The sequence below is a fragment of the Tachypleus tridentatus genome, chromosome 13, assembly GCF_004210375.1.
Source record: "Tachypleus tridentatus isolate NWPU-2018 chromosome 13, ASM421037v1, whole genome shotgun sequence".
Lineage (NCBI taxonomy): Eukaryota > Metazoa > Arthropoda > Merostomata > Xiphosura > Limulidae > Tachypleus > Tachypleus tridentatus.
This window is the reverse complement of record NC_134837.1, coordinates 161832474-161904562: the sequence shown is the minus strand read 5'-3', so window position 1 is coordinate 161904562 and position 72089 is coordinate 161832474. Positions and strand designations below refer to the sequence as shown.

Genomic DNA, 72089 nt, shown 5'->3' with positions numbered 1-72089 from the left:
ACCAATTGGTAAAAAAAGCCATTATGAACAGTTGACAAAAACCTTTCTCTCTCACAGGTTGACTGTAGCATTTCCCATTTTGTATGCTTGAAATTAAAATCACTCATAATTATGGCTTCACTAACAGCTGAAACCTTAATCTCATTGTAACTGTTCGAGTTTTGTCAATATCCTTTGGTTGTTTGTAACAAATTCCCATTAAATGTCATTTCCATTTATATCCACTAATAGAAACTTCACTGGATATAGTCTCATTGCTGTTATCTTTGATATCTTTAACTAAAACAGGATGTAACTTGCATTGTACATGTAAATCCACTTCTCTCTTTTGTACTCTAATTATTAAAAAGCCTTTAACACTATATTTGAAGGAAATTTTTGTCACACATCATCTTTGTTTAACCACATTTCAGTTATTCCCATTATATCAAAATCTTTCATTCCTACTAATGCTCTAAAGTTATCTATTTTATATCTTTTACTTCTGTTATTATGATAGTAAGAAATAAGTCTACCCTTATAATTACTTCTATACTAATTTCCTCAACTAAACTTTTCTCTGCCTCTTATTTATTTTTCATTAGTTTATCATGGACCTCACTACTATCTAGTCATGTTGTGTATGTCACTAGTAACAATAAATATGAACTTAATGAATTTTAGTATTTAGGTGAGACTTTCCACATTTTAAGACAGAGTAACCAAAGAGGAAATAAACATGTGGCTTCTATCAACACTTTAACTCCACTGCATACTTGTGTAGATTTTTGCATTCAACTCATAGTCAGAAACTGCATACGTCAAAGTTTTAGGATTCTTCTACAGTAGATGTCTGTGATTTGTTAGTGATAAATTTGTAAATAACATGCAGCAAGCAATCCACTTATTTTAAAATTAGATATTTAAAACAAGTTAAATGTACCTACAAGAATTCTTTAGACTATGATGACTACAGTTGTATCTTAAATGTGACAGTTCTCTTCATGTTAAAAGTCCACTTAGGCTGATTAAATTAATTTAGAATCCATTTCACAAGTTGAACTAACTTAGAATACCATGTAACAAGTTATTCTCCATATTTCTATCAAACTGTTAAATTCATTTTTAAATATCAACCAGTTTCAAAATGAGTATTGTTATAGATTTTTTAATGGTACATTATGATAATAAAATGAATTAAATATGTTAAAATAATTCACCCAGAAAGTTCAAAGAATACAGGTATTTTCTTCAAAGTTAAATAGTTATTTTAGTGTTGGCCTGCTGTATACTTTGCATTTCACCTCAGTGTTATTACTATATCCTACTTGAGTTAGAGCAAAGAAGTTTTATTAAATCTGTACCAGATTAGGTTAGAAAAACTACTTTCTTTCCCAAGAAATGTTTAAGATGCATATGTAATACAGACCCATAATGAAGCAACAGTTCCATTACTTAGTAAATTTAAAAATTTTTCTAAAACCCATATTGAGTTACATTGTCCTTTATGAGCAGAAATATATCAAACAGCTTTACAATTTTCAACAAGAAACATATTGAAACATGTTTACAATCAGAAAGAATAATCAGGTTTGTTATTCTTCTGAGAACAAAAAGATAAGAGAGTGTTACTCAGGAAATATGACTGGTTAATTGGTGTTTATTAATTTTAACTTAAAGAGACTCACAAAACATTTGCAATAAAATTAATATATTTATTAGAACAGTACTTCTTTAAATACTAGAGTAATACAAAAGAACTCTTATCACATACACCAAAATTCTAAGTCCACTTGTCTTAGGCCCCACGTTTGTTAATCATTTATTTTGCATACATTCTTTCTGCTATAAAGAAATAAATTACCACTGTAATTTATGTATATTTTTTGGTTTAATTTTGTTAGGGCTGAACTTTACCATACTCAAAACAATAAATAAACTTACCATGTTATTGTATGACTTATTAATGTTAGACCTTTTTAAAACTTTGATAAGCTTTTAATATGTGTTACTTCAAAATGTTGACTGAAGTATATTTACACCTGCCTTTTGTTTATATCTTTAAAATGAAGTGCACATAAAGTTTCAGAACAGTATTATTATAAGAGATAATTTAATGTTACTTAATACGCTTTGTTAGAATATTTGTTTTATGTGGAAAGAAATGCAAGTTGAACATCTGTGCAATGTGGCTAACTGTATTTCTATTTGTTGTATTAAGATGTGTCTCATTTTAACATTTAGAAATTTATATTATTAATAAAGTTTTGTTTGAACTGTAATGTTAGTGCAACTTATAGCAGTTTAAATATATTATAAGAATTTTGATATTGTATTGAAACTCAGGTTTTATAGTTGAAAGTGATTGATAATTTGTTTTATTCTCTGAATTACACTTTCATGTAGTTGTAAAGTTATATACTTTAATATTAGTAAGACAGTAGTAAATTGCTTTTGGTAATGTTTTGAATAATATTTTAGTTGGTATTTCTCTCAAGTTAAATTGATTTTGTTTGTGTTCTGGATGGAATTAACTAGTGTGTTGATATTTTCAAATACATATTTCACAGATGAGAATGAGTTTTCAATGTTGTAGTGTGGTTAGAAGATCAAGAAATAAGGTTTTATAAGATTGAAGACAGATAAGAGTTAAGAAATATTAAATCATTCAAACTGGGAAAGTGTGCCTAATCAAGTGTGTACATGTTTGTATGTATTTTAATTGATAGGTACTTATATCTTTAATTTTAGGAACTGCTCTGGTAGTTTGTTTTCTAGCAAGTAATATTGAGATGCTATTTCAAAGACACATGTTTTTCTGTTGAAGGTTGTGGAATAAATGAACTAATCAAGTTAATCCTAAAATCATTGATAGATTACTCTCTGTTTTATAAATACAATTTTTTAAGCTATTTTTGCATCTTGAATTTGTTGACTACAAAATCACATAAAGCTTTAAACAGAAACACTGTCAGTGATGCAGTTATTTCCTTTTTTTACTGTTTAGGTTTCCTGTGTAGATTACACTGTATATATGAAAACTGAGAGGTCATCCCATAAATAATATCATTTTTAACACTAAGATTTAAATGGAAGAAAAATAACTCAAATAACAACTTTAATCAATTACATATTTTTCATCTCTTCTCAATAACAGTCTGGAAATGTATCAAAATATTTTCAATATCACACTTATAAAAATCAAGTTGTTTTGAGATATAAAAGGTACAAGAGTTACTTTTTAACAAATCATAGAAGTAAACTGTTTTTCATTCAGATGATGTGTCAAATTTTTGAAAAGATTATAATCTGAAGGAGCAAGATCAGGAGAATAAGGAGGATAGGGAAGTTTCTTCCAGCTAAGCTGTTCAGTTTTTTTAAAAGTATCCCCAGCAATGTTAGGATGTGCATTGTTATTGTGGAAAACAACTCCTTTCTGATTTACCAAAGCAGGTCTCTTTTTATTCATTTTTAGTGCAGCTTTCAATTAATCCAGTTACTGCTAGTGTCTCTCAGCAGTTATTGTGTGATTTGTTTGTAACAACTGAAAGAGTATTTCACCACCTGAAGTGCAGATTCACTTTTGACTGTGGTGTAGCTGGTTCTACTGCATTAACCCACTGTTGGCAGTGCATGACATTTTGATAGAGTATCCATTTCTTATCTCCAGTCACTAACTAGGTGGTTCAAAAATGAAGCTTGAAGTTTATGAGAGTGAAGAGATGTGCAGATATCTACTCATTCTCTCAGATTGTAAGCTGACAACTCATGTGGTACCCATTTTCCAAACTTTAAAACTCTACCAAATTGCAAATGTTGATGGACAATGGAAAGAGATGAATTAAGTTTCTGGGCTAATTTTTCAACAGTTAAGGCACAATCTTTCTCAAGTGTTGCTAGAAGCAAGTCATTGTCAAACTCAACAGGGCACTCAATGCGAGCTGCATCCGTCAAACTGTAGTCACCAGTTTTAAACTTATGGAACCATCTTTGACACTTCCCTACATTCAGAATGTCATTGTTGTACACATCTTGAATGCTTCTTCAGTAGCACTCTTTCATTTTCTGAAGTTGTAAAACATTATATTCCTTATGTGCTCTTCTAACACCTCCATGACAATTGGGGCTTCTAAAATAAATAAAACAAAAATTAGTAAAGAAACAAATTGGTTTACTCTGAATGTTATCATTTCATCCCATATAACTTGTGTGACTTTGAGAATAACTTCATTTAGCCAAGAAATATGCATTTAAACTTATCCTATCCCAAAAAACGACATTACTTATGGGATGACCTAATATGTATATAAAAAATAAACTATTCTATGCAAAAAGAATATTAATAACTTGTACACACACACACATATATATATATATACGTTACTGTTTGTTTATGGTCGTTGGAATCACTATCTACTTGCTCCTTTTCTATGCATTTTTTCAATAGCAAATATTTCTATCATGTATTTTATTCTCAAATATCTGATATATATAAAATAAGTAAATTACTGTGAGTTGCACATCTTTCATATAAAACTTACCAATTTGTGTTGCTGTGAATGAAATTTACTACATAATGTCTTGAGGAGGAAGTTATGCTAGAACCTTTGTAATTAATACTTCATGTCATATGATACAGTTTTGAATGTTCAGGAAAATGACACACCTACAATGTCATGCATGATGAAAATAATGATGAAAGTTGGGTGTTAAGTAAATTTTCATAAAGAAAGACCACTTATGGATATTTATAGAAATTTAAAGATATCATTCCACCTTTTATAATATTTGCTGAGATGAGTGAAAGAAAAATGAACAAATCAACTAAAAAAACATGTACATTCTAAATGTAAGTGATACCATTATCAGTACTGGTAACTTGTAATATGAAACAAATATTTTAAAAATGGTGATGATAAAGTTTAAATTGTTTATCATAATTAATGGAGAATTTCACTAATTGTTTGAGAAACAAGTAGAAAATCTTATTTTTTGTTCTTCAAGTTTAATTCCAAAGTAAAGAACATTCTGTAATATCTTGTATCACCAATAAAATTGGGAATTATTGAAGAAATTACAGTAAGACTCTTGTAAGACTGTTAATGAGTCGAGAGTTAATTTTTTGTAATGTTATTTTTTGATGCTTTTTATGATAAAGCATATGTAACATTTTTGTCAGTAGAAATTTCAAGCTTGAAAACATTTTCTTACAGAGAAATGGTTAAGTATGAATCCCTATAGATTCTTTCACAATGCAAGTCAAATTTACAGAACACTTACTTTGCCCTTGTTTATACAAATTGTGTTGGTTAAGAGTTGTAGTTTAATGTGAGGAGTTATATACTCTTCATTTATCAGCCTGTCTTTATAATGCTCTTCCCTGTAACATATGTTAAACTTGTAATACAGAAGTGTGGAAATTTCAGGTTGTCTCAAAAGAACAATAGAAGGTGAATCCCATATCAAACATCAATATTTTATTGTTATTCTAACTTAGTACAACTGAAATATAGTTAGAGTGATTGATTAAGGAAACAGTTAACATTTTGTTCTCTCTCTTGCTTTAATTACTATAGATGGTTTTTTAGGTATTGCTGCAAGATACTTAATAAGAGTGCCCTTTGAGATTTTACTCCAAGTGTGTCTTATACACTCACATGAAGCTTTTTTGGAAGTAACTTTTGATTTGCCAAGTTTTCAATCTATCAAATCCCAGATCTGCTCAATTAGGTTGAGACTGCAACTCTTTGGGGGACAGTTACGTCATTTGAATGATTTCAGCAACAGCTTTCATAGCTAAGTAGATTTTTCTGCATAGGTAGTATGAGTATTTGAGGTTATTATAATCTTGGCAGTAGAGTCCTTTACCAATAATATGCAAACTACCGGATATACCCTACTCGATCAATACTGCATTGTACTTATGATGGTCTATTATTCCATTTATTTTGTAGATATTTTCTATCACCTCAGCAGAAAAATGCCCCCAGATCATCACACTGCTTTTACCATGCTTTATGGCAGGTGCTATGAATTGAGATAAGTATCTTTCTACTACCTTCAGCCAGACATGCTACCTACACTTTGACCCAGGTACTTCAAACTTGGACTCATCCATCCATAACAGTTCTTTCCAATTATTAGCAGTCCATTTTTTGTATTTTTCAGTAAATTTAAGTCTCTTGCCAATATTTGAATATCAAAGTAAAAGCTTTTTAACTGATACACAACCAGATATTACATTATCAGTGAGTCTTCTTGATTCTTTAGATCTGGACACCTTTCTGTCATTTAATATATGTTCATTTATATCACTTTGGCATCAGTGGCAGTCTTTCCTTTGTACTGAAGGCAGAATGAACAAACTGACATCAGTATCATTGAGTTTAAGTGTTCTGCCTCTATGTTCAAATTTTCCTGTCTTGGCCTCAAGGGTGTGTTTGACAGTGTTTTGGGAACAATTGAAGTCTGCAGAATTTGGAGAGTCCAAAGAGAATCACATAAAGGTCTTATGCAAATTCTCTGATCTGTGCTTTTGTGACTGTGGTATGACAACAAAACTTAATATATACTGTTAAACCCTGTTTTTCATTCCTGAAGTCTAGGAGTTGTTTATTTATTTGAGATCATATTTGAACAGATCTTATTCAGTCCATTTTAAAAAGATATAGTTTTACTTATGTTTTGTTATCTAATGAAAGGTATAACAAATTAATAACATTTCCTAGAGGGGTACTTTTTCATGAGGGAGAATCTCAAATAGCATTACAGACAAGTTATTATACATGTATGCAATATCTTTTTTTTTTTTTTTTTGCTTTATGTTATTAACTTTATATAATACCTGCTACTCTGTGGATCTAATTAGAACCATTGAATTTTCAGATGGTAACATAAAGGGTGCAGGATGGGAACGATATTTATAATGTAGGTTGGGTTCAGTATAGTAACACCCTATTATTTTGTTATTTATGCCAAAACATTGTATTGAGAGCTGAAATGCTAAATTCAAGGACAGTTTTGCTGTCTTCCCTGTTGGTGTAATGTTTTTTTCTTTATAATTTATTATCATTTTTTTGGTTTCATTTTATTTATTTAGTTTTTGTGAACATCCAGCTTTCTACATTTGCTCAATTTCTGTCTTAATCATGTGAGGCTGACAATATGGAGGTAAAACTAGTTAGATGCTGTACCCTCCAATGTCATTTTTATCTTACTTCCCTCAGTACCTCTGAACACCAGGGTAAATTACATGATAACACACCTTATGATTTGTGCCAGGTACTGGTTGTTTGTGTTGCTGTGGCTGCAATTGTTCCTCTCTCATAAAGTGGCCTTCAATTATATTCCATTTAATATTTGGATAAGCTACATTAGATTTGTGCTGTCCTTTCTTTGGATGTTCTATACAAGTACAGTTTCCTTTCTCTATTCTCATACAGGATGTAACAATTAGAAACAATGTTCTCATCTTCCTCTGACTCATTGTTTTCATCTGCAGTCTCCTGGTCAAGCCAGTGAACTAAAGGTTTGTCTGAGATGTGTGGACACAGCTGATAAATGTGTTCTATGTACATTGCATTGGATCTGTGTAGCTCATACATTAAAGGGCTAACTTTTTCAGAGTATTGTACATACCAGTATAGCCACATCGATACTGTTTTCATGCTTCTGGCATGTACTACAGTCATTCTCAGTCTTTACATTGGGACGTCAGTTCTTTTATTCTATGATCTTAACACAAGTTAATTTTCCTGCAACATTTATATTCAATGTGCTATTATCTCTTTATCATCCTACATATTTCTCCTTTATCTGAATCATTCTTTCCTCCTCAAAACAACAGTAGCTAGTGAGGATAACTCATTGATCTACCTTCCTTCCATTAGTAACCTTTATCATGTCTGATCCAGACAGACTACTTCCTATATGTGATCTTCAATATTTCATTGCTCACACAACTGTCATCTGTGGTGCTTGTTCCCCTCTCTTTATACCTTGACAACTATTCTGATATTTCTCTTTTCAGCTTCACCAATGGGGACAGGGCTTTTGATTCAGTTGGTTTATTCGTCTCTTTTGTTGTCGTCCTATACTTTTTTTTTCATATTTATTCTCATCATATTTGATGTCTTACCTTTTTTCTTATATTTCATCTTTATCATCCTCTGGAAGAACTTCTTCAACTGTACTAGTTGACTACTTCTAACCCATTCGTCTCTCGCTGCTTGTATAGTATCACCATGTCATCCTCATTTGGCTGTCTTCTATGATGTGTAGCCACTCTTCAAATTTCCATGTGACTTTGGCTAGGTAAGTTATTTTTTATTATTATTAAATTTTTCAGGGGCCTTATTTACCTTTTGATGGTAATTACTTGTTATTAATGTTATTGCATCTTTTGAACTTGAAGTGTAGACGTTTTGTTCCTCACCCTATAACTGTATGGATGTTAGTTCCCAGTAACATGGGTTTTGGATGTAGTTGGCTTGCTGAGTGTGGTCTGTTGTGCATTATTCACTGTACTTCTGGAAGCAGTTCCATTGTTTTTTTCACACACCACTTGGACACTGTTTTCCATCCACATGTACCACAATTTTCTTCAATGGACAAAGAGTTCAATTGTAGTACAGTCTCTCACATCAGTTCTTTGCATCTTATTCTCTTGTTTCTAGATGTTTTCCTTCTATGGTTTCAAAGGATTCTTCCTTTATTTCATCGCTCTGGTTCTTTTGCCTATGGAATATGAATTCTAGGTACTTATGTGAACATATGTATAATATTATAATTTATCGATACTAACATTGTATTTTCGATAGGTATTTAAATCCTTTCACACATCTCACTTTCTTGTTTAAAGCAGAATCTTCCAATTTGTGGCAAAACTCGTTGTGATATTCTTGTAAAATTCAATAGAGGAAATAACATGGGTAACCCTGAATATGTGGCAGTTTCACTGGTTGAGGGTTGTCCTGATAATTTGCATGAGACACACATTAGAATAAGCCATTTCTGATGGAGGGGAGGCAGAAGGCTTGTGACATGTGTGTAAGAATGTTGTTTTGCATATAGAAGGCAGTAATGCATGTGAACAGCTATTTATATAAGAAAATGTAAGTAGTGCATGTAAATGCATTTTCAGAAGAGAAAGTAATGACATTTATAACATTATTACACTATATGTGATGTAGAGGGGAAATGTATGTGCTGCTTAACATATTCCTGATGTATTGAAAATGTCATTTAAATCATAAAATATAGAAATGTTCAATACAAGTAACACCTTGCCATTTTCTGACCTACCAAGGAATTAAAAAAATGCAGAATAACAAGTGGACAGTTTGATTCATTTCACACAAATACAGCTATTACATTTTACTTCAACAAAAGTTTGTTTTCAAAAATAACTATGTCCCAGCAAAAATAGTTACATTGTTCATTAAGTTAAAATTTTGAAACTGAATAACTGCACATTTTGATTAAAAGAGAGCATTTAGTAACTTCTGTAAAATAAAATAACAGTGTATAAAGACTACATACCCTTGTGAAATTGTAAAGCATATTTGGCCATACACAAATTTACAAGATTTATAGAGCAGAATAATCAATAGTGTCATTGATATTCTCATACTTAAAAGCATACATTTACTTCAATGGATTAATTCAGTCACGAGTGATTAGCTGAAAAGATTCTAAAATCGTCACGTTACTAGTACATCTCGATTGTAACACCAGAATAACTTCCAAAAAGGTATTAATGTTATTTTAAAAAGTGGTGCTTACATGTGTCAATTTCACTTACTGTTTATTTTGTATTGAAACTTTATGGTAGTCTTCATATATTGAGAGACATTTAGTTATGTATGATATTGTGTTTCCTGTATAATAAGATATGCATACAGTTTTATTATTGTACAAATATTTAAACAGGTGCTTTTCCATTGTTCATTTGTTTTTTAATGCATAATAATTTTATCACTAGAATCTGGTAATGTCTTTACATTCGAGTACATTACAGATTCTGATGATATTTCTTTAATTGTTTTAGTGGTTCAGCAGGTGTATATAAAGCAATAGATAAAGGAACTTAGTTGTAAGTTGCTGTTAAGATGCTTTATCTAACTGAGCAACCTAATAAAGAATGTTTAATTACTGAACTATTAATATTGTGTGATGTGAAACATCCGAACATTGTGAACTATGTGGATAGTTACCTTGTAAGAGATGAACTCTGGGCAAGTGTTCTTAGTGTTACATACACTGCTGGCTAAAATCTTAAGGCCAATGAACATAAAGAAAAAATATGCATTTTGTATTGTTAGACTCAACCACTTATTTGAGAAGAGCTTCAAAAGATGAAAATAAGAAAAAGGGAAAATAAAAAAAAATACTTTTTTAGCATTTAATAGGGAGAATGAACACTATGAAATTAGTCCAAATACAAGCTGGTCAAAAGGTTAAGCCCACATTGAAACGAAGTGATAATCAGTAAACACGTAACGAAATTTAGTCATTTGTGTTCAAGCATTAGTGTTGTCAACATCTCCCACTGTCATCTCCTGTGTTACTTTGGATAAAAACATTGCAAAGGCTAAAAAGTTGACAGAGTTTGAACTTGGCAGAATTGTCGAGTTGCAAAAGCAAGGTCTCTCTCAACGTGCCATCACTGGTGAGATTGGGCTTAGTAAAACTGCTGTTGCAAATTTCTTAAAAGACCCTGAGGGATACAAAATGAGAATTTCAAATGGTCACCCCAGAAAATTTTGCCGGCGTTGAGCAGGAGGATTCAACGGGTTGTCCGGCAAGACACCAGCTGATCGTCAAACCAGATTAAGGCCCTTACGGATGCAGAATGCAGCTCAAGAACAATAAGACAGAATCTATGAGAGAAAGGCTTTAAAAACCGTAAACGTCTTCAAAGGCAACACCTCCTTCCACACCACAAAACAGCTCGGTTAAATTTTGCTGAGAAGCACCAAACATGGGATGTAGAAAAGTGGACAAAGATTTTGTTCTCTTATGAGAAAAAAATTTATCCTGGATGGTACAGATGGCTTCCAACGTTGCTGGCATGATAAGGATATCCCACATGAGACATTTTCTACACGTCACAGTGGAGGAGGTTCCATCATGACCTAGGTGCTTTCTCCTTCCATGGAACAATGGAGCTTCAGGTTATACAGGGGCGTCAAATAGCAGCTGGCTACATTGGCATGGTGAAGAGAGCATCTTTAGTGACTGAAGGCCCTCACTTGTGTGGAAATGACTGGATCTGCAATCCACAATGCCCGCAGGACAAAGGACTTTTTCATGGCGAATAACATGATTCTTTTGGACTATCCAGCGTGTTCGCCCAAACTGAACCCCATTGAAAATGTTTGGGGGTGGATGGTAAGGAAAGTCTATAAAAATGGACATCAATTCCAAACAGTACATGGTCTTTGTGAAGCCATTTTCACCACTTGGAATAACATTCCAGCCAGCCTTCTGCAAATGCTTATATCGACCATGCCAAAGCGAATGTTTGCAGTTGTTCTCAATGCAACTCACTACTAAGATCTCTTGTTGGGCATTTTCTACCCTGCTTAGGACTTCTTTTTGGTATGGTCTTAAACTTTTGGCCAGTTGGTATTTAGGCTAATTTCATAGTGTTCACATTTTCCCTATTAAATGCTAAAAAATTTAATTTTATTTTCCCTTTTCTTATTTTTCATCTTTTGAACTTTTACTCAAATTAGTGGTGGAGTCTTACAACACAAAATGTATATTTGTTTCTCTATGTTCATTGACCTTAAGATTTTGGCCAGCAGTGTGTTAGTTAATCCTCCTGTAATTTTAATTTTACATTCTGTAGAGTGTACATTAAGGTAATACCTATTATATGTAGTAGGACAATTTTGAATAACACTATGGGTTTAAGAATAGTTTCACATATCACTCTGACAGGTTTGCTTTTTTAAACTTTTGGTTGTACATAATAACGATAATTTTAATGTGAGAGCCTGTGTTTGTAGCCACAATTGCTTTTGATACACTGATTTTCATTTCATTTTATATGTAACCATAAGTTTCAAAGCCATAAACAAAACACATTGAAATTGAGCTAAGTACACTGCATATTTTTCAAAAAAAAGATCCTTGGGTACAAGCTACAATGTGGGATTAAAACAATGTATCCTAGGTTTTGGAGGTGATTGATGAAGTAGGACCCATATTGCAATGGGGAGACACTGTTTTTCAACCTTAACCTCCAATTTGCTAGTCTTACATGAGAAATTTAGAAATCAGGAGAGTGAGATGTGGGTGTTCAAGCCCACAACGTCCCACATCTATATCACTACATATATACATGACTTTAAAATAACTTAAATACTGTGCTCCTACCAATAACTTCTCTCATCAGAACAAGATTTAGCTATAACACTGTATTTTTACAACATTACTTTATTCATCTTTTATGCATGTTTTGGTTCACAATTTTTTATTTGTGGTTTGGTTGTTGAAATTATTTGTAGCTTATATGATATACTTAAATGCATCATTATTTGGAAGACTTCAAACATTGTTTAGTGTGTTACAAGCAAATTACAAAACCAATGCATTTCTTTATTAATGTTTGGGATCATATCACAGCTTTAGTCTTATATTAAAGATTGTACTTCTAATCATTTAAAAAATCTTGAGGTAGAAAAATGAACATGAGGAATTGAAGAAAAACAAAGAAGTAAGAAACTATTCTTTACAAATTCATTCTTTTTTAACACTTTTGAAATATAATTTTTTTTCAATGAAGAACACTTCTTTTTAGATAAGTGTTTCTCAATCTTCTGTCATTCATGTACCACCTTCCTGATTTTTTATATATCTGAGTGCCACCTGTAATATTATTTAAGTTTCACTTCATATTTTTCTTTAAAACAAATTCACTTTTTGATTTAAATAAATTTATTTGAAAAGGGAATTTCATAACACAAGGATAAAAGGAAAAGCAGTATCACTTACCGTAATACAGTAAAATATGTTTAAGGCAGAATTGCATGGGACCGAATAAAACTTCTGGCTTCAGCAGTTTTTCCAGCTTATACAGTGAGCATGTATTTGCTAAATTATATATAATTTTTGAGCAGAACATTATACTTGCTTGACTCAAGGGAAGTGAGACATTTGTGGATTATACTGTTTTTGCTATATTTATCAGAATAAGAACAAAAATAGACATTCAAAATATACATAAATACACAAAACCTTAAATTTATTTGAAGAAAGTGTCCAATTTCAACTGTTTGTTTGTTTTAATGGGCTTTCTCATGCGGTTAAAAGAGAACACCAATTCTATGGCCTTTTCATGAAGTTCATTTTGCCCCTTAATTTTTGCATACAATTTGATAGCGTTAATATAACTTATCACTAATTATACTGTTTTTGCTATATTTATCAGAATAAGAACAAAAATAGACATTCAAAATATACATAAATACACAAAACCTTAAATTTATTTAAAGAAAGTGTCCAATTTCAACTGTTTGTTTGTTTTAATGGGCTTTCTCATGCGGTTAAAAGAGAACACCAATTCTATGGCCTTTTCATGAAGTTCATTTTGCCCCTTAATTTTTGCATACAATTTGATAGCGTTAATATAACTTATCACTTGCGATGAAGTAGGAATTTCTATTTCCTCACTATCTTTTCCATTTTGTTCATCTTCTGAATCTCTCGCACTGTTACCATCTTGCCATTCTATTATAGATTTTAAATCAATTTCATCAGTTTCTGTAAAAACATTCTTGTTCACAAAACTTTCCACATTTATAGAATCATCATAACAAATAACTTCTCAACAATAAATCCACAGTTTCGAAAGCACTTTATTACACATTCATTTTTATGCATTTGATTGAATGACTTAAAAATGCAATTGCATCTAACACATCAATTTTCATGGTCATTTCAGATGCTCTCTTACAGTTGACCATGTTTGCAATAATATGGATCAATATTCTGTATTTCAATTTTATAAACTGTACAATTCCATAATCTAGTGGCTGCAGAACTGATGTTGTACATGGAGATAGAAAGACTAAACAAACATATGAAAGTTGAATTTTTGGGTGACAAGTTGCATTATCTAGGAAAAGTAGAATATTCCAATTTTCTTGTTCCATTCTTTTGTTTCATTTGTTCAAAAATTCCTCAAATATAGCACTTGTCATCCATGCTTTATTATTCGCTTTCCATTTCACAGGAAGTTGATTCTTCCTTAAATTTTTGAAACAGTGAAGATTTTCACTTTCACCTGTTACCCATGGGTTCTCTAGTTTTCCATCAGCAAATGCAACCAAATGTACAGTCAATCATTTATTGACGACCTTCGGAAAAATGACATCAGAAAAATGAACAGAATATATTTAACCAATACTTGCTGTAACAAAATGTCTGAGAATTTGTTAATATTTAAACAAATTATTAATTAAATAAGAATTTATAAATATTTAAAGAAATTATTAATCAAATAAGAAATTAATATTTAATCAAAAACATTTTTTCTGCCTTACTCAGGTTCTAATTCTACCTGTTGGTAGATGAGGTTGGTAAAAGATAATTTTGTATCAGCGTTATGCAGGTTCCACCACCTAGAGGTCATTTTATAAGAGAAATCTTAAGATAATGCTGCAAAATTTTTATATTTTTGGCTTGTACAGATTTCTGGCTTAAACAGGTTTTAGTGTATTTATTTTAAAACATTATTTTTCTCATCTCAAAATGACATTGATATAACAGAGTGAAAATAACTTCACAATTCATGCTATAACTAATAATAAATATAATCTGTTTAAAAATGAATTTCCAAAAATGTGTTTCTCAATGAGAAGAATGAAACTGTTTAGAACGAGACAGCAGTAAAGAAATATTCGGTTTGATGTAGCTTGGTTTAAGATGAAGATGAGGCTCTACATTTAAAATAAGATTCCTTTTTAAGTTTTGACATTAACCATCACAGGTAATCCCAACTCACATGTGTATGAAATTTAGTAGGAAAGGATGAAAGATACCTAATTGCCTTCTCTGACAAGGTTGGATACTGTGCAGCAATACCTAAGTAAAATAATGTGACTTTTGTTCAACACAAACTTTTACTTCAAGACACTATGTGAAGCATTCTCCAGAAGCTGATATGCTTTTGAAGGTGTCAAGTTATTTGGTAATGTGTGAAAAGTGATGAAAAAGTAGCTCCTCGTCCACTCACAGCTATCATCACGTTTGGAAAAATACTTATGTAGATCTTTCATGAAGCCCTTCTAGTGTCTCTTGATTATGTTCAAAATATTTTCAGCAAGTGCTTCAGATGAGTTCATAGCCACGTGAATGAAAAATGGAAAAGAATCCAGTTCACCAAAACCAAAATTTGTACCCCGTAGCTCCAGTTTTGCAATCATTGCATTAACTTTGTCTTGCATGTAGAATACCAATATAAGCTTGCCTTAGAATGATGTAGTTAGGTTGTTGAAATGAGCATATATCTATTGTTTAGCTTGCATTGCTTTCCATCATCACTTCTTTGGCAACAGGTTTGATTAGTGTCTCTCCTATTACTCCAATAGCTTTGGCATTTACAGTTACATATGATACTATAAAAGAGGTTTCCACAGATTTCACATCATCATCCCCTGCCACACTGTGCTTTACTTTCTGGGAGACTAGAATGTCCTTTCCCTTTTCTTTGAAAAATTCAATAGCTTACACATGGTATTCCTCATGGTTTGTTTCAAAATGACGCTTGAGGTCTCCATACGTACGGCACATAGGCTTTCTTTTATTGCTTGTTCATCAAAATCCAATTAACAAATAATTTTCATCATATTTACATGATATTTTTGGTTTCTTTGCAGCTAGTAATTTTACAACGCTAACAAACAGTTTTGGTGCTTCATTAAATTGGTTCTCTCAGCTCTCACCACTTTATCTCATTTCCTTCACAATCTTTACCATTACACTTTAGAAATCCTGTTCTTAACCAGTAATCTGTGATGGCTCAGACATACCATCATTAAACAAAAATTTTAATCCACGTACCACCTAAAATTATCTTGTGTGATACCAGAGGTACAGGTATCATGCTTTTGTAAACACTGTTCTAGATAATAATAATCTAACTCTTAAAAGAGCACTGAAGAAGTTTAGCTACTTTATTTTTTACCTCTTGGAGAATTATTGGAAGAACTTTGGTGTGGGTATTTGTATCAGATATATAATTACTGGCAGAATCTTAAGTAAGGAAAAAAATATTCTGTCTTATTATTTATATATGGCTTTATTGAAGAATAACATTGAAGTTAAATTTTAAACTTTGTGTAGGTGATAATGGAATATTATTTGGTACTTGACTCTTTGAATAATGTTCTCACCTAAACCTGTCTGTCTGAAAATGAAATATCAGCAGTTGTTTTTAATAGAGAGGGCGATTTTAAAAGATGTCTGATTATAGTAATTTAACTATTCAATAACTATTGCAGTTCCTTTTTAAAACTCTAAACTTGGTAACAAAATAGAACACTTTTAAAAACTGTAATATCTTGAGTGATAAAAATATTTCAAATAACATTTCAGCCAGTAATAGTGAATTTCCATGTAAAATTGATGTGGTTATCACAGTGTAAACTGTATGGCTTTCTTCACTTCCAGTGCATTATGGGAAGGCACATCTTCAACAAGTTTACAAATATTCTTGTTAATTTGCCATTGGCAAGATTTAACTGCACTAAATATCAGAGAAACTTATGCCTTTAATGATAAATGTATAGCATAATTTTAATCTTCTTTCATACAAGTTGTTAATTTGAAAAAGAATAAGAAAGGGCTGATAGTTCAAATAAAATAAAACCTTAACAGAGAGTTCAGTCTTAAAATAGACTAAAACTTTAGTTTTATAATTTATAATACTCAAAATGACAAAACTCGTTCAAGTTATAAAGAATACACACATGAAGTTAAAATGATACTTAGAAAGCAGCTTGAAAAGTGACTGATGTAAGATAAATGACCTGCAGAAAGATGCAGTTTTCAAGGACACTGAAATAGGAAGAAGGAATATGCTTACTGATAATTAATATGTCACAGATGTACATCGGGTTTACCATATAAACTGATTCAATAGGGTAATGGACGCAGCCACTTACGATAGAATTGAACAGCTAAAACACACCATAATATTTCCACTTCACTTTTGTTTTCTTTTAATGACTCATAAGTGTCTAAACAACTTGGTTGTATTAGAAACGTCATTGCCGGAGATTTGGATTTTGGTGATCTCATTGAAGAATTCACTTTTTCTTTATCTAGTTAAAAAATAAATCACAAAATGCAAAGTGTACTGCAAATAATATACATCATTGCATTTGTCTTTGTATATTTTGTCAAGCACTTTATGAAAAGGAGAGGTGTGATTTTGATCCCTGATAGACTCTAACTTTCAGTGGAAATTTCTCTGTCTCCAATCACAGTTTATTTTTTTCCAAATGGTTCTGTTACTTCCCATACGTTATGTATGAGGTTCACACGCATTCGTGGGACATTCCTTTTTCTTGCGCACTGCAGTATCATCTCTCTTGGCTCTCTGTCATTAACCTTTTCTAGGTCGATGAATATCACGTACAAGTCTTTTCTTTCCTCCACGTACTCCTTTATCAATCTTCTCAATAGAAATATAACATCTATTGTTAATCTAACAAACATAAAACTAAAATTTTCTGTTTCTTTTCTCAGTCTCTGATCTGTAATCCTCTCCTATATTTTCATTGTGTGACACAAAATACTATACATCGATAGTTGCTGCAGACATTCCTTTGTTGCCTTTCCATTCTATAAATACAATACTGAAAAGTCTACACATCATCTAACTGTTTAGCTTTCGTTGCTTCTTAAATGCTCCAATGAGTATATATATATATATATATGTATGTCGTCTGAGCTGATTGCTTTCCCTTTTTCTCTAACTCTTTAACTATTTTCTCATGTGTGTTATAGACTCTGGCGTTCATATTTCTCCGACTTACACTCTTCATCTAATAAGTGTTTCAAGTGTAATCCCCATTTAATTTTGATATCTATCATCTTTACAATAACAATGACATTATTATCCTTAATAAATTCACACCATACATATCCCTCGTTTTCCTTCACTTGTTTTGGCTAATCTGCACATAATTTTCTTCTTCCTCTATTCTTCCCTTCAAATTTTTTCATAAAGCTTTGCATATATTCTCTGTTTGGTAATATAGCCTTATATATTTCTTTTTTCAATACTACGTATCAATCCAGATTTCACTGGTTCACTGCCGCCTCTTAAATTTTTTCTTCTCTTTTACATTAGTCTGCACTTACTTGTTTCACCACTCTGGAAATAGTTTCTCTCTTTGATCACCAAGTATAACATATATTTTGACAACCTCTTCCCATATATCATTCACATTTTTATCCCATTAAATATGCCTGCACTCCATCACCATCCTTTCTAAGAACTCCTTTGATGCATTTCTTTCTTTAAACTTCTCCACCTTATTTTGATGGTACACTGTTTAAACCACTATTCTGCCTTTCCATTTCATTTCGTAATTTATCACTAAACCCCGATGGTGTAGTTTAAGGCTTTGCCTAATATTGCTTAGTAATCTGCAACTTCCCATCTAGTCACTTCCTCTCTCCTAATTAACAAATAATCTGTTTGACTCCTAACATTCTCATTTCTGTATGTCATCAGATTTTCTTCCTTTTTATGACAAATTGTATTGGCTACAGCGACGTCACGTGCCTAAACCAATATAATCTGCAATGTATTGTTCGAATCCTCTCTAAACTCATTTTTTATTACTGCATTTTACTCATGAAGCAGAGATACATATTTTATTGAGTATGCCATATTGATCGGTGGCTGAATGCCATGAGATCTGCTCGGGCCTTCAACAAGTTTTTAGCTTCAGCTACCTGTCCTGTGAACATCAGGTCTACCCTTATATCTGACGGAAGGTATTTTCATCAACCTATGTTTATTTGGTTTTAATGTTTCAATTTGACTGTCATTTTTATCTGTAATGACACTTGATAAATTGAGTCTGCTTCAATGTAGACCAGTTTGTGATAACCATAGGTGACTTGGAAAGGAGTTCTATACTAGGTCTCTTCTGGAAAGCCTCTCATGGTTGCTTTACTGGTGGTTCCTCACATGCTATGGTGCTTGTTCTTTTTCAGCAAGTCCACCCCTTTAACTAGGGATAAACTTTATTTTGTCTATCACCAGACTGATGAAGTGAACTATTAGTTACCTTGAACATATCAAAAAACTTAAAATCTATATCAGCAATAGGCTTCTGTACAACTAGTTATTCGAGGTATCAGAGACAGATAAGGTGGTTGTCTCGAATCATAGTAGTACTGTAATATATAATCTTCTTCGCTGAATTCCCTGCTGGCACAGCAGTAAGTCTACGGATTTACAACGCTAAAATCAGGGGTTCGATTCCCCTCGCTGGACTCAGCAGATAGCCCGATGTGGCTTTGCTATAAGAAAGCACACACCTTTTTTTTCTTTTTTCAGGGAGGCAGACAAGGAAAGACCGATAAAGAAAAGTCTGCCAATTTTGATGATCGGTCAAGGTTCTATTTGCCAAGTTCCTAATTATTATGACTAGGATGAACTAGTGAATCAGCAGTTCAAATAATCATTTAATTAAAAAATCAAAAAGTGAACATTAGTGGCATTTTTTGCTTTCTGAGCTTTGAAGAGGCGGTATGCAGTAAAATGTCTCCAGAATGTCATGTTGTAACCGGTCGATTATTACATTTTTGGAATATTTTGTTGGTTGAAAATTCATTACAAATCTTTCTTTCTGAATTATAAAGCGAAATCTGGTAGTGATATGTTTGTATGATGTCTTGCGTTAATCGTTCGATCGCTTTGTGTTGTAACAGAATCTTGGCAGAGTGTGGGTTTTTCTTATAGCTAAACTAGCTGCTCTTGTACACCAAGGGAAATCAAACCTTTGATTTTATAGTTGTAAATCTATAGACTTACCGCTGTCCCAGCGAGTGATAAATCTCGGCAAACCAGTCGAAATTCTAGATACACAGCGAGGTCAACTGAAGTTATTAAAGTTCTAGAGAAAGTTAAAGTTCGATTAAACTGTTAATGATGACCAGTGATTTTGGTAGAAAAGAAAAGGTAGTTCAAGATTTAAAAAAAAAACCTCATCGGTGCTTTATAGCTGATTAAACTTTCAGCTCAGTTTGTAGAGTATACTTGCTTGATTTGTGAGACAGAAAGGATTTGACATTGAAATATTTTGACAAAAGCTATTGGTTTCAAGACAGCCGAAAGTTCATATGCATATATCCAGCAGAAGCTAATATAAAGTGTAATTGATACACAAAATTCTACAGCTCAGGGTAAGTGAAGTGGTGTTTAGCTAAGAATAAAAGATATCATGTCTCAGGCTCTATACGAACGTTATCTTTCCCGTAAGATGAACTTGGTCGTTGTGGATGAAGTGAAATCAGTCATTCCTGTAGCTGATTTTTACTCAGCATTGGAAACGAGCTATGTCTTTCTCAGTAGTTCATATGTACCTGCCAAGTGAATCAAATACCAAAAAGACATATCTGGCTGACAAACAGTTGAGCTAAAAATTTACTTTGATGCTCGCTGGGCGAGCCAGATCAGAGTGACTAAGGCAATGGAAATGCAATTTGACTGCTTCATCAAGACATTAAGAAGTAAAGAGTAGTTATCGGGGAAGGTGGAACATCATCATGATGGCCGATTACTACTGGTCGTTGAAATGAGATGTTTAAAATACAATACATACAAGAACAATAACAATACAGTTTATGAGACTAAAAGATATAATTTCATTAATAAATCATAACGAATGAGGATGCATATTTTACACCAATTTTGACCGTTTTCTTTAGATTGTTTATATTTTAGTGTACAAACGTAATTACAAAAAAAAATGTTCATTGTGTTAAACGAAGTAATAATTTGATCTAAGTACGTTTTTTTTTTCTTTTCTTCCCGATTCACAAATCTTCTTATATGACAGAAATACATCAATATTATTTTCAAATCCTGCATAGCTGAATTATGGAAAATTGCTGTGTGCTTGAACTTCATAAATGTTACAAATATTCAGTAAAATATAAAATATTTCTTAACTCGTTTCACTTTGTTCATGATATTATTCTTTTATGAAATGTTTTATTTTCCTTTGTTGGCTTATAGTATGTTGCTGCTCATGGAGAAATCTGGTGAACACACTCTGTTAACCTACTTTTGCTAGAGCGATGCTGGCTTTGTAAACTGCTTCTTGCAAGTCATTTAAACATGTGTGTGAGAATATTTAATTTTAAACATAGTAACGAGTTTTGATTATGTGTTTTATTATATTGCGTATTACACTTTATCAGAGACGAGTCTCCGATTTATTATGTTATGTATCACGGTTTCAAATAGTCAGAAATTGTTATTTGAATTTAAAGTTAATTGACTGTCAATGTATATCAAATTTATGATATTTGCCAACAAAACCGATACACACAATTGTCTTTTTCAACACAAATTTATTATATACACAATTCACACAATTTTGATACTTATATTACCGAATCTACAAATATACATAACAGGTGGGACATTTGCAAAACATATATATATATATATATATACATTAAACACATAGAAACATAGATATTAAAATAAATATACAAAATCCGTTAGACATTCGTTGTCACTGCTCTGCCAGATTCTGTGTGTAAAGTAAAAATATTTGTTCAGAAAATATGCTTTTTCTACATTATACTCATTTTATTAAATTAGTGTCTGTATATTATAAGTTTAATATATTCTTACAGTGTAGAGCACTCTAATGACATGCTGACAAATTAAGAGTAAATAATTTTATATGTTAAACTACAAATTTTTACCAACACGATTTCCATAAAAAAAAGCAACAAATTAGGCTAAAATACGACTAAACCATTCTGAACATTGATGACATTTTTAACACTTGATAAAAGAAACAGTTTAAGTTTTATAAGTCTATAAATCCAACAAGAACTGTGTAAGAATCTATAAAAATTTATTTTCAACCATTCCTCTATAAGCAGATGTTTTCAGGTTTGAATTTTCTACTGATAAAAATGCTACATACACTTTATCATAAAAATAAAATAAAATTCGCTACATATCAGCAGTGCTACAATTCTTTCTATAACTTGTTGAACCATTCCCAGTTGTATAACAATTTACAATATACTATAGTATTTTCCTTACTTTGGAATAAAAGTTGAACTCTAAGCAGGTATAAAGATCACACAAAAGAAGAAAAACAAAATCAACAAGGTTCTTCTAATTCCTTTTCTCAAACCATTAAAGAAATAAATTTCTCCATGAATTATTTAAAAAATATTTAAATTTTTCATTTACATTTTGAAAAATAAATATTTGTTTCACATTTTTAGTAGATTTGTTTATTTTTCTCTCACTCTGAGAAAGTACTCAAAAATGTGGAATGATGTTATATTCTTTATCATGTTAAAATGTGTAAAGATATGCATAAATGATTTCTTTTATAAGGATTTACATAACCCACGAACACAGTTTTATTATTATTATTTTTATTTACAAGGCATAAAAATGTCATTTATTCATTTTTGAATTTAAAGCATTTGCTATTGCAAAAATTTATGCAAATACAACAAACAGGAAAGTAACTCTTATTATTATACAATAAATTGCATCTCATTAACGTTATACATGTAAATATAAAAAGTTATTAATATTCTTTTTCACTGGAATCTTTTTTTTTTCTTAACATATAGAGAGAACTACCTCGTAGATCATCATCTGCCACTCAATTCCTCAAGGAACATAGGGCCGCAATCACTGCGGTTTCTGTAACAGGTTTTAAGTGAGTAGGTTGTTAGCCCACTGCACCTAGCCGTCCCTAATTTAGTAGTGTAAGACTAGAGGGAAGGCAGCTAGCTAATCATCACCACCCACCGCCAACTCTTGGGCTACTCTTTTATCAACAAATAGTGGGATTGACCGTCACATTATAACGCCCCCACGGCTGGGAAGGCGAGCATGTTTAGCGCGACGCGGACGCGAACCCGCGACCCTCAGATTACGAGTCGCATGCCTTAACGCGGTCGGCCATGCCGGGCCACCTCTTAGATGAACCGTACAAATTATAGTAAAAACAAGTGTTTCTATCAACAGTGAATGCATTAAAATTTAAAGTATCTGAAAACAAACTCAAACAAAGCCGAGTTCTATAATGTCAGAAATTTTATCATAGGAACATTACTATTCAGTTGAAACACTTCTCCCAGTTACAAATCAACTAAAGTAAAGTGGAATGAATGGATTTACATGTAGCTAAAACTTTTAACAAGTGAAAATAATTACATTGGCCACGAAGACAAATACTATTCTATTTTTTCACTAGTGAAAGCTGATACTGTATGGAGTTTATGGATATTACAAAATAAACAATATTTAATTATGAGGCGGTATCTTAAATTAAAGTTCTCATACTGTTAGATGAACAGCCAAGGATAGCAATGAACTTTCACAATTACTGTTATTGTTTTTTATTGTGTTTCATTAGGATGTTAGGTTCAATGAAGAAGAAAATATCTTAGTAAAATAATAGTAATTTATAACATATCTTTAAAAGTTAAGTAGCAGTGTACAGTTTACCTGCATTCACTTCCAGACGGTCTCCAAATAGCGGAAACAAACGAATTTTGATCTCCGGTTTCCCGTTCGTTGTAATGAGGAGATATATCTGAAAAAAAGGAGTGTAACTGAATGAATAATTCAATAACTCAACTTAACTGCTTAAAATAATTCTGATACTAAAAAAAAATATGTATATATAATGAAATATATATGGGTATATATATATATAAAACATTAAAAGTTCACATGGTAATGATGACTTTTTACGGAGTTTCCCAATTTACCCTTTTATATCGAAATATCCAATAATTTATAATACTTTCTGAACTATGCTACTATTTTTATTGGGGATAGTTATTTTTATGCAGAGTTTTGTTGATATAAAATGTACTCGCTGTACTTGGATGAGGTGAATTACAATACCCACTTGTAACTAATTTTTTCCTTGATATATCAGAATGATTGCAATGAAAAACGATATATATACATTTACAGTTTTTAATAATTAAGTCATTATAATAAGAAAATAAATCAACTCATAGCATTCAGTTTGGACCTTTATATTTCTTATGCATACTAACATGTTTACATCCCTAGAATTTTTTTTTTATTCTTATACTGAAGACAAAAGTGAAATATTATCAAAGTTGGGAGAATTATGAAGAATGTGCCATACTTGAGTAGCCTGACATTAATAAACCATTGCTTTGAATTTTAGCAGGATAATGATACAGAACTTTGCGTCCTGCTGAGTAAAGTAATTTGAAGAAGATAGTAAGGATTTGTTATGCGAAATTTATAAAATAATCAGCTTAACGTCATGAATTCATTCAACAGAAAAGTTTTTAAAAATTAATGAACCTACAAGAAGAATTTTAAAAACATGTCAACACATAGGTTTAGAAAAATAAGTAACTGATCAATGAAGTGATATAGTTAAGGTAAAATAATACCTACTAATTAATTATAGATTAGTACTGTGTTCCAAAAATAAAGTTTTATTACGAATATTTTATTACTGAGTACAAATTTTGCTTTAAATTACAATATCATTCTTTTGCAACCTTCCACAAAATTTCAAGGGTTCATACCTTGGACTCACACTTCTGTCCAACACAAATACAGAACCTCAAACCTGAATTCAAATATTAATAAATGTAATTACCCTATTCAATTTACCATACTTTTCTTTAAGTTTAAACGAAATAAAGCTGCTGAGGTACATATTATTTTTAAACTTACCCACAACGAATTTTTCTTTTCTTGGTATATTTGTTCTTAGGATCTTTCACATAAACCTCTTTTACAATATTTTTTGCACACTGGTAAAGAAATGCAGTCATTAATATTACAACTATGAAGTAATAATTCCAACTCAATGATATATATTAAAAGAGCAACTGTAAGTAAATTCAATGCTCAGACACCAGTGATGAAAACAAAGAGAAGCTTATCAATTATATAATCACAAGACTGTAAAAAATAAACAAAAATTTGTATTCAATCCTCTAAATTACACCATTAAAGTTATGAATAACCTTGGGGTTACACATTTTAACTTGAAACATAAATCATTACAAAATATGCCTTTGCGCTACCCAGGTGAAAGAGACAAAGTAAATATTAATACTTTTGTAACATTATTGATATCACAAGAAAACAGACTGGATGTTTCTTACGATGTTTCTAACTAAATCATTCCTGACGAAAAAAATGTAGGTTTTTGATTCTGTAGCATTAAAATCCGCAGTTCGATCTTCCTCAGCAGAATCAGCATACATCCCAAAGTGGCTTTCCTGTAAGAAAGCACACACTGTTTAAATAAAAGTTTTTATCTTCCATAAACATTAAAATCACGTTGTTCAATAGAGAAAATACTGTAAAACACTCCCTGTAAATCTCAAACTTATTTCAGTGATGTAATAAGGAACTTTCCTTACAAGACTAAGTTTTCCCATTTTGTGCTACCCTCTATATGCAATTTTTAATAACGTATGCCACAACCATTTTGCACCCACCTATTGGAATCAAAGATTTCAACATATCTTCCATGCAAATCACAAAGCGTCATCTTTCCACCAATAGGAATACACCATCGTCACGTGACGAATGTATCTCCCTCTTATGTGTCTCTACCGAACAATAACTTTTTTTGTGATGCTGAGGTTTAGACATTTTTATTTTTCTTCAAGTTTTGGTTGGAGTGGTTTACGTTAGTATAACTTACAATTTATTTCAAGAAATTTTCACTTTGAGTTAGAAAGAAGTTACTTACTCCTGTTTTAATATTTCACTTGTTTGTTTGATCTCAAGCCTGAATTACGCAGTTAACGTTACAACTTCGGATACTTCTCATTCATACGATGCCTTACTTCAGGCCACAGGTGCAAGCGACCAAGCAAGCAATTTACTTGCATTCATTCATAGGAAAATTGAGCATTATATGGGACAACATTTGTCTGAAAGGGATTTTGATCATTTCTCCTCACCCCAACCGAGTTTCCCATGCCTTCTCACACACTTCCAGAGATTTCTGATAAACTTTCATCTGTTTCTTGGAATTTATTTCTCATGTGATGTTTTGTCTCTTCATTTTACCTCTTATAGTCCCAGTCTTTACCTTTTATATATTTTTGCCTCCCTACCTCATTTACTTTTCACCCATCCCTTGATAATCGGGTTTGTGTTGAGTATTTCTCATCTCAGTTCGGTGATGGCATTAACATGTCTCATCCCTTACGCGCGATGGATCATTTCCTTCTCTCTCTCTTAAGGTTGGATAGATTGTTTACATCTGGACCAAAAAATGGTTACGTTCACTTCTGCCTGTTCAGGGGTTGAAGTGGCAAATCACAAATCTCCCATTTATTTACCAGGTATTCACTACTCCTGTCTTTGTCACACTGTGATGACTTTGTTGCAATGCATCTCAATGATCTATCTATTTCTGGGAAAGTCCTCTCACTCCTTATTTCCATATTGGCCTGCCTGTTGTCTTCGGCTCTGGCCCTGCAAACGTGGTTTCTTTGTTGTTAGGATCACTTGGATCATGCTTGTGGATCCATCTGCATACTTCTTATCTATGAGACCTTCATGTGGCACAGTTTGTAAGACCTTGCATATGTGACATAATTTTTGAGTCTTTGGAGTTGAAGGTTGCTTCAGTCCAACAATAATGCATCGTTTATCATTTGGTGACCCATTTCTTTGAGACAGAGCCAAGAATAGCACCGATTCCTGTCCTCCAACCATCCCTTTCCTAGCCTTGGTCTGTTACTTCTTCCTCTGGTGCCATACTTATCGTTTGTCATAAATTCGCATGATTAGTCAACAAACAGTTCTAATGCTCACCTGATGAATTCAGATCATGTAAAAGTTTGTCATGGTATTGTCTGAAGGTTTCATCACCCCTTTCTTATTCCTCATCCCTATTCATTGTACCTGCTTCCTTTTGTTCTCCTCAGGATCTCATTCTATGCTAACGTCTTTCAGAGGTGGTGCAATGATCTTTTTACACAAGAGGTTATTGCATCTTTCTCGCGATGTTTAAGGCGTCTTCTCCCGCTAGTTTGTGGCCTCCAAAATGACCATGGACTTGTCTAGTGTTAAAAACACGTTCACGCTTCATCATGGAATCTTAGCTTAAATTTTAGTGAGATTTCTCTCTTCAGATTTGGATGATTAAGTTGGACACCTCCAAGGTGTTTCTTTACAATCCTACATCAGAGTGTTATAACACATATCTTTATTTTTCTATCGTAGGGTAACATACAGTTTCACACTCTACCTTTAGGTTTGGCTTTAGCACCATACATCTTTCGTTGCATGTTAGAAGCCCTCTCTCTGTATCTTATACTTTGGAGTTGTGTGTTTTCATTTGTTTCTTGACGACTGCCATTTTTGCACTCATTCCAAGCAAGAGTTGGCTGATCATACTCACCATCATCTACTTCTATCCATTTTTTCTGAATACCGGGCCATATCTATATCTGCGGGAATGAACTCGCTAGCATCACAGCTAAGTCTGTCTGCTCTGGTGATATCACAGTCATGCCTGACTTATACATGAAATATGGTCCTGTATTCAAGGTTCAGTTATGCCCCGATTTACCGTCGACTTGGAATAAGCAACATGATAACAAACTTTTCTAGATCAAACCTTCTGTTGTTCTTTGGCCCTCTTGCTTCCATGTGTATTGAAAGGATGAGGTTGCCTGGCTAGTCGACACATTGGTCACGGTTTTTATCCAATCGTTTTCTTTTATCTGGAACTGATACACCAAATTGTGATCTGTATGACATTCAAGTCACATGTAGCTCACATTTTAGTGTCATGCCGTCATTACGACTGTGAATGCAACATCATTTTAAACATTTTTACCATGGGTTCATCCCTTACGTTGGACAGCGTTATTAGCGATAGTGACACTGTCCATCTCAGTTGCGTTTTAAAATTTTTACGGGTCATTTGCCATTTTAATTCCATTTAAGTTTTTAATTCGAAAATTGGCATATGTTTTTTCTAAGATGATTCCTTTTTTGTATTTTAGTAACTTTTATTTTTAATTTTTCACCGGCTGTGTGATGCAGATAGCCAACCAACCAGCTTCATCTCTACCAAGCAGACGTCTCTGTGTGATATGTTGTCTTTATTGTTATTGCCTGCATAGCATGTTCACGAGTTTCAATACCTATCTATTTATCTTTTGGCAATTCCCTTCTTTTAAAGATCTTTCTTCCTTTACCCTTACAAATTTGGTTCATTGTTAAATCCAGTTACCTTATTCCTCTGTTCCCCTGCCAAATGTATGTTGTCCTGTGTTTCTTCTTTCCAATAATGTAACGTTTCTTTTCCCTTTGCTTTTCATATCATTTGACATTTAGCAGAGTTGTACATTCATCTCTCATGTCTATCACGTCGTGGTTTCTGCATCCTTGGAGTATCATCTGCCACCAGTGTCTGTACTTTAGACATCAGTGTGGGTATTACACTAGGTAGGTTTTTATTATTGCTTTCTTTTCTTTCTGAGGCCTTTGATTCAAATTACTTCTATTGAATCCCACTCCATAGCAAGTGATGCCTGAGCAAGTATTCTTATACACAAATCCACATTGTGTGCCATGTTAATTCACATGCTATATTCATGGCTTCGCACGCTCACCTTTCATATGGGATGTTTCATAAGATTACTACAGGGTCTATGACTTCGTGATATATCCTTTATAAATAGGCCAATCCAGGACTGTTTCACCTATGAACAGCATGTATTAAGCAGGAGGGGATGGCTGCCAATACCTGCTATACCATGATTGAATAAAAGTGAATAGTCTGCTTTTCAACATAGGGTTTCATGATCACCCATTAAAATATCTCGAGGATTGCAATCCATACACACACACTAATGACCTCTATCTCCTGTTCCTCTTTGAAGCCACTGAAGTGTTTAAGTGTTCCGCATAGATGACTATAACCATTCATTTCAGAATAGGCTGGTGGTTTGCTGCTGGTCTAGAAGGTGGACCATCATTTACCGTTAGACACATACAACAGAGTGAGATGTCTCAGTACAGATAGCTCTTTCAATTGGATACTATTACCCTGCCCTTGCACAAATGTCAGTACATTGTGGACTCGTTTTAAAGTGAAACAATCAACGTAAGTCCTCATTCTGGTTTCTAGTTGTCCAGCTTTCTCCCACAATTCTTTTTTCTGTGCTGTGGGTAACAGAGGGTACATGGGAATTGTTTCTACCTCTGTCCTGGACATTATCTTGTTTTCTCTTGTGATGGTGGTATTTCTAACCTTTAAATGTTTTGTACCACTCTCGTGGTCGCAGGAGTTGGTTTCATGCGATGGATTGGGCTTTCCTTGGATATTAGATGACATAATCCCAGATCCATGGGTCAATGCCACTCCTGTGTCATGCTCTGGAAGCAGTCATTTCCACACATTCCTGATTTAATGGCTTAAAATGTAGATACATCATTTACATTTGATCCTCAACCTACCCACACGTGGATGTTGGTTACAATTGTACACCATGACATGCATCCTCATTTACCTACTTTTCTTCTGTGGGATTTAATTTTGTTATTTATCTGTTTGCGATTATTTTTCTACTTAGATGTGCTATTGGTGGAGAGATGATGCACGAAAGATATATTGGAAACTTTGATTTCAATAGGGGTGGTGCGGAATTATTGTGGCAAGCGTTATAAAAACGTTCGCATATGGAGGGCTCGAAGAGTTTGTTTGTTTGTTTTGAACTTCGCACAAAGCTACTCGAGGGCTATCTGTGCTAGTCGTCCCTAATGTAGCAGTGTAAGACTAGAGGGAAGGCAGCTAGTCATCACCACCCACCGCCAACTCTTGGGCTACTTTTTTACCAACGAATAATGGAATTGATCGTCACATTATAACACCCCCACGGTTGAAAGGGCGGACATGTTTGGTGCGACCGGAATTCGAACCCGCGACCCTCGGATTACGAGTCGAATGCCTCAACACGCTTGGCCATGCCGAGCCACGGCTCAAAGGCGGAAGTTAATCCTTATTAGCGAGATAGAAAGTACTTTTTCGAAATACGTTTGCTCTTGAGGATGATTATAACATTTATAAAATATAAAACAACATGTCGTATTTTGATATTAGTAACAAATAATCTTGTAGCACCACATTTGTTAATTCTCATTAACTGAAATTCCTCATTTAAACCAACTATTCCTTAAACTGTTAATTACCGCTTGTGTTTTACTGGAACACTCCTCAAGAAGCTGCAAAGCAAAATACTGAGTGTCCATTGAGTCAAAGAAAAATGAATATGAAAACCACTTAGTAGTACAGAAGCATGTCTGCAGAATTATGCCGCAAGAAATCGGGTTTTAATACTCGAAATGGGCCAAGCCCAGATAGCTTTGTGCTAAAACTTAAACAAATGTTCAAGAAATTTAATATCAGTAATACAATGTCTTTAATAAACCACCGAAATTAAATAATATTAAGTACTATAGAAGAACAGTGAATATACAAAACAAATATAAAAAAAAGTGTTTGTCAACAAAGATAAATTATATTATTTGTTTTTGCGTTTCGTGCAACGTTACACATAGGTCATCTGCGCTAGCCGTCCCTAATTTAGCAGTGCAAGACCAGAGGGAAAGCAACTAATCATAACCATCCACCATTTACTCTTGGTCCACTCCTTTACCAACGAATAGTGGGATTGACCGTCACATTGTAACGCACCTGCAGTTGAAAGGGAAAGGACGTTTGGTGTGACAGGAATTGGAACCCGCGACTTTTATTATATTACGAGATGAGTGCCCTAACCATTTGACCATGCTGGGCCTAATTATATGTTTCGACTGCTATATAGAACGTTCTAAATTACACCATAAATTATGTGAATAACATTAAATCTAGTTAGGCAAAAAAAAATCCATCTTTCAGTTTTTAAACATAAATAATAATTCATGTATTGCTCTGTGCTGTTGGTTTGTTCTTGCATCATTTTTAGATATAAAAGGCAGTTTGGTGTAAGTAGTATTCATTTATTTATTTTGTGCGATTTTTTTTTTTTTTTTTGATAATCAGAATTAAAAGCAGACGATCGTTGGAAGTTGTTTGTGAGTTACTGATCTAAATGTTAACGGCCTAGTGAGAGAGAGATATAAAAAGGCTGCTACCATGCGAGTGAACGGGAAGAGAGTAAAAAGTAAAGTTAGTTAACTGAAAGATAATTTCGTTCAGAGGAAGGTTAGAAAAAGTAAAGTTAAACGTCGTAGGAACGAATAGCCAAACGGTTAATATGTTAAAGGGAGATTAACAATTTTCTTCCATTTTGAGAGAATAACTTGTATCGTCAAATTGTTTTCTATGACCACTGAACCTGCCTTTCGCAAAAACAGAAGACGTGTATCAAAAGTTAAGATACTGTTATGATAAAAGGAACCAAAAAGGTAAACCAAATAAGAGTTATACACTGTTATTGTTTAAATTAAAAATAATGAAAGATGTTGAGCTTTTCACCTGGATTCTAAAGTATTTTCATGACAACAAAAAGAGAACCCTACAGTGTAGGATTTAAAATACAACTATGATATACAGTTTAAATTATTTTTGTACATATAACTATACACTATTTTAAAATAAGCGAAGTACGTACTGTTCATTTATTGCTAAATTTACTACCACTAACAAATTAGATACTTCATCCAGCACACCTATATATTTCACTGCATTGCTGTGTACTTCTAGACAAAAAAATGCTTGGCAAGCATAAATTAACTTAATCACTGTAAAAATATAAATTTTAAACAGGTAACCCTGACATTTAATTTATGCGATAACCACCAATAAATAAATCATGTAATCATGTTAAAATCAAAGTTTTCTTCAATTGACTAAAGGATTATCAGTAAAATTCCTACATTAGGCGATTTGAAATAAAATCTCACCTTTAATTCCTCAAGTGTAAAAATAAATAGTTCAAGACATATGAATGCCATGAACGCCCCCATGATGATCTTTATGTCACTTGAGAACTCGGAAAGGGTGTATAGGATCGAGCATTCATGTTTGTAGCTCTCAGGATAACTGACAAAATAAAGCGATTCAAGGATGTCAGATTTGTAATGTGTTCGTAACAAGTTGAATAACTTATTATTTTAGTATACATACCAACAATAGACATACACACCTTTACAAACATCCGTAGGACCAACAACTGCAATTACATTAGTGTAAGTATACCGTAAATGAGTAATTGCGAATTATGCAAATTAATACCAAAGTGTGCCTCAATAATTATTTATTTCAAAACAAATTTCAAGATATTACTTCAGAATTACGGATTAAATTCAATAAAGAGAGACAATATAATCTTTGTTGCTTTAATTCCACGTTTTTCGCAATCAAATACGTTTTACATGAACTAACCAAACCAATGGTTTAAAATGAAACTCATCACTTACGCAAACTTGTTATTATTAAAAATATAATAAACAACACCACCACCAATTCCTGCAGCGACCATTAACCACAGGTTGATCTTTATAAAAAACTTGTTAGATCTCATCAAATGTGAAAACATTATCTTGAAACAGATTACTTCATACACTTTTTAAGGTACCGTTTGTATTTTGCATCGATGATTATAGCTAATTTTTTGGTTTCTAAGGCTTTACCCTTAGTAACGTGACGTGCCTACAATATCAGATAGATAATTGTTGTTTGAAGAAAGACAGTTATATTTTTCTATTTTAATGGCAATAACAACAATATATAGCTCCACACTGAACTTGTGACAATATATTACAATTTACAACTTCGAAAATTCAATTCAAAACGAAGCTGTTACGAAAGAATAGTTTAAAGACATATAGTTAAAGCCGACCAAAATATATTAAACGAAAGATTGAACAATCGCCGACATTTCACACACTATACATGCAGTTCTTAAAATTATACGCATGCGCCTTTGTTGAAAACTGTACGATCTGACGAAGCTCGCGAGACCGAAACATCACCTTTTATTTAATTTTCAAAGTATTGGTTTGTTTTGAAATTCGCCCCAAGCTACACGAGAGCTATTTGCGCATGTTTGGTGTGATGAGGAATCGTACTTGTGACCCTCGGATTAGGGGTCGAGTGCCTTTACCACCTGTTTATGCCGGGTCTTTACAAATTATAGTTGAAAGCAGAAACATAAGTTTTGAAAGTTGCAAACTTGTGTTAAAGCATTCGTGAGAATAAATTTCCTAATCATACAAACAGTTTTGTTTGTTTGTTTGCAGTTAAGCACAAAGCTGCACAATGGGTTATCTGTGCTTTGCCCACCACGATTACGAAACCTGGTTTGCAGCGTTCATGATGACGATAAACCCACTTGAAGTAAAAAAGTGTTAAAGAGTTAACCTGAAGATGGACTATGAAGGTCGAAACTTTGTCCTGTAGTTTATTTTAATTGAAGTTTTAATGCCCATACCAGCTGTATTGAAAATATATTTATAGCGTTGTAAATCAGCAGACATACCGCTGTACCGCTAGGGGGCCCAACATTTTGAGCAAGTAAAATAAAACCTATAGAAAAATAACACGTATCGATATATATGCTAATATTTATCGCTTTTTATGAGCAAAGAAAGTTTCAAACCCAAATATGGATACAATGAAGATATGTTACCCACAAATTACACTACATTTAGGATTTAAGTCAGCATTTAAAATGAAAAGCGTGTTCAAACCCATAGACACCTTATCCATCTGAATGCACTCATGGGTCGTATGCAGATACATTTGTGGTAACTGTAAAGTTACCAAAATTGTTAAAACTTACACTTCAGATGAACAGCCATGCATAACAGTGAATTTTTATATTTACTGATATTATTTTTGTTGTGTTTCATTAGGATGGTAGGTTTAAAGTAAAACAAAATAGCCTAGCAAAATAATAATAATTTATACCATATCTTTCACTGTTCAGAGGCTGTGTATTATTTATCTACATCACTTCTAAACACTTGTCTTGGAAATCTTGGAAGACTGTAAACATGTTATTGTTTTTCTTTAATGTCTGGCTTTCCATTTGCTACTGTAAGATACAATGCCTGAAAAAAAAAAGAGTAAATTGGTGACTAAATAATTCTGATAATATAAAAAATACATAAGTATTAAACAATTTAACCAATACTGTCACTAACATTACCATTACAGAGATAACATACCTTATGTACAAAATATACAAACTGTCTACTTCATGTACTATCACTGGATTCCTGACCCTTGATAACCATGATATCAGTATGTACAAACATTTGGGAAGCCCACACAAATAATGTCTAAATTGTTCCAAATTCCATTGCAAAAATAATTAATCCCATAATCTACAGCAAGAACTGTGAACTTACAGCAAATTTAAAGAAACAATGCTCAAAATAGGGTCGAAGAAACTCATTTGTGACAAAAAAAAAAAAGAAGCCTTACAAGCTTTGTTCTCAATTCCTTGTAATGATGAACAAATTCAAGTGTGTATGAAAAGCTGAATGTAGTAAACACTGTTACATAGCTTATCATTTTTCAACAAGCTATATTGAAGATGGTAAAATATTAGATATAAAAATTTATAAAGCTCAAACATTTAAGAAAAAATTAAGTTACAGAGAAAACAGATGGAGTCAGTTTATAAAAGCAAACAGAAATGATAGGATAATGCAAAGATTGTAACAATTTCAGACCATATGTAGTTGTAGCAAAGCTATGTTATTATTTAATGTTGTGGGTTCATTTATAAAATTTTGAACTTGATAAACTTCAATACCTAATATATTACACTATTATTTGTTGCTATAAACACACTGGTCAAATATTGATTTTTGCTGCCATTGTTCATCAGTATTTTCAATACATCTATAGGTATGAATATTATACAAAGCCTTGTTTTTATCTTAATTATAGATTTACCCTATAGTTGCTGGAAAACATTTTAGGTGAAGCATACAACTGTGTATTCAAGTAAAAAATATAGCTTTTAAGAATCTGGGTATTGTCAAACAATGATAACGTTTATGAGTAATATTAATGTGGAACCATTTTTGTTTATAAAGCAAGGCAAATAAATATCTTGAAGTTGCTGAAATTTTATCCACAGGAAGATTCCATTAGATTTATTAATCAATTTCGTTTTATTTTTTTCCCCAGATTCTATAATGGTGTTTCTAATTCAACTATTTTATAAATTTTAAAACCTAAACATTTACAGAAAAAGAAAAGGGGAGACATTCAAATGATGAGAAGGTTGAACTTTTGTTTACTCTTATTCTTTGGCTGTAATACTGGTTGGCAACACCTACTCTGAGAGGATTTTCATTGCTACAAATCTGTTCATTTTATATACGTTTGATGCTTAGTTCCAATATTAATAGTTTCTAATAAAATGTTTTTTTCAAGTTGCTGGCGTTAAAAAATGTAAAATTCACCGCCATACACAATTTATTTTATAGTGTTCAAATATCTAAAGCCAACAGTCATAAATACAGTTTGAGAGTGACATTATTTTCTTTTTGCGGTGAAACTTCCTTTCTTCCTCGTATTGATCATACATTTCAACCAGAAATAATTCTTGTTAATACATCTTCAAATAATCTATAACCTAGTTTTCATGAAACTACAAGAGTAATGTATTGTCAATGAATTTATACTAAAAGGAAACTTTGTCTCAAACAAACTGAAATATTCAGATCATGTTGAAAAATGTTTCAAAACTTACATAATTTTACATCACCATCTATTTGAATATTGATGCATTGTCGTATTATAAATTAATATTTGCTAAAAGGAAATATTCTTATAAACATTTGGAACTACACATGTGTACAAAGGCATGTGTCTCAAAACTTACTTAATTTAACATTACCACCCATTTCAAGTAAAAAAAAATAAAAACACTGAAAATCTGGAATTCATTATATTGATGAAAACATGGAGGAGTTTGTATTATTTAATGTTTAGAAATCATTAAAAATGTAGAGGCTTTTTCAAAAATAATGTGTTCATAATCTGTAGTTCTGGAGTTGAGAACTTTAAATATTCCTAAAGGTATGAGGTGTGTGGTTGTTCTAAACGTGGAGTTAAATACAACTGTGAATTAGGTTGATTATTAGCTTATATCTGCTTCTTGCTGATATTTTCATGTGCTCATGTGCCACTTATCTATATATATGGATTGCCTGCTACATACCATCAGTTGGAGAAAATATGCCATCATCATAAAACAAAAAGTTACAGAATAATGCATCATATTTTGTTTTTACTACATTGTTCTTTTTGTTATTGTTGAAATTTAACATTACTTATGTGTATGAACACTGTAGTTTTATTTTGTATGAAAACAGTTTTAATTATATCTTATCGAAGCCTAAATCAACTGAAAGAGTGTTCATTGCCATAATATATAATTTAGTATTACAAATGAATCATTGAAATGTTTGGTGTGCATGTTTTTATTTCTACATTAAATGTGTAATTCAACTTTTATACAAACTTCAATAGTAGTTAATAATAATTTGGTGACCTTTTAGTTAAAAACACCAGATTTTATAAGTTAGGTAAATAAAGTTTGTTTTTTATGATATAATGAAATGGGCCTTAACTAAGATAAATGTTCAATTTGTGAAAGAAAGTTGTTGCTTAGTCATTATGTACATAGTTACACAAACGGCTATCTGTGCTTTGCTCACTCTGTCTATCAAAATCCAGTTTCTAGCAGCATAAGTCCACTGAACATATCACTATCGGGTACGAATGAAAGCAAGCATTTTTTACTTGTTTTGGGGCTGTAACAGGGTGCATATTGGTGTTATGAATTCGTGTTCAAACGTTAATTTACTTTAGCTTAATGAATGTGGGATATGATTTGATAATGAGACAGTGCTTTTGTTTTTATTATAATCTTTGAAAAGATCTATGTCCATAAGTTAAAATTTAAATTATTATTATAAGATAGTAATACAAATGTGTTTTATAAGAAGACAAAAATTGTTAACAAATTGAAATATTTAATAATGATCAGTTGGTCTTTATCACTAGGCTTACGATTAACTGTATTGATTTTAAACACATATAGTATGGGTCGAAAAATGACTTTTATTAATGCAAACCCTCACAGTATGTATCTCAAGATTAAAAGTATTGTTACTGGTGCTTAAACAGAATAAATTCTGACAATTCTCAAATTATGTTTCGTCCTGTTAGTTTATCATTGAACTGTTTCCATGGAGAGTGTAATATAATCTTGACAAAGAATTCAGAAATAACTTTTAGCAGAAATATGAATGGTTGTTGATAACAACAGTATCAAACATGCAGTCATTAAGTGTTAGAAACAGATTCACATTTGAAAGATTGGAGAGTACACCAGATGAAATCAGAGACAAAATACAATTTGGTTATGAAAGGTTATCACATGCAGACTTTAATAAATGATGAACATGTTCTTCAGTTTCCTTACAAATTTTTACAACACTTGAAGATACCTTTTTCAAGCCTTTCTGTCCTTTATAAGTACAAAATATTTTCTTTTATTATTAAACAATGCATACACACAACACAAGCTTTCTAGTTTTTTTGCTGACCATACAAACTTTATACTCTGCAATATAGAACACTGATATCTCCTTGTAGAAATACAGTTTATTAAATTTGGTACTTCAGCATAATCATGCCCATTTATGACTGACTTTTAATAAAGTAGGTCATATTTTTTGATGATTGGAATATCTGAAGATGCAGTGACAGTGGGAGCATCAGCTTCAACATCAACATCAAGTAACACAGTAAAATTGTTTGTGTTGTTGAGGGTATAATTGTCCAAGTCTGCTACTATACTGTGATGCAAAAGTAGTCTTTTGTCCATCCATATATCTTATGTATCCAGTGTATCTATGTGCTGCCCCTCATTCTCGCTGCATAATATTGTGCGACGTCATGTTCTGTGAGGCATTTTCCTCAACATGGGCTTACATCGGCCATATTTCTCTGAAAAAAAAGAAACAAATTTATTACACATGCGCAATTGAATATAACATAATAACATATGAATGGGTAGGGACTTACGGGCCACCCTGTATCTAGCCATGAACTGTTGTTGATTAGTGGGGTTGTTGTTGAAGCCAACTTTGACACTGAGCACAGATAGCCCTCGAGTAGCTTTGCACGAAATTAAAAAAACAACAAAGAAACAGTTGAATCATTAACAAAATTCTACCTGGATTGTCGTATTTTATGTAAAGACCATATCTGTAGTTATTCTTTTGAAGAGTTTATTCTTTCTATCTTGAATTATTCTGTTTTTAACAGCATAACTTTCACTTACTTTGTTCAGAGTTTCCATACAGTTCATACAAAAACATGAAAATTTGTCTCAAACTATCATATGAAGTGGTTTTCATACGTAAAGCACAGTAGTATCGTGGAAGTAGTTGGGCTACCCGTACCTAAGTTTATGACTATTAAATGATAGTCAACAACAGTGCAAACTATCAACCCATGACTGTGCTCTGGTGTGGGACATTTCCACACATTTAAAGGAGAGTAGTCAGTCACTTACCACTTGTGTTTTACTCACTTTTCCATAATAATTTATAAAAGTGTACATAAATAAAATTAAAGGTTTTGCTTGTTTCTTTGCTTGTTAGTATTTTACTGAAATCACAAACATGGCTCTAATTTATTTCAGGAAACTTCATTAAGGCTCATTTCTTACCAAAAGAGTGTACTTACTGAACATTGCTGGACACAATCGTCGTTCAAAAGTTATTTTCCCAGCGGCTAAGAGGAAATTGTGGGAGCTTATAACTTTCAAAATCGGTTTTGATATTCGTGGTAGGCAGTACACAGATGGGCTATTGTGTTGTTTCGTACTTACCAACAAACAAAACAATGAAGAGTTTTGTTACCTTTTCATAATTTTTTATTGATGCTAATTTATAATTTAAAAATATGTAAATATAGACTTTTTTCAAAATCTAACCACTATGGGGTGCAGAAGTTTTCCGTCGTCCATAGTATTCTGATTGACGTCGAAAGTTAAGGATGTTCAGAAGGAGATTTACAGCTTTAGGTTGTCATAAACCAAATAACTTTAGTGTAAATGGTAAGTTTAAATGTTTTACTTTATTGTTGCCAAACTTTCTTGGTCGTTTAGGATTTTTGCTTGCAAGAGACAAAACTCTAATTTGCCGAGTGATGTAGCCAACTCAACAACTTAATTCAGGATCAGGTTACTCTTAGAAAGATAAATTATATTTTTGCTATACCTTGTTGGTCCTAGTCTAGTATGTTGCAGAAATAAATACAACGTCGACCATTAACGCATAAACATCAGTGTAAAGATATGTGTGTAATCAAATGGACAGATGAACCGAAATAGAATCAAACCGGGACCATCGAAACAAAAACAAAGGGAGGTATTAGAATACAACGTTTTAGAAGTAGTTTTCCCAATACCATATTCTTCTATGTTGTATGGTCATACTCTCACTCTTAGTACCATAGTGAAGCATGTGATACTAACAATAAAGGTTAGTACATTATCGACAAAAGTTTTATTGTTGCATTAGAAACGCATTAAATCTTCTGGAATTAGACTGCAGTCTGAAGCATTGGACATAATATATAACGTTTTGGAACACTATGGGATCTATTGGTCCATCCTCTAATTTAAACTATAAATATTAATAATTTTTTTGAAAATCTTACAGCCAGTACTTATCATTCATATACTTATCAAGCTTTCTGTTAAACTAGTTTAAATTTTCTACTCCACAACATCCAAAGATCACTCACTCCAAAGGCCAACTGTCTTGTTAGAAAAATAAAGTTATCTTAGCTGAAAGTGACTTCTACTCTGCCAGTGTTTATACTCGAGTCCCTTAGCCCTACTATTCTCACTGTTAAGTATGGATAATGATGATGCATCAACATTATCAGTTCCCTTTACAATCTTCAACACCTCAATCATATCACACCCCTCCTCCAATTCTTCTTTTTCCAAGAGAAAGCAGTACAAGAGTTTTCAGCCACTCCTCATATGACAACTCCTCCATCCCGGACACCATTCTTGTAACCTAACTTTGAACCCTTTCAAACAATTCAAAGCCCTTCCTAAGGTAAGGATACCAAGACTGAACACAGTACTCCAAATATGACACAACAAATGAACCATACAATGAAATTGTAACTGCTTTAGACTCGTATTGAAAATCTCTCTATATATGACCTGAAATTTATTTGTCCCATCACCAGCAATAACACAATGCTTGGATAGCTTCTGAGACTGATCAGCTATTACTTCAAGATCCCTATTTTTTATGATACTGTTTCGATTATTCCCATCCAAATTATTATTCAGATTATGATAACCCAGTAGCATTATTTTGCATTTATTATAATTAAATCCCATCTGCCATTTATTTATCCAATTCACTGAATGATATAAATCTTTCTTTAAATCAGCAGCATTCTCTTTACAGGTAGTAACACCCTATGTCTAAATGTAATCTGCACATTTAAGTAATTTATTGACCATTCTTTCATCTATGATATGGTTGCGAATCAAAAAGAGCAAAGGTTCTAAGACTTGAACCCTGAGGTACCTCATTTGTGACATTAATCTGCTTTGGTTGTTCTGCATTTGTGACAATCCTTTCTTTCAGATCTACTCTTGCTCTCATTAACATAAATAGTAACCTTTTGAAAGAACGTCAAAAGATTTCATAAGGCAAGGTTTTCCATCAGTGAAACCATGTTAGTTATCTAATAAAATTCTAAACTTGGTTTAATAACTTTTCAAAGTTTTTTTTGTTATCAGACTCTTCAAAATATGTTCCACAACTGATGTAAGACTAATGGGTCTATAAGTATTGAGACAATTTTCATCAGCCCTGTTGAAAAGAGGAGTTACATTAGCTAATTTTCAATTTATTATGTTTCTCGTTAATTTTATTTCCAATACTGTTTGTGAGCCAACATTGTTTTTATTTGCTATTCTTTCTGTAAGAAAAATGTTTCCCTTGAATATTGAAAATTTTTTCTTTAAAGATTTTCCACATTTGCTTTGTGTCTCAGCAAAACACAGCTGCCCAATTCACAATAGATAATTCTTATTGCTTCCCTTCAAAATTTGATTTTTAAAATTTAGAATCAAAATATTGTTATTTATGATTTCAATATGCAGGAAAAACATCAAACTTAATACAGTAGTGATCACTTGTACCTATGTATTCCCCAATTTCCTACCAAAATTTTTGAAGTTACAACAAATCTCAAATAGCAGTTTGTAGTAAGACTTAGGGAAGTGAAATTTAAAAAAAAATATCAATGCATATATATAAATACAGGGAGCAGTGTGTGTATTTACAAATGTATAAAGACAGGGAGCAGTGTGTGTGTTTACAAATGTATAAATACAGGGAGCAGTGTGTGTGTTTGCAAATGTATAAATACAGGAAGCAGTGTGTGTGTTTACATGTATATAAATACAGGAAGTGGTGTGTGTGTTTACGTATATATAAATACAGGTAGCGGTGTGTGTGTTTACATGTATATAAATACAGGAAGTGGTGTGTGTGTTTACGTATATACAAATGCAGGTAGCGGTGTGTGTGTTTACAAATATATAAATACAGGAAGCAGTGTGTTTGTTTACATATACATGAATGCAGAGAGTGGTGTATGTGTTTACATGCGTATATATTAATACAGGGAGCGGTGTGTGTGTGTGTGTTTACATATATGCATACACAACTCCTATTGTTACAGATGTTAGTAAGCTTTGTTATACACATTTATTCGTTATATTGTCAAATAGCATTTGATTTTGTGTTTTTGTTTACCGATTTATTATTTAGGAAGCGATAAATGAAAAAGTTCATTGCCTGAAATATTGTAGCAACAAAAATACAGATATTAAAGTATATACATGTCTGAAGTTAACTTTTTGGTAGTTCTATCTTCACCATTTCCTTTTATCTCCTTTAACAACCACCACACATAATTTTCTACAGTTTTAAACCAACTATAATATTAGTACAATAAGGAAACATAAATCATAAGTTATACATTGTGAGACACATTACAACAGATTGGAGAAATAGAACATTACAAACAGTTTTATAATTTAACAAATATTCTAATGTCAAATAATTGTATATATTAACTTTGGTGAATCCATGAAAGTGAAACGTTGATTGAAATAAAAGTATATTCCTTGTTATTTATCTGAAGTGTAAAGGTCAATTTTTATGAACTTCTATCAAAACAATTGTCTTCCTCACCACAGCAATTAACTACCTCATATTGTCAAAATGTCACGTAGTTTTTGCCAAGTGTAAAGCTTTAGAAACTAGAATAGTTAACTCTAATCATCATTAATTGCAACAACAAATTAAATGTAGTGCAAAGTGATATTTGATGAAAATGTTTTAATTTTTCAAAAGGGTTTCTCTTCAATTCCCCACCCTGTCTTTGTCACTCAACAAACTATTGGAGGCCATAGCCATCCGTGTTTCCTTGTGTCATACCATCACTGTTTGTTCTCTCTACTTGTTTCCTGGAGAGACATATGATCAGTCAGACCTTGATGCTCTCCTTGAACAGTTGCTGTTTCCCTTTCTAATCCTGGAGGACTTTAATGGACATCATCCACTCCAGGGAAGTACTGTTATTGATAGGAGGGGTTGCTCTGTAGAGTATATGCTCTCTGATCACAATCTTTCTGTTTTCAATACTAGTTCTTCCACTTATTTTCACGTACCTTGTCATTCCTTTACTGCAATTGATCTCTCGGATTGCTCCTCTTCATTATTCTCCCATTTTTCATGGATGGTTGACAATAATCCACTAGGCAGTGTCATTTTCCTACACTTTTCAGAGAGACTGGCCATGGTCGATGCCACCCTTCCCGTGTGCCCCAGTGGAAGCTGGATCAGGCAGACTGATCCACTTTCACTGCTCTCACAGAACTTGATCCTGCCATTGTCAGTCAGCCATCAATAGACGACTGTGTGGCAGTGGTAACTGACTGTATTATACAAGTAGCTGCTCAGTGTATTCCTAAAACCTTGACATGTTTTTCACGATATCGTCATCATTGGTGGAATCCTGCCTACCACATGGCACGGAAGGCTCAAAAATGGGCCTGGGATGCTTTCCGTAGATATCCCACACTTTCCAACTGCATCGCTTTCCAACGGTCCTGTGCACATGCTAGGTGGGTGAGACGTCAAAGCTAGAAGGAATCTTGGATTAAGTTCACAACCAGCAAATCTTCTACAACCAGTTCCAAGGTCATATGGGACAGGGTTCGAAAGGTCAGTGGGCACTACAATTCTGTCCCCCTCTCCATATTACTCTCTGATGGCCAAGAGGTAGCTGATGACTGGAGCATTGCTGATACTCTAGGTGAAAGCTTTTGCCAGGTATCTAGCACTTCTGCTTGTTCCTCCACCTTCTTGGCCATCAAGACTCGAGCAGAGCATTCACCTCTTTCCTTTCGAACTGACTGTCTCTTTGACTATAATCGTCTCTTTACACTGGTAGAACTGAAAATGGCCCTTCATCAGTCTGGCAGTATATCTGTTGAACCTGATGATGTACACTATAACATGCTGCACTATCTCTCTCCTGCTTCTCTTGATATTCTTCTAATTGTTTTCAACCATATCTGCCAGGAGAATGTTTTTTCTAATGCCTGGTGACAGGCTATTATCTTACCTTTCTCTGAGCCCGGGAAAAATGCGAGACCTCCATATATATGGGTTATGTAGCCATTTACCCATGTTTATTAAAAAATTTTTTAATGGAAGGAGATTCCAAGTTCGTGTGGGTTCGAAAACTTTCCCGTTCTTTTCTACAGAAACTTGGGGTCCCTCAGGGCTGTGTTTTGAGTGTCACACTTTTCAGTATAAAGATTAATGCCATCACCGAACAACTCCCTCTCACTGTTGCAAATGGGCTCTATGTCGACGACTTTCACATCTCGTGTCAGTCGTTGAGCATGAGATATATTGAGCAGCAACTACAAACTGCCCTCATTCATTTACTAAAGTCTACCATCACAAACGGCTTTAATGTCACTCTCTCTAAAACCGTTTGCATGCACTTTTGCCACCAAAGGGATATTCACCCTGATCCTGAACTCCGTATTGGTGAAGTTTCGCTGCCAGTGGTACCTGAGACCAAGTTTTTGAGGCTTATCTATTACTGTAAGCTGACCTTTATACCACACTTAAATCAGCTACGGGTCAAACGCACAAGAGCACTGAACATCCTCCATGTCCTCTCTACCACCAGTTGGGGAGCAGATCGATGTTCAATGTTAAAGATATATCGTGCTCTTATTCAATCAAAACTCGACTATGGATCAATGGTCTATGGCTCTGCCAGACCCTTGGCCTTAAAAATGCTGGACTCCATTCATCATCAAGGACTTCGACTATGCATTGGGGCTTTCCTCACCTCCCCAGTTCAAAGCTTATACTTAGAATGTCATGAACCTTCTCTGCATCTTTGCCGTTTGCAACTGATTTTACTATATTCTTCAAAACTTTGTTTCTCACCAAAGCATCCCACCTGGGGATGTGTTTTCCTTCCTCAGTGGGCCATACTTTTTCCGAACAGACAATCTGCCATTGCTCCTTTTGGCCTTCGCATCCAGGCACAATTGGATGAATTGGGTCTGTCCTTGGATAACATTGCAGAATCCACTGGTCAGCCCATCCCACCATGGCTTATTACAGACCTGAAATTTGATCTTTCTTTAAGTTATCTGAGAAAGGCAGATACTCCAGATTGGAAGTACCGTTTTTTATTTACTGAACATCTTTCGAACAATCTTCCCATTCCAATTTATTCGGATGGTTCCAAATCAGGTAACTCTGTGGGCTCTGCCATGGTTTGTTGCGGTTCGGTGGATGCGTGCAGAATCCCCTCTACAGCTTCTGTGTTCACTGCTGAACTATACGCCATATCTCTTGCCCTGGATCATATTGAAGCTAAGCAGTACTCCAACTGCACTATTTATATTGACTCTATTAGTTCTCTCCTGGCATTGGAATCACTTCACGTTGGCTCACACCCTGTTTTTGCTGATATTCAAAATTGACTGGCCCATTTCTCATCGACTTCTATCCAGTTTTTCTGGATACCAGGCCATGTTGGTATTCGCAGGAATTAGCTTGCAGACACGGCAACTAAATCTATCTGCTCTTGCACTATCTCCACTGTGCCTATTCCGTACATGGACTATGGCCCTGTATTCAAGCCTCGGCTCCGTGCCAGCTGGCAGTCAACTTGGAGTGAGCAACATGACAACAAGCTTTTCCAAATAAAACCCGATATTGGACTTTGGCTGTCTAGCTTCCGTAAGGTTCAGAAGGAAGAAGTTGTTCTAACTAGACTATGCATTGGTCACAGTTTATTAACTCATTGTTTTCTTTTATCTAAAACTATTTCACCAGTGTGTAGTTTGTGTAACACTCAAATCACTATAATACACCACATTTTACTTTCTTGCCATCTTTACGACTCTCAACGACGGCACTATTTTAAACATGTTCTGTCCCAATGTTTGTCTGTAACATTAGACAGTGTTATTGGTGACGGTGACTCTGTCCACCTTGATAAAGTTTTTAGTTTTTTAATGGCCATTAATCTTTATAATGTCATTTAAGTGCTTGATATTTATTCATTACACCTTTTTAATTGTGGCTCCCTTTTAAGAGTCGCAATCTCTCTAGTTCAATTTGAAATTGGAAAATGGCCATAACGTTAAATAACTCGACACCAGGACTGGAAAGGCCAACTTCAGGTGACTAATGCTGCTGTTTGAACTACCCATTAGTTGTCCTGGCGAGTTGTTATTACAATTTTGCTGCTTGTGTTTTAACACTTTTTTTACTTTACTTTTTGATACTGGCCATAATGACATATAACCTGGACCAGGACTGGAAAGGCCAACTTTTGGTGACTGATGGTGGCTCTTGTACTTACTTGTTAGTCTTCCTGGCTGGTGATGATCATTACCATTATGCCAAAGAAAGTCCTTTACAACTTTGTAGACTGGATGTCAACATTGGTTTTATGCCATTTATGTTTTTAATTGCTGTTTTGTTTTTACCTTCATTTCCTTTTACAAATATTTCTACATTTACTTTACTTTTACCTTTTTACCAGACATTTGGCTAATTATTATTACGATTTTACGACATGTCTTTTAAAACTTTTATTACTTTACCTTTTGATAACGGCTGTTATGACACATAACCCAGAATCAGGACTAGAAAGGCCAACTTCAGGTGAATGACAGTGGTTCTTGTACTTACCTGTTAGCCTTCCTGGCAGGTTATGATCATTACTATTATGCTAAAGAAAGTCCTTTACAACTTCTCTTATTCTGCTTTCTCTCTTAACATTGTAGACTAGGTGTCAACATTGGTTTTATGCTGTTTATGTTTTTCAATGCTGTTTTGTTTTACCTTCATTTCCTTTTTTTGTATTTTACTACAATTAATTTATTTTTACCTTTTTACCAGATGTTTGGCACAAACAGCCCAGCTGCTTTGTGCCATAAAACACTAAATCAACCAACCAACCTCTTCAATTTTTTTTATTAAGAACAGTATGTACTTGTTAGTAGTTATTTAGGTTGTTGCTGCACTTTGTTATAACATTTATGATATAAGCCAGATTATTTTTATTCATTCTCAGTGGATGGGAAACACATTACCACTTAAGGTTATATCTACTTTTTATATGTGGCATGGCAGTAATGCGAACTGTAATGTATTTCAGACTAACCAAATCATGCTACTTCAAACATCAGCTCCTTATATTTGTGCAGACAGCTATAATATCACTTTAAACATGATGTGGAATTAGTAATTAATGAAGCAATCTCTTGTGTTAATTTTCACAGATACTGGATATTTACATTGATTCAATTTGGTTGTTTGTTCTACATACTTTTGCAAAGTGTATCTATATTATTGATATGTGTATGAGACATGATTTATTCATCATTTTATGAAAATTACAGATCTGATTACTTAACATTACTTTCAATCTGCTTTCTGTTGTCAGATATTCTGATTATAAAAGATGCAACCAAGGTTGCCCTGAAGGAGAGACATATTTACGTAACTTAAGCAACCTTATCTTCTACCATGCAGTATTTATAGTATCGATAGTTCTTGTGTTATGTCAGTTACTCTTTCAGGAATTATTAGCGATATGTAGTATTTGTATTGAGAATACCTTAGTCAATTAAACAATAGAGCATAAAAAAGAAAAACACTTTCATTTGAACCCACTTACATTGATTTTCTGTAGAATTATTTGTTGATGATTGGAGCACTAACCAAATGTTAGAGTTATTTGTGTAGACGTTTTTAATTTTTATAGTTATTAAATGGATTTATGTTATACCAACAACAAAGAATAATACAAGAGATGTTATTTATAATAAAAACATGAGAAAGTGATCCTTTGTCCAAGTAAGATTTAACTTTGTTCATAAATGTAATAGTGCAATGTTGAATGTTATATGCAGCAATCGTAACAAGTAATCTTTGTTGACAAACACAAGTTTGTGTGGTGTACTAATTGTTGTTTTATAAAACTTCATCATAGAGAAAGAAAATGATGTGAGGAAATTATGAAATAGTTAAGTATTGTTTCAATGGGGGGATCCCTATGAAAAATATACCATGATAAAACAAATTGATAAAGGGTAAGTTTAAAAGTAACATGTACCTCAAGAGCTTTTTTCAAAAGAATGATAACATCATTTAAAGGTAAATTTGTACTCAGTAGTAACATAGTAGAGATAAAAAGTTCATTTGGAACATAGCACTAATTACTTAATAGGTATTATTTTACTTTATCTGTATCACTTCATTCATTAGTTACTTGATGTTTGTATGTTGGTATTTTGTTTAATTGTTTTTAACTTTCATTAGTTGTTTTTTGTTTAATTTCAGTTGAGTGAGTATGTGATATTAAGCAAATTATTTTGTAAATTTTGCATCACAATTTCTTTCTTTTTCAAATACCTTTATATAAAGGGAAACTAAGTTATGGGTCATTGTTCTGCTGAATTTCCAAACAAGTGTTAATGAAATTTCATATACTAGCTACTGAAATAAGAAACAAAATGGTTTGACAATTTCTGCATATTACTTCCAGCTTTGTCAATATTGTGCTTCTTCCTTGTGAAAAAGAGAGAAAAAAAAGTTATAAATTGCAAATGTGTACATATTTTATTCATTGCAATGACTTACTTCCGTAAGTTACATTATATCCTTTCGCAAGATTAACTATTCTCATTTAATGCTGCCACCTATATGCAAAACATGTTTTATGCATATCACAAGCCTCGCACCACCCATCCATGGGAAATACTTGATTTTAACGAGTTTCTCTTACAAATTACCACATGAAATCCTTCCACCAATGAAAATGACACACATTTTGTAACATTACACATATGATTAATATTCAGTTCTACTGAACTATCATTTCTTTTTCAGCAGGGTTTTATTAAGTTTGAAATTTTTCTTTAGCATGGTTCCTAATTATAATTTAAATAGTTATACTTCTGAAGTGGTCTTTTGTATTAATCATTTTGGATTAAGCAGTTTGTCTTTAAATTCTCTATCCAATCTTTATTGTTTTAATGCATTTTATTTTCTCACATGTTTGTATTCATCTATCAAACAATTTGTTCTATATATTATTTCCTACAAATTTCAAGGTTAATTTTTCAACTTTAGGTATCATACCTCTCACAAAACAGTTTTTCATTGGTGACACGATGGATCAATTGTGATTGGGTTTATCTGTGATTATTTGCTAAGATATTGCTTACAATATAGGTCAAGCATGTACTCCTGAACTTTCCTTAATTCCCCGAGAACATGTTAAATCTGTTTAGTTTAACTAAGATTTTGATAGCCTTTCACTTAATTCAGATTGTGCTGTGTTTCATGTGTTCCATCTGTAGAATCAGCTCGGCCTTAAAAACTTGTTTAGACATAATTTTTCAGGTTTATGATGTGTCATCCATTTACTTGATTTCATAGAACCTTGTCTTTCTTTGTTGCATGATAGTTCTTATTTAGTCTTCCCATCTTTTCTGGATATTAGATATTTTGTGGAGCATCTTACTTCCCAACTGGTTGAGAGTCGCAGTATCTCTTTTTCTCTCACGGACTGCCAATCAACTTGCTTTGATATATCATCAAAACTTGTTCTAAGCAGCCGTAGTTTATTTTGTCAATTTAGGAGCACACTATGACTTTCTGCAATGTTTTACCCATACCCAGTTTCCACACATACATTTACTTCAATGGATTAATTCACTCATGAATGATTTGCTGAAAAGATTCTAAAATTGTCATGTTACTAGTACATTTCGATTGTAACACCAGAATAACTTCCAAAAAAGGTATTAATGTTATTTTAAAAAGTGGTGCTTACATGTGTCAGTTTCACTTACTGTTTATTTTGTATTGAAACTTTATGGTAGTCTTCATATATTGAGAGAAATTTAGTGATGTATGATATTGTGTTTCCTGTATTATAAGATATGCATACAGTTTTATTATTGTACAAATATTTTAAACAGGTGATTTTCCATTGTTCATTTGTTTTTTAAAGCATCATAATTTTATCACTAGAATCTGGTAATGTCTTTACATTTGAGTACATTACAGATTCTGATGATATTTCTTTAATTGTTTTAGTGGTTCAGCAGGTGTATATAAAGCAATAGATAGAGAAACTGGGTTGGAAGTTGCTGTTACGAAGGTTTATCTAACCTAGCAATCTGATAAAGAAGGTTTAATTACTAAACTATTAATATTGTGTGATGTGAAACATCTGAACCTTGTGAACTGTGTGGATAGTTACCTTGTAAGAAATGAACTCTGGGTAAGTGTTCTTAGTGTTACATATTAATTAATTCTCCTGAAATTTTAATTTTACATTCTGTACAGTGTACGTTAAGGTAATACCTATTAAACTTAGTAGATCAATTTTGAGTAACACTATTGGTTTAAGAATACTTTTACATATAACTCTCACAGGTTTGCTTTTATAAAATTTTGGTTATAAATAATGCATGATAATTTTTATGTGAGAGACTGTGGGTTACAGCCACAATTGCTTTTGATACACTGATTTTCATTTCATTCTATATATCATATTACCCTAAGTTTTCAAGCCATAAAAAAAACAACATTCAAATTGAACTAAATATGCTGCATATTTTAAAAAAAGGATTCTAGGATACAAGCTACAATGTGGGATTAAAAAATGTATCCTTGGTTTTGGAGGTGACTGATGAAGTAGGAACCATAATGCAGTGGGGATACACTGTTTTTTAACTTTAACCTCCAATTTGCTAGTCTTACATAAGATTAGAAATCAGGAGAGTGAGATGTGGGTGCTCGAGCCCACAAGTCCCACAAGATCTTAAATTTATTTGAAGAAAGTGTCTACTCTCAACTGTTTCATTTTTTAATGGGTTTTCTCATGCAGTTGAAAGAGAACATCATTTGCGATTCTATTACAAATTTTAGATCAATTTCATCAGTTTCTGTTAAAACATTCTTGAGAAATTTCGTAAAACTTTTCAGGTTCACAGAATCATCTGCATCAATCTTCTCAATCAAAGTTTGGATTTTACTAGAATCATCATAATAAATAACTTCTCCACAATCTCTGCCATTATCAAGAATAAATCCACAGTTTCGAAAGCACTTTATTACACATTCATCTTCTATGTACTTGATTGAATGACATGAAAATGCAATTGCTTCTAACACGTCAATTTTCATGGTCATTTCAGATGCTCCCTTACAGACGTCCATGTTTGCAATAATATGCTGAAGGATCAATATTCTGTATTTTAATTTTATAATCTGTATAATTCCATAATCTAGTGGCTGTAGAACTGATGTTGTACATGGAGATAGAAAGATTAAGCAAACATTTGAAAGTTAAACTTTTGGGTGACAAATTGTATTATCTAGGAAATGTAGAATATTCCTATTTTCTTGTTCCATTCTCTTGCTTAATTTGTTTAAAATTTTCTGAAATATAGCACTTGTCATCCACGCTTTATTATTTGCTTCCCATTTCACAGGAAATAACTAAATAGCCTTTCACTTAATTCAGATTGTGCTGTGTTTCATGTGTTCCATCTGTAGATACAAATCTAATAGATTTGTTCTCAGACGACTCAACGAAAGGTCACAGTTGGGGATAGTAATTAGCCATGGTGGAAGAGGCCAAACTGTTGATACTGCTATGCTATTCAAAAATATATCCAATTTTTCTGATTGTGCCTGAATACGAAGGCTAAAAGGAACAATAGCAGATTTTCTATGATAGAAAAGTGTGGCCCACTGAGGATGGAAAACACAACCCCAAGTACAATGATGTGGCAAAGAGTGAAGTTTGGAAGCACACATAAGAGATGGTTGCAAACAGTGAATATACAGAGGGGATTCATGGGTAAACTATGGTGTACCCCATAGCTCCAGTTTTGCAATCATTGCATTAACTTTGTCTTGCATGTAGATTACTGATATATCAGCTTGCCGTAGAATGATATATTTAGGTTGTTGAAATAAGCATATATCTATTGTTTAGCTTACCTTGCTTCCCATGATCACTTCTTTGGCAACAGGTTTGATTAGCATCTCTCCTATTACTCCAATAGCTTTGGCATTTACAGTCACATATGATACTATAAAAGAGGTTTCCACAGATTTCACACTATCATCTCCTGCCACACTGTGCTTTACTTTCTGGGTGACTGGAATGTCCTTTCTCTTTTCTTTGAAAAATTCAATAGCTTACACATGGTATTCCTCATGCTTTGTTTCAAAATGATGTTTGAGGTCTCCATACGTATGACACATAATGGAATAGGCCTTCTTTCATTGCTTGTCCATCAAAATCCAATTTACAAATAATTTTCATCATATTTGCATGATATTTGTGGTTTCTTTGCAGCTGGTACTTTTACAACACTATCAAACAGTTTTGGTGATTCATTAAATTGGTTCTCATAGCTATCACCACTTTATCTCATTTCCTTCACAATCTTTACCATTACACTTTAGAAATCCTGTTCTTAACCAGTAATCTATGATGGCTCAGACACACCATCATTAAATGAAAATCTTCATCCACATACCACCTAAAATTTTCTTGTGTGATACCACAGGTACAGGTATCACACTTTTGTAAACACTGTTCTAGATAATAATAATAATCTAACTCTTAAAATAAAAGAGCACTGAAGAAGTATAGCTACTTTATTTTTTACCTCGTGAAGAATTATTGGAAGAACTTTGGTGTGGGTATTTGTATTAGATACATGATTACTGGCAGAATCTTAAGTAAGGAAAAAAATATTCTGTCTTATTATTTATATATGACTTTATTAAAGAATAATATACAAGTGAAATTTTAATCTTTATTTGTCTAGGTGATAATGGAATATTATTTGGTACTTGGCTCTTTGAATAATGTTCTCATGTGAACCTGTCTGTCTGAAAATGAAATATCAACAGTTGGTAAAGAAGCATGATATATTGATTGTTTTGGATAGAGGGTTTTTTTTTTTTTTACAGAAGATGTCTGATTATAGTAATTTTTCAAAATCTGTTCAATAACTATTGTAGTTCCTTTTTAAAACTCTCTAAACATGGTAACAAAATTTGACACTTCTAAAACTTTAATATCTTGAGTGATAAAAATATTTCAAATAACATTTCAGCCAGTAATAGTGAATTTCCGTGTAAAATTGATGTGGTTATCATAGTGTAAACTGTGTGGCTCTTTCTTCACTTCCAGTGCATTATAGGAAAGCACATGTTCAACAAATTTACAAATATTCTTGTTAATTTACTATTGACAAAATTTAACTGTACTGAATATCAGTGAAAACTTATGCCTTTGATGTTTCAATGTATAGCATATTTTTAATCTTCTATCATACAAGTTGTTAATTTGAAAAAGAATAAGAATAAGAAAGGGCTGATAGTTCAAATAAAATAAAACCTTAACAAATAGTTCAGTCTTAAAATAGACTAAAACTTTAGTTTTAGAATTTATAATACTCTAAATGACAAAACTCGTTTAAGTTGTAAAGAATACACATATAAAAATTACTGCAGGTGGTGGCCTAGTCTTTCTGGATAAACTAGAAACATGAAAAATCTACTGTGTATATTATGTGAGCAGTATTATGCTAATAACATTGTTTACCTATAATAACAGAAGAGTTTGTCTCTGCATGTGTATGACCATCATATCTTCAAAGGATAGAGCTTAGAAACCTGAAAATTTGCACCAATAGTAAGTGGACTCTCAGGTTATGCATCTGAGTTTTATTACTTATTCACATGTATGTGCATCTTTTTAGAAATAAAGCTAGAGAAAAACATATAGGAAAGAATATGTGAAGGCTATATCTTCAGATTTCAGAAACCTAAAATTGTGCACCCATACCAAGTGACCTCTGAAGGTGTGCACCTTGAGTATTATTTGTCCATGCACATATGCATCTGTTCAAGGTGGCAAAGTAGCAGGAAACAACAGATAAAAGAAGTGGTTCCTTGTATTAAAAAGAGAAATCACAGACAGACATGTATGTGTGCATGTACATTTTTTTAAGGAGGGAAAAATATTAAAAGAAACAACATAGAAAAGAGACTTTTCCCCATATAACAATGCAATTTGTTAATGGCATGTTCCAACAAAAGCTTTTATGTCATGTTGCTTCAGTAGAAATGTTCATAGTTATTATTTTTATGATAAAATGGGTTCAAGATATAATAACATAGTTGTTTAGTAAAGGTGGAATATTCTGTTTTTGGGGGCCTGGCATGTCCAGATGGTTATGGTGATCAATTTGTAATATTAAGGTTGTAGGTGTGAATCTTTTTTACATCAAACATACTTGTCCTTTTAGCCATAGAAGTATTTTCATGTGACTGTCAATCCCACTATTCATTGCTCAAAGAGTAGCCAAAGTGGTGGTGATGACTAGCTACCTTACTTTTAGTCTCACACTGCTAAATTAGAGATGACTAGTGCAGATAGCTCTTTTGTAGCTTTGTATAAAATTCAAGAACCAAACCCTTTTTGGGAACCATACCATCTTATTATGAGGTAAGGCCTATACCATCCCACCAGCATTGACAGTCATGTGTTACTCATTCATTTCTTTTGAGAGGGCCCATGTGCCATGATGCATGGCTAGTCCATCTCTGTTATATTGAGAATGTCAACCTAATAATTTGAGCATAGCTGGTAGGTTCATTTATATAACAACATCTAATGTATATAAAAGGCAGAATGATTTGCCAACAATCATTTCCAGCAATGGCTTTTATGTCATGTTGATTAGCAATAGAAGTATAATTTAATATTGCTCTTTATCTATGTACTGAAAATATAAAATGAAACATAAATAACAAAACTTGAAACCATTTGTTGATTTGTTTAAAGTTTGTTTATTAAAATTGTTAGTGATATAACAAAGTACTGAAACAATTTAAGTTTAGTGTTGCACAGGGGCAGTCACTCAAGGTTGTTGGTCTTGACCTGCAAACCCATGCTTTTCTCGGGGCCAGATTTATGATGGATGCACCAGCAGATGGTAAAACAACTAATATATCAACCAACAATGAGATCAAAGCTGGTTATTTCTGCTGTTTATGAATATAAACAAAACATTAACATTCCCTTATTCCATCTCATGTTTGAATTGTTTTCTCTAAATATATATAAATATATCCATGTATAAAGAAATAAAAGCAACAAGCACACTGAATTGAAATTCAGGTTCCTCAAGGAGTAGAATTTCTGCATCTCAACAGTGTAATCCATAGAGATATTAAAAGTTTAAATATGTTAGTTTGAATGGATTAGAGCATAAAACGAGGTAAGTTTTGAAACATGTAATGACTTTGCAAACTTTTCAAATTTGGTTATCAAAAAACAAGTTTACTACAGACGATTTCTTTTTCCAGATTACATTAATTTGTCCATTGTCCATTGAAAATCAGGACTGTCTAAAACAAACAATAACACAAGTCTCTCTTTTATATACTTCTAATATTTAGCCACAGTGAAGAAATTAAGATGAAAATAGAAAAGGAAATACTTCTGTAGTTAACATGTTTTACAATAATTTATAACTTTTACAATATTTCAGCAGTTTAAACCATTTAGGTTGTAATGATTAGTATATTTTATCCTATATGTATAGATAATTTCATAGAAGCTTTTGTCTCTCACTATACAGTCAAACTGATCAGTTCTGTTATTCAGTGAAATTGTATTTGGCTTTAACTAGTTGGAGACAAAGGATAATTTGAAATACTGTTTCTCAGACACCTGGATAAAACAACCATGTTAAAAAAAAACTGCACTTACTCGTTCGTATAACAATTTTTAAAGCTGTTGGATTTGAATATTTTGCCAGCATTCAGTGTTTACACCATAATTTTTGGTTATTAAAATCATTTATTTCATTCTTAAGTGAACATAAACATATATTTTTTTTGCTTTATATTATTAACTTTATATAATACCTGCTACTCTGTGGATCTAATTAGAACCATTGAATTTTCAGATGGTAACATAAAGGGTGCAGGATGGGAACGATATTTATAATGTAGGTTGGGTTCAGTATAGTAACACCCTATTACTTTGTTATTTATGCCAAAACATTGTATTGAGAGCTGAAATGCTAAATTCAAGGACAGTTTTGCTGTCTTCCCTGTTGGTGTAATGTTTTTTTTTTATAATTTATTATCATTTTTTTGGTTTCATTTTATTTAGTTAGTTTTTGTGAACATCCAGCTTTCCACATTTGCTCAATTTCTGTCTTAATCATATGAGGCTGACAGTATGGAGGTAAAACTAGTTAGATGCTGTACCCTCCAATGTCATTTTTATCTTACTTCCCTCAGTACCTCTGAACACCAGGGTAAATTACATGATAACACACCTTATGATTTGTGCCAGGTACTGGTTGTTTGTGTTGTTGTGGCTGCGATTGTTCCTCTCTCATAAAATGGCCTTCAATTATATTCCATTTAATATTTGGATAAGCTACGTTAGATTTGTGCTGTCCTTTCTTTGGATGTTCTATACAAGTACAGTTTCCTTTCTCTATTCTCATACAGGATGTAACAATTACAAACAATGTTCTCATCTTCCTCTGACTCATTGTTTTCATCTGCAGTTTCCTGGTCAAGCCAGTGAACTAAAGGTTTGTCTGAGATGTGTGGACACAGCTGATAAATGTGTTCTATGTACATTGCATTGGATCTGTGTAGCTCATACATTACAGGGCTAACCTTTTCAGAGTATTGTACATACCAGTATAGCCACATCGATACTGTTTTCATGCTACTGGCATGTACTACAGTCATTCTCAGTCATTACATTGGGACGTCAGTTCTTTTATTCTATGATCTTAACACAAGTTAATTTTCCTGCAACATTTATATTCAATGTGCTATTATCTCTTTATCATCCTACATATTTCTCCTTTATCTGAATCATTCTTTCCTCCTCAAAACAACAGTAGCTAGTGAGGATAACTCATTGATCTACCTTCCTTCCATTAGTAACCTTTATCATGTCTGATCCAGACAGACTACTTCCTATATGTGATCTTCAATATTTCATTGCTCACACAACTGTCATCTGTAGTGCTTGTTCCCCTCTCTTTATACCTTGACAACTATTCTGATATTTCTGTTTTCAGCTTCACCAATGGGGACAGGGCTTTTTATTCAGTTGGTTTATTCGTCTCTTTTGTTTTCGTCCTATACTTTTTTGTTTCATATTTATTCTCATCATATTTGATGTCTTACCTTTTCTCTTATATTTCATCTTTATCATCCTCTGGAAGAACTTCTTCAACTGTACTAGTTGACTACTTCTAACCCATTCGTCTCTCGCTGTTTGTATAGTATCACCATTTCATCCTCATTTGGCTGTCTTCTTTGATGTGTAGCCACTCTTCAAATTTCCATGTGACTTTGGCTAGGTAAGTTATTTTTTATTATTATTAAATTTTTCAGGGGCCTTATTTACCTTTTGATGGTAATTACTTGTTATTAATGTTATTGCATCTTTTGAACTTGAAGTGTAGGCGTTTTTTCCTCACCCTATAACTGTATGGATGTTAGTTCCCAGTAACATGGGTTTTGGATGTAGTCGGCTTGTTGAGTGTGGTCTGTTGTGCATTATTCACTGTACTTCTGGAAGCAGTTCCATTGTTTTTTTCACACACCACTTGGACACTGTTTTCCATCCACATGTACCACAATTTTTTTCAATGGACAAAGAGTTCAATTGTAGTACAGTCTCTCACATCAGTTCTTTGCATCTTATTCTCTTGTTTCTAGATGTTTTCCTTCTATGGTTTCAAAGGATTCTTCCTATATTTCGTCGCTCTGGTTCTTTTGCCTATGGAATATGAATTCTAGGTACTTATGTGAACATATGTATAATATTATAATTTATCGATACTAACATTGTATTTTCGATAGGTATTTAACTCCTTTCACACATCTCACTTTCTTGTTTAAAGCAGAATCTTCCAATTTGTGGCAAAACTCGTTGTGATATTCTTGTAAAATTCAATAGAGGAAATAACATGGGTAACCCTGAATATGTGGCAGTTTCACTGGTTGAGGGTTGTCCTGATAATTTGCATGAGACACACATTAGAACAAGCCATTTCTGATGGAGGGGAGGCAGAAGGCTTGTGACATGTGTGTAAGAATGTTGTTTTGCATATAGAGGGCAGTAATGCATGTGAACAGCTATTTATATAAGAAAATGTAAGTAGTGCATGTAAATGCATTTTCAGAAGAGAAAGTAATGACATTTATAACATTATTACACTATATGTGATGTAGAGGGAAATGTATGTGCTGCTTAACATATTCCTGATGTATTGAAAATGTCATTTAAATCATAAAATATAGAAATGTTCAATATAAGTAACACCTTGCCATTTTCTGACCTACCAAGGAATTAAAAAAATGCAGAATAACAAGTGGACAGTTTGATTCATTTCACACAAATACAGCTATTACATTTTACTTCAACAAAAGTTTGTTTTCAAAAATAACTATGTCCCAGCAAAAATAGTTACATAGTTCATTAAGTTAAAATTTTGAAACTGAATAACTGCACATTTTGATTAAAAGAGAGCATTTAGTAACTTCTGTAAAATAAAATAACAGTGTATAAAGACATCATTACTTTGTGAAATTGTAAAGCATATTTGGCCATACACAAATTTACAAGATTTATAGAGCAGAATAATCAATAGTGTCATTGATATTCTCATACTTAAAAGCATACATTTACTTCAATGGATTAATTCAGTCACGAGTGATTAGCTGAAAAGATTCTAAAATCGTCACGTTACTAGTACATCTCGATTGTAACACCAGAATAACTTCCAAAAAGGTATTAATGTTATTTTAAAAAGTGGTGCTTACATGTATCAATTTCACTTACTGTTTATTTTGTATTGAAACTTTATGGTAGTCTTCATATATTGAGAGACATTTAGTTATGTATGATATTGTTTCCTGTATAATAAGATATGCATACAGTTTTATTATTGTACAAATATTTTAAACAGGTGCTTTTCCATTGTTCATTTGTTTTAAATGCATAATAATTTTATCACTAGAATCTGGTAATGTCTTTACATTCGAGTACATTACAGATTCTGATGATATTTCTTTAATTGTTTTAGTGGTTCAGCAGGTGTATATAAAGCAATAGATAAAGGAACTTAGTTGTAAGTTGCTGTTAAGATGCTTTATCTAACTGAGCAACCTAATAAAGAATGTTTAATTACTGAACTATGTGGATAGTTACCTTGTAAGAGATGAACTCTGGGCAAGTGTTCTTAGTGTTACATACACTGCTGGCTAAAATCTTAAGGCCAATGAACATAAAGAAAAAATATGCATTTTGTATTGTTAGACTCAACCACTTATTTGAGAAGAGCTTCAAAAGATGAAAATAAGAAAAAGGGAAAATAAAAAAAAATACTTTTTTAGCATTTAATAGGGAGAATGAACACTATGAAATTAGTCCAAATACAAGCTGGTCAAAAGGTTAAGCCCACATTGAAACGAAGTGATAATCAGTAAACACGTAACGAAATTTAGTCATTTGTGTTCAAGCATTAGTGTTTTCAACATCTCCCACTGTCATCTCCTGTGTTACTTTGGATAAAAACATTGCAAAGGCTAAAAAGTTGACAGAGTTTGAACTTGGCAGAATTGTCGAGTTGCAAAAGCAAGGTCTCTCTCAACGTGCCATCACTGGTGAGATTGGGCTTAGTAAAACTGCTGTTGCAAATTTCTTAAAAGACCCTGAGGGATACAAAATGAGAATTTCAAATGGTCACCCCAGAAAATTTCGCCGGCGTTGAGCAGGAGGATTCGACGGGTTGTCCGCAAGACACCAGCTGATCGTCAAACCAGATTAAGGCCCTTACGGATGCAGAATGCAGCTCAAGAACAATAAGACAGAATCTATGAGAGAAAGGCTTTAAAAACCGTAAACGTCTTCAAAGGCAACACCTCCTTCCACACCACAAAACAGCTCGGTTAAATTTTGCTGAGAAGCACCAAACATGGGATGTAGAAAAGTGGACAAAGATTTTGTTCTCTTATGAGAAAAAAATTTATCCTGGATGGTACAGATGGCTTCCAACGTTGCTGGCATGATAAGGATATCCCACATGAGACATTTTCTACACGTCACAGTGGAGGAGGTTCCATCATGACCTGAGGTGCTTTCTCCTTCCATGGAACAATGGAGCTTCAGGTTATACAGGGGCGTCAAATAGCAGCTGGCTACATTGGCATGGTGAAGAGAGCATCTTTAGTGACTGAAGGCCCTCACTTGTGTGGAAATGACTGGATCTGCAATCCACAATGCCCGCAGGACAAAGGACTTTTTCATGGCGAATAACATGATTCTTTTGGACCATCCAGCGTGTTCTCCCAAACTGAACCCCATTGAAAATGTTTGGGGGTGGATGGTAAGGAAAGTCTATAAAAATGGACATCAATTCCAAACAGTACATGGTCTTTGTGAAGCCATCTTCACCACTTGGAATAACATTCCAGCCAGCCTTCTGCAAATGCTTATATCGACCATGCCAAAGCGAATGTTTGCAGTTGTTCTCAATGCATCTCTTGTTGGGCATTTCTACCCTGTTTAGGACTTCTTTTTGGTATGGTCTTAAACTTTGGACAGTTGGTATTTAGGCTAATTTCATAGTGTTCACATTTTCCTATTAAATGCTAAAATTTTAATTTTATTTTCCCTTTTCTTATTTTTTCATCTTTTGAACTTTACTCAAATTAGTGGTGGAGTCTTACAACACAAAATGTATATTTGTTTCTCTATGTTCATTGACCTTAAGATTTTGGCCAGCAGTGTGTTAGTTAATCCTCCTGTAATTTTAATTTTACATTCTGTAGAGTGTACATTAAGGTAATACCTATTATATGTAGTAGGACAATTTTGAATAACACTATGGGTTTAAGAATAGTTTCACATATCACTCTCACAGGTTTGCTTTTTTAAACTTTTGGTTGTACATAACACACGATAATTTTAATGTGAGAGCCTGTGTTTGTAGCCACAATTGCTTTTGATACACTGATTTTCATTTCATTTTATATGTAACCATAAGTTTTCAAGCCATAAACAAAACACATTGAAATTGAGCTAAGTACACTGCATATTTTTCAAAAAAAAAAGATCCTTGGGTACAAGCTACAATGTGGGATTAAAACAATGTATCCTAGGTTTTGGAGGTGACTGATGAAGTAGGACCCATATTGCAATGGGGAGACACTGTTTTTCAACCTTAACCTCCAATTTGCTAGTCTTACATGAGAAATTTAGAAATCAGGAGAGTGAGATGTGGGTGCTCAAGCCCACAATGTCCCACATCTATATCACTACATATATATATGACTTTAAAATAACTTAAATACTGTGCTCCTACCAATAACTTCTCTCACCATAACAAGATTTAGCTATAACACTGTATTTTTACAACATTACTTTATTCATCTTTTATGCATGTTTTGGTTCACAATTTTTTATTTGTGGTTTGGTTGTTGAAATTATTTGTAGCTTATATGATATACTTAAATGCATCATTATTTGGAAGACTTCAAACATTGTTTAGTGTGTTACAAGCAAATTACAAAACCAATGCAATTCTTTATTAATGTTTGGGATCATATCACAGCTGTAGTCTTATATTAAAGATTGTACTTCTAATCATTTAAAAATCTTGAGGTAGAAAATTGAACATGAGGAATTGAAGAAAACAAAGAAGTAAGAAACTATTCTTTACAAATTCATTCTTTTTTAACACTTTTGAAATAGATTTTTTTTTCAATGAAGAACACTTCTTTTTAGATAAGTGTTTCTCAATCTTCTGTCATTCATGTACCACCTTCCTGATTTTTTATATATCTGAGTGCCACCTGTAATATTATTTAAGTTTCACTTCATATTTTTCTTTAAAACAAATTCACTTTTTGATTTAAATAAATTTATTTGAAAAGGAAATTTCATAACACAAGGATAAAAGGAAAAGCAGTATCACTTACCGTAATACAGTAAAATATGTTTAAGGCAGAATTGCATGGGACCGAATAAAACTTCTGGCTAAGCAGTTTTTCCAGCTTATACAGTGAGCATGTATTTGCTAAATTATATATAATTTTGAGCAGAACATTATACTTGCTTGACTCAAGGGAAGTGAGACATTTGTGGATTATACTGTTTTTGCTATATTTATCAGAATAAGAACAAAAATAGACATTCAAAATATACATAAATACACAAAACCTTAAATTTATTTGAAGAAAGTGTCCAATTTCAACTGTTTGTTTGTTTTAATGGGCTTTCTCATGCAGTTAAAAGAGAACACCAATTCTATGGTCTTTTCATGAAGTTCATTTTCCTACTTAATTTTTTGCATACAATTTGATAGCGTTAATGTAACTTATCACTAATTATACTGTTTTTGCTATATTTCTCAGAATAAGAACAAAAATAGACATTCAAAATATACATAAATACACAAAACCTTAAATTTATTTAAAGAAAGTGTCCAATTTCAACTGTTTGTTTGTTTTAATGGGCTTTCTCATGCGGTTAAAAGAGAACACCAATTCTATGGCCTTTTCATGAAGTTCATTTTGCCCCATAATTTTTGCATACAATTTGATAGCGTTAATATAACTTATCACTTGCAATGAAGTAGGAATTTCTATTTCCTCACTATCTTTTCCATTTTGTTCATCTTCTGAATCTCTCGCACTGTTACCATCTTGCATTCTATTATAGATTTTAAATCAATTTCATCAGTTTCTGTAAAACATTCTTGTTCACAAAACTTTCCACATTTACAGAATCATCATAACAAATAACTTCTCAACAATAAATCCACAGTTTCGAAAGCACTTTATTACACATTCATTTTTATGCATTTGATTGAATGACTTAAACATGCAATTGCATCTAACACATCAATTTTCATGGTCATTTCAGATGCTCTCTTACAGTTGACCATGTTTGCAATAATATGGATCAATATTCTGTATTTCAATTTTATAAACTGTACAATTCCATAATCTAGTGGCTGTAGAACTGATGTTGTACATGGAGATAGAAAGACTAAACAAACATATGAAAGTTGAACTTTTGGGTGACAAGTTGCATTATCTAGGAAAAGTAGAATATTCCAATTTTCTTGTTCCATTCTTTTGTTTCATTTGTTCAAAAATTCCTCAAATATAGCACTTGTCATCCATGCTTTATTATTCGCTTTCCATTTCACAGGAAGTTGATTCTTCCTTAAATTTTTGAAACAGTGAAGATTTTCACTTTCACCTGTTACCCATGGGTTCTCTAGTTTTCCATCAGCAAATGCAACCAAATGTACAGTCAATCATTTATTCGATTGACGACCTTCGGAAAAATGACAGCAGAAAAATGAACAGAATATATTTAACCAATACTTGCTGTAACAAAATGTCTGAGAATTTATTAATATTTAAACAAATTATTAATTAAATAAGAATTTATAAATATTTAAAGAAATTATTAATCAAATAAGAAATTAATATTTAATCAAAAACATTTTTTCTGCCTTACTCAGGTTCTAATCCTACCTGTTGGTAGATGAGGTTGGTAAAAGATAATTTTGTATCAGCGTTATGCAGGTTCCACCACCTAGAGGTCATTTTATAAGAGAAATCTTAAGATAATGCTGCAAAATTTTTATATTTTTGGCTTGTACAGATTTCTGGCTTAAACAGGTTTTAGTGTATTTATTTTAAAACATTATTTTTCTCATCTCAAAATGACATTGATATAACAAAGTGAAAATAACTTCACAATTCATGCTATAACTAATAATAAATATAATCTGTTTAAAAATGAATTTCCAAAAATGTGTTTCTCAATGAGAAGAATGAAACTGTTTAGAACGAGACAGCAGTAAAGAAATATTCGGTTTGATGTTGCTTGGTTTAAGATGAAGATGAGGCTCTACATTTAAAATAAGATTCCTTTTTAAGTTTTGACATTAACCATCACAGGTAATTCCAACTCACATGTGTATGAAATTTAGTAGGAAAGGATGAAAGATACCTAATTGCCTTCTCTGACAAGGTTGGATACTGTGCAGCAATACCTAAGTAAAATAATGTGACTTTTGTTCAACACAAACTTTACTTCAATTATTATGAGTAGGATAAACTAATAGATCAGCAGTTCAAATAATCATTTAATTAAAAAATCAAAAAGTGAAAGTTAGTGGCATTTTTTTTGTTTTCTGAGCGCTTGAAGAGGCGGGTATGCAGTAAAATGCCTCCAGAATGTCATGTTGTAACCGGTCGATTATTACATTGTTGGAATATTTTGTTGGTTGAAAGCTCCACGGTTGAAAATTCATTACAAATCTTTTCTTTTGAATTATAAAGCGAAATCTGGTAGTGATATGTTGATAGGATGTCTTGCGTTAATCATTCGATCGCTTTCTGTTGTAACAGAATCTTAGCAGCAGAGTGAGTGTTTTTCTTATAGCTAAACTAGCTGCTCTTGTACACAAGGGGAATCAAACCTTTGATTTTTATATATGCAAATCTATAGACTTACCGCTCTTCCAGCGAGTGATAACTCTCGGCAAACCAGTCGAAATTCTAGATACACAGCGAGGTCAACCGAAGTTATTAGATTAAAGGTCTAGAGAAAGTTAAAGTTCGATTAAACTGTTAATGATGACTAGTGATTTTGGTAGAAAATAAAAGGTAGTTCAAGATTTAAAAAAGAAAACCTCATCGGTGCTTTATAGCTGATTAAACCTTCAGCTCAGTGTGCAGAGTATACTTGCCTGATTTGTGAGACGGAAAGGATTTGGCATTGAAATATCTTGACAGAAGCTATTGGTTTCAAGACAGCCGAAAGTTCATATGCATATATCCAGCAGAAGCTAATATAAAGTGTAATTGATGCACGAAATTTTACAGCTCAGGGTAAGTGAAGTGGTGTTTAGCAAAGAATAAAAGAGATCATGTCTCAGGCTCTATACGAACGTTATCTTTCCCGTAAGATGAACTTGGTCATTGTGGATGAAGTGAAATCAGTCATTCCTGTAGCTGATTTTACTCAGCATTGGAAACGAGCTATGTCTTTCTCAGTAGTTCATATGTACCCGCCAAGTGAATCAAATACCAAAAGAGACATATCCGGCTGACAAATCAATTGAGCTAAATATTTACTTTGACGCTCGCTGGGAGAGCCAGATCAGAGTGACTAAGGCAATGGAAATGCAATTTGACTGCTTCATTAAGACATTAAGAAGTAGAGAATAGTTGTCGGGGAAGGTGGAAGATCATCATGATGGCCGATTACTACTGGTCGTTGGAATGAGATGTTTAAAATACAATACATACAAGAACAATAACAATACAGTTCATGAGACTAAAAGATATAATTTCATTAAAAATCATAACAAATGATGATGCATATTTTACACCAATTTTGACCCTTTTTTAGATTTTTTGTATTTTGGGTACAAACGTAATTACAAAAAAAATGTTCATTGTGTTGAACGAAATAATAATTTGATCTAAGTACGTTTTTTTTTTCTGTCCGATTCACAAATCTCCTTATATGACAGAAATACATCAGTATTATTTTCAAATCCTGCATAGCTGAATTATGGAAAATTGCTGTGTGCTTGAACTTCATAAATGTTACAAATATTCAGTGAAATATAAAATATTTCTTAACTTGTTTCACTTTTGTTCGTGGTATTATTCTTTAATGACATGTTTTATTTTCCTTTGTTGGCTTATAGTATGTTGCTGCATGTGGAGAAATCTGGTGAACACACTCTGTTAACCTACTTTTGCTAGAGCGATGCTGGCTTTGTAAACTGCTCTGCAAGTCATTTAAACATGTATATGAGTATATTTAATTTTTAACATAGTAACGAGTTTTGATTATGTGTTTTATTATACTGCGTATTACACTTTATCACAGACGACTCTCCGATTTATTATGTTATATATCACGGTTTCAAATAGTCAGAAATTGTTATTTGAATTTGGAGTTAATTGAGTATCAATGTGTATCAAATTTATATTTACCAACAAAACCGATAATACACACAATTGTCTTCTTTTCAATACAAATTTATTATATACACAATTCACACAATTTTGATACTTATATTACAGAATCTACAAATATACATAACAGGTGGGACATTTGCAAAACATATATATATATATATATACATTAAACACATAGAAACATAGATATGTTTTTTCTGATATTTGTTCAGAAAATATGCTTTTTTCTACATTATACCTCATTTTATTAAATTAGTGTCTGTATATTATAAGTTTAATGTATTCTTACAGTGTAGAGCACCCTAATGACATGCTGACAAATTAAGAGTAAATAATTCCATATGTTAAACTACAAATTTTACCAACACGATTTCCATAAAAAGGGCAAGAAGTTAGGCTAAAATACGATTAAACCATTCTGAACATTGATGACATTTTTAACACGTGATAGAAGAAACAGTTTAAGTTTTATAAGTTTGTAAATCCAACAAGAACTGTGTAAGAATCTATAAAAATTTATTTTCAACCATTTCTCTATAAGCAGATGTCTTCAGCTTTGAATTTTCTTTCTACTGATAAAATGTTACATACACTTTATCATAAAAATAAAATAAAATTCATTACATATCAGCAGTGCCACAATTCTTTCTATAACTTCTTGAACCATTCCCAGTTGTATAAATATTTACAATATACCATAGTATTTTCCTTACTTTGGAATATAAGTTGAACTCTAAGCAGGTATAAAGATCACACAAAAGAGAAAAACAAAATCAACAAGGTTCTTCTAATTCCTTTTCTCAAACCATTAAAGAAATAAATTTCTCCATGAATTATTTAAAAATATTTATTTTTTTATTTACATTTTGAAAAATAAATATTTGTTTCACATTTTAGTAGATTTGTTTATTTTTCTCTCACTCATGCATCTGAGAAAGTACTCAAAATGTGGAATTATATTATATTCTTTATCATGTTAAAATGTGTACAGATATGCATAAATGATTTCTTTTATAAGATTTACATAACCCACTAACACAGTTTTTATTATTATTATTTTTATTTACAAAGCATAAAAATGTCATTTATTTATTTTTGAATTGAAAGCATTTGCTATTGTTTGTTTTGAAATTTCGCACAAAGCTACTCGAGGGCTATCTGTGCTAGCCGTCCCTAATTTAGCAGTGTAAGACTAGAGGGAAGACAGCTAGTCATCACCACTCACCAACTCTTGGGCTACTCTTTTACCAACGAATAGTGGGATTGACCGTAACATTATAACGCCCCACAGCTGAGAGGGCGAGCATGTTTGGCGCGACGGGCACGAACCCGCGACCCTCGGATTACAAGTCGCACGCCTTACGCGCTAGCCATGCCAGGCCCCTTTGCTATTGCAAAAGTTATGCAAATACAACAAACAGAAAAGTAACTCTTATTATTATACAATAAATTACATCTCATTAAAGTTATACATGTAAATACAAAAAGTTATTAATATTATTTTTCACTGGAATCTTTTTTTTTCTTAACATATAGAGAGAACTACCTCTTAGATAAACTGTACAAATTATAGTAAAAACAAGTGTTTCTATCAAAAAGTGAATGCATCAAAATTTAAAGTATCTAAAAACGATCTCCAACAAAACCGAGTTCTATAATGTCAGAAATTTTATCATAGGAACATTACTATTCAGTTGAAACACTTCTCCCAGTCACAAATCAACTAAAGTAAATTGGAATGAATGGATTTAAATTTAGCTAAACATTTTACAAGTGAAAATAATTACATTGGCCACGAAGACAAATATTATTCTATTTTTTCACTAGTAAAAGCTGATACTGAATGGAATTTATGGATATTACAAAATAAACAATAGTTAATTATGAGGCGATATCTCAAATTAAAGTTCTCATACTGTTAAATGAACAGACAAACATAACAATGAACTTCACAATTACTGCTATTGTTTTTATTGTGTTTCATAAGGATGTTAGGTTCAATGAAGAAGAAAATATCTCAGTAAAATAATAGTAATCTATAACATACCTTAAAAGTTAAGGAGCAGTGTATTGTTTATCTGCATTTACTTCCAGAAAGTCTCTAAAGAGCGGAGACAAACGAATTTTGATCTCTGGTTTCCCATTTGTTGTAATGAGGAGATATATCTGAAAAAAAGGATGTAACTTAATTAATAATTCAATCACTTAACGTAACTGCTTAAAATAATTCTGATACTAAAAAAAATATGTATATATAATGAAATATATGTATATAACATTAAAGTTCACATGGTAATGATGACTTTTACGGAGTTTCCCAATTTACCCTTTTATATCGAAATATCCAACAATTTATAACACACTTTGAACTATGCTACTATTTTTATTGGGGCTAGTTATTTTTTAATGCAAAGTTTTGTTGATATAAAATGTACTAGCTGTATTTGGATGAGATGAATTACAATACCCATTTGTAACTAATTTTTCCTTGATATATCAGAAAATAGCAAGGTGTTTCTAATGTTAAACAATTGAATATTTTCAAAGTTAAATCGTATTTATACATTGCATCACATATAGTGTAATAATGTTATGAAAAAAGTAATTGCAGTGAAAAATGATACATATACATTTGCAGTTTTTAATAATTAAGTCATTATAATAAGAAAATAAATCCACTCATAACATTCAGTTTGGACCTTTATATTTCTTATGCAGCATTAACATGTTTACATCCCTAGAGTTTTTTTATTCTTATACAGAAGACAAAAGTGAAATATTGTCAAAGTTGGGAGAATTATGAAGAATTTGCCATACTTGAGTAGCCTGACATTAATAAACCATTGCTTTGAATTTTAGCAGGATAATGATACAGAACTTTGTGTCTTGCTAAATAAAGTAATTTGAAGAAGATAGTAAGGATTTGTAATGTGAAATTTACAAAATAATCAACTTAACGTCATGTAATCATTCAACAGAAAAGTTTTAAAAATTAATGAACCAACAAGAAGAATTTTAAAAACATGTCAACACATAGGTTTAGAAAATAAGTAACTGATTTATGAAGTGATATAGTTAAGGTAAAATAATACCTGCTAATTAATTATAGATTAGTACTGTGTTCCAAAAATACAGTTTTATTACGAATATTTTATTACTGAGTACAAATTTAGCTTTAAATTACAATATCATTCTTTTGCAACCTTCTACAAAATTTCAAGGGTTCATACCTTGGACTCACACTTCTGTCCAACACAAATACAGAGCTTCAAACCTGAATTCAAATATTAATAAGTGTAATTACCCTATTCAATTTACCATACTTTTCTTTAAGTTTAAACGAAATAAAGCTGCTGAGGTACATATTATTTTTAAACTTCCACATAACGAATTTTTTTTCTTGGTATGTTTGTGCTTAGGATCTTTCACATAAACATCTTTTACAATATTTTTTGCACAATGGTAAAGAAATGCAGTCATTAATATTACAACTATGAAGTAATAATTCTAGCTCAATGATATATATTAAAAGAGCAACTGTGAGTAAATTCAATGCTCAGACACCAGTGTTGAAAACAAAGAGAAGCTTATCAATTATATAACCACAAAACTGTGAAAAATAAACAAAAACTTGTATTCAATCCTCTAAATTACACCATTAAAGTTATGAATCATCTTGGGGTTACACATTTTAACTTGAAACATAAATCATTACAAAATATGCCTTTGCGCTACACAGGTGAAAGAGACAAAGTGAATATTAATACTTTTGTAACATTATTGATATCACAAGAAAACAGACTGGATATTTCTTACGATGTTTATAACTAAATCATTCCTGACGAAAAAAATGTAGGTTTTTGAATCTGTAGCATTAAAATCCGCAGTTCGATCTTCCTCGGCAGAATCAGCATCACATCCACAGTGGCTTTCCTATAAGAAAGCACACACTGTTTAAATAAAAGTTTTATCTTCCATAAACATTAATATCACGTTGTTCAATAGAGAAAATACTGTAAAACACCCTATAAATCTCAAACTTATTCCAGTGTTGTAATAAGGAACTTTCCTTACAAGATTAAGTTTTCCCATTTTGTGCTACCCTCTATATGCGATTTTTAATAACGTATGCCACAACCATTTTGCACCCACCTATTGGAATCAAAGATTTCAACATATCTTCCATGCAAATCATAAAGCGTCATCTTTTCACCAATAGGAATACACCATCGTCACGTGACGAATCTAGCTCCCTCTTATGTGTCTCTACCGAAAAGTCACTTTTTGTGATGCTGAGGTTTAGACATTTTTATTTTTCTTCAAGTTTTGGTTGGAGTGGTTTACACCAGTGTAACTTACAATTTATTTCAAGAAATTTCCACTTTGAGTTTGAAAGAAGTTATTTACTCCTGTTTTAATATTTCACTTGTTTGTTCGATCTCAAGCCTGAATTTCTCAGTTAACGTTACTACTCAGATACTTCTCATTCAAATGATGCCTTACTTCAGGCCACAGGTGCAAGTGACCCAGCAGGCTATTTACTTGCATTCATTCATAGGAAAATTGAGCATTATATGGGACAACATTTGTCTGAAAGGGATTTTGATCATTTCTCCTCACCCCAACCGAGTTTCCCATGCCTTCTCACACACTTCCAGAGATTTCTGATCAACTTTCATCTGTTTCTTGAATTTATTTCTCATGTGATGTCTTGTCTCTTCATTCTATCTCTTATGGTCCCAGTCTTTACCTTTTATACAGTTTTGCCTCCTTACCTCATTTACTTTTCACCCACCCATAATCGGGTTTGTGTTGAGTATTTCTCATTTCAGTTCGGTGATGGCATTAACATGTCTCATCCCTTACGCGCGATAGATCATTTCCTTCTCTCTCCTTAAGGTTGGATAGATTGTTTACATCTGGACCAAAAAATTGTTACGTTTACTTCTGCCTGTTCAGGGGTTGGAGTGGTAAATCACAAATCTCCCATTTATCTACCAGGTATTCACTACTCCTGTTTTTCTCATACTGTGATGACTTTGTTGCAATACATCTCAATGATCTATCTCTTGTCTGAAGTCTTCACTGGAATATGAAGGAGTTTTTTGGAAAAGTTCTCTCATTCCTTATTTCCACATTGGCCTGCCTGTTGTGTTCGGCTCTGGCCCTGCAAACGTGGTGTCTTTGTTGTTAGGATCACTTGGATCATGCTTGTGGATCCATCTGCATACTTCTTATCTATGAGACCTTCATGTGGCACAGTTTGTAAGATCTTGCATGTGTGACATAATTTTTGAGTCTTTGGAGATGAAGGTTGCTTCAGTCCAACAATAATGCATCGTTTATCATTTGGTGACCCATTTCTTTGAGACAGAGCCAAAAATAGCACCGATTCCTGTCCTCCAACCATCCCTTTCCTAGTCTTGGTCTGTTCCTTCTTCCTCTGGTGCCATACTTATCGTTTGTCATGAAGTCGCATGATTAGTCAACAAACAGTTCTAATGCTCACCTGATGAGTTCAGATCAAGTAGAAGTTTGTCAGGGTATTGTCTGAAGGTTTCAACATCCCTTTCTTACTCCTCATCCCTATTCATTGTACCTGCTTCCCTTTGTTCTCCTCAGGATCTCATTCTATGCTAACGTCTTTCAGAGGTGGTGCAATGATCTTTTGCACACGAGGTTATTGCATCTTTCTCGTGATGTTTAAGGCGTCTTCTCCCGCTAGTTTGTGGCCTTCAAAATGACCATGGGCTTGTCTAGTGTTAAAAACATGTTCATGCTTCATCATGGAATCTTAGCTGAAATTTTAGTGAGATTTCTCTCTTCAGATTTGGATGATTAAGTTGGGCACCTCTAAGGTTTTTCTTTAAAATCCTACATCAGAGTGTTATAACCCATATTTTTATTTTTCTATCGTAGGGTAATATACAGTTTCACACTCTACCTTTGGGTTTGGCTTTTGCACCATACATCTTTCGTTGCATGTTAGAAGCCCTCTCTGTATCTTATACATTGGAGTTGTGTGTTTTCATTTGTTTCTTGGCGACTGCCATTTTTGCACTCATTCCAAGCA

General features: G+C 32.7%; 1 protein-coding gene and 1 long non-coding RNA gene across 4 annotated transcripts; one reads left to right on the top strand and one right to left on the bottom strand.

The window, feature by feature from the left end:
• Positions 1–21568: 21568 nt before the first annotated feature.
• On the bottom strand, positions 21569–34321 carry LOC143239318 (uncharacterized). 3 transcript variants are annotated; one of them, XM_076480278.1, is made up of 6 exons: positions 34179–34321; positions 32171–32309; positions 25393–25509; positions 24956–25035; positions 23732–23819; positions 21569–21773 (listed from the first exon to the last, which is right to left on the bottom strand). In XM_076480278.1, exons 2-5 carry the CDS (start codon positions 32231–32233, stop codon positions 23738–23740), a joined length of 342 nt encoding a protein of 113 aa, XP_076336393.1. In that variant the 5' UTR covers positions 32234–32309; positions 34179–34321; the 3' UTR covers positions 21569–21773; positions 23732–23737. The 3 variants fall into 3 exon arrangements, with proteins under 3 accessions (XP_076336393.1, XP_076336392.1, XP_076336395.1); XM_076480277.1 differs by lacking the exon at positions 34179–34321 and adding an exon at positions 32687–32794; XM_076480280.1 differs by lacking the exons at positions 32171–32309; positions 34179–34321 and adding an exon at positions 25654–25727.
• A 4633-nt stretch (positions 34322–38954) lies between these two features.
• On the top strand, positions 38955–51293 carry LOC143237154 (uncharacterized). Its single transcript, XR_013019890.1, has 3 exons — positions 38955–39363; positions 50012–50198; positions 51118–51293. It is a non-coding gene; the product is annotated as an uncharacterized LOC143237154 (long non-coding RNA).
• Positions 51294–72089: the final 20796 nt, after the last annotated feature.

Excerpts from the sequence above, each read along its gene's own strand:
- LOC143239318 (XM_076480277.1), bottom strand. The coding sequence starts at position 32,790 with ATGAGATCTAACAAGTTTTTTATAAAGATCAACCTGTGGTTAATGGTC. Across the intron at positions 25,510-32,170 it reads TTACACTTGAGGAATTAAAG|GAAAGCCACTTTGGGATGTA; the intron begins GTGAGATTTTAT and ends GCTTTCTTACAG. Across the intron at positions 23,820-24,955 it reads AAAAGAAAAATTCGTTGTGG|ATATATCTCCTCATTACAAC; the intron begins GTAAGTTTAAAA and ends CCTTTTTTTCAG.